Genomic DNA, 72,089 nt, shown 5'->3' with positions numbered 1-72,089 from the left:
CTTTTTAGTTTCCCAACATTTTTTTCAATTTTATAACTTCCTAACTGATCTCTCTATCTATTATCCCCTAAACACATTTTAATCACACTAAACACGATTTACGACATTAAATCACCAAACTTCCTGTTTTAATTCCATTCAGACCTTTTATTCATTTCTTACCGCTCATGCACCAACTTCTAAGATTGTAACTTTTTTGGCCCTTAAATGTACCCAACTCATTGTATAGTGAAGAGTACCTCATTCTTCTGATCTGACAAATGCCGACGCGGGGGCCATATTTACTCACAATCCTCGGTTTCAGACCCAGACTCAGTACAACGCAAGACCGCTTCGGAAGACAGGTTTCTGGTGTGATAATCCATTGTTATATTGATGTAAATAAACGCCAAACAGAAAGGCCTAGTGAAGATGAATGTGAGCAAAAAGAGATTGATGTAAATTGTAAATTTAACTGAAAATAGAAATATTGACTCGAGTGAACAACAAGATCCTTAATTTCATTTTGTTGAAGTTTTGACCGATAAGCAAAGTACAATAGGTTAGGATTAAATGGGTCCGTCTAATGCTTATCTATTAATATTGTATTGATATATTACAATTTATTGATCATGAACGTTTTCGGCACATATATGTGCCATCTTCAGATGTTAAAAGATAGTCTTAATACATACTTGATAATGCCATAATGGTAAAACATAAGTAACAGCGACATAACCGTTATATACTATTCAAGTGACCTTATGATTACAATTTTCACACCGTTATTAATTACACACTATCCCTTCATAATGAATTACGCACATATACTGAATAAAACAATTAAAACAGAGATTTAAAAACATTAGCTTTGGCAATAGCAGATAATGCTTGATAGATTCAAAATGAATGTCATTAATGTCAATCACTTAATTGCATTATAAATACCACGTTAAGATAATTAACTGATCATAATAACTAAAACAGAATATAACCATGAGCTTTGACATACTGGCAGGTGATGCTCGATAAAATTGACAAATAAATGTCATAATATCAATCACTTTTTTACATTTTAATAAAACACGTTGAAACAATTAATCCCAGCATATGTGGTGCTTGTACAAAATTGTAAAAATTGTAGAAAATTACTAAATTGTAAAACTATAAAAATTTGTAAAAATTGTAATTGTAATATTGTAAAATGTTGACATGTTCCACATCTTAAAGCTTCATTGCTCATGTAAGATCTATGGAATAAAATAAATGAATGAATAAATGAATGAATGAATGAATGAATGAATGAATACGTAGTGTGGTTTCAGTCGTTAGCAGCTAACACACGTTCATGATTAATAAATTGTAATATATCAATACAATATTAATAGATAAGCATTAGACGGACCCATTTAATCCTAACCTATAACAAGATTCTTAGCTACTATTTTTTGGGACTAGTTTTGTTCAAAATGAAACAAAATAAGTCATAGTAGCCTATTTGTGAAAACTCTTTTTCATCTCTAATAACTGATAACAGGAATGAATCTACTAATTTTATTGGCACATTAGCGACTATCATGTCGCACAAGGAAATGTCACTTGTATAGGCCCGTGGCTAACGAGAAAGACAGGCTATGGCTCGACGTCATATTCTTAGTCATAACATGGCCAACATTGAACAAGCTTATATATATAAATGCAAGATTAACATGAGTGTAATATAGCAATTCCTTTGTTTTTTTTTTTTTTTTACTTTGAACATGTATTTATATTAGGCGATTGTCAATATGGCTATGGCTAGACCATGATAATCACGTGACTCCAATTCGTGCCGAAGCCTGTCTTTCTCGTTAGCCACGTATAGGCCTACCTTTGTAAATCTGTGTTTGGTTTAGCTATTCCCAAATGCAGAAAAGTTTTTCAGAAACAAAAGTGAAACGTTAGTATAAAATGAGTTGACACTGAAGACTTCGATGTACTATATTCATTCATTAACACTTCAACTCATACGTTCCCAACTTGTCATAATATTTCTGAAAAAGTCTTATCACTGTATTTTAAGACTAAATATATTTATTCCTAAAAAATTGTGTTACAGCAAATACATTACAATAATCTGCTAAATGTGGCAGTCGAAGTGTTGGTATGAGAATTGCAGTAGAAAATTGCTGATTTTATCCCTATTGAAATGGACATTACATAAATAATAAAGTGTTATCTCTATTGGGTCATTTCACTACGACTCCTCTTTATTAATCCATGTCTCCTGTATTCAGTAAACCACAAAAGCATGCATGATATCACCTTTAATGACCTTCGTTCTAGCATTACTGCATATGCTTCTGTTCTGAGCAAGGAGTAAATATGGCCGCCGCTGCCGCCGAGAATGCGGTACTCTCCAATAGGCTATAATTACACTGACTCTGTTAAAATCTGGATAATACTGCCATCTAGCGGTATTAGCCTCAGGCACCTCATTAAAAATGTAGATCGCTACTTCAATTTGTAAGTTACGGACTCTTCTGTACACTTCCCTATTGCCGAGAAATATTTAAGTCGTTCATTACGTATAAGTCAATAATACATGGTGTTTCCGAGGTGGTGTTATAAACTTTCAGGGATGATGGCGAAAGGCATATGTATCAATTTGAGATAAGGAACCATGGTCCGGAAATGACTGAGTCGAAAGTTATAAGCAAAAATAGTTGTGTGGAAATGGAATTGTAATTTGGTACCACGTGCCCTCCTTCCCTTAACCTTTGGAACAGTCGTGGAAAAATGGTATGGGCCGAATGTCTCCTACGTGGGTACTTGTCCCGATGCAATCTGTGAGCTTGTCTGCTGTTCCCATTGGCTCATCCGTATTCGAAAATCAGGTTTGCTTATTCCGCTCTCATGTACTCCTCCATTTCACTAGGACTGATCGACTGGACACTGCAACTTGTACACATACACTGCTGTCTATAGACGTGCATATCAGGACCGACCATGTCCGTTACACATTACGCTATCTGCATTGTTTTAGTGTAGTTTCCTGTCCCCATCCCTCAGACAGCACACTGAATTGAATACTGTAAGTAGAAACGTAAACAATGTCAGATGAATACAGTATGTGTAAGATGTACAGATAAATACACATAAATAAGGTGTACAGAGGAATAAAATTATTTCATTTCCCTCATGGAGGAATCGTCACTGATAAAAAGTATACCCCTTTAGGAGCATAGGAGACCAATGACTCAATTTTAGCACCAAATTTAGCAGAATGTTCTGGAGTTTCGATTCCTTGTCACTAGATGCGCAGATGTTTATGTTTTATTCCTATTGTTGGCAGCTGTTTTCGACATTTTGTGTCAACGTGAAAATGCAGTACACTTTAAATCAACGACTCTTCCTTGTGAAGCAATACTGGATTACGAATTCAATTGCAGCTACTCAAAGGGCATACCAGAGAGAATTTGGTATTCGCATTCCTCCCAAAAGAAACACAATACTGGGACTGGTAAACAAATTGGAAATAACTGGATCTCTGGTGAGTGAAAAGGGCAAGCATCGTTCATCTAAGCTTCCCACGGTTGTTGACGTAAGAGCACGACTGGAGCAGTCACCAAAAAAATCATTAAGACGTTTGTCGCAGGAGACAGGGTACACCTACTCAATGTGTCAGAGAGTCTAAAGCCATATAGGGTTACGGTTGTTCATCAGCTACAGGAACCAGATAAGGATAAAAGATTGAATTATTGTCGTTGGTTTCAGATGTTCATTGTGCAAAATCCTGCCATATTGTCCATCACATGGTTCACAGATGAAGCATGGTTCCATTTATCCGGTTATGTGACGACCGAATAATTTCCAGGAACCTGTGGCCACCGAGATCTCCGGATTTGACAACGCCGGACAACATTTGCTATAGAGCTAAATAATCTCCCAAAATTCCTCTACATTTTAGGTATAATAAGTTGTCGCTAGCACAATTCGTTTTGAAACAATTGATGAAAGAAATGTGTCAGTTCTATATAAATCACTCTGTGTTATTCGCATATAGTTATGATAAGATTCTGTATCCGTTAAGCTTATATTCGGAATCAGACTATGATAATCTCAAAAATATTGAAGCTCCTTGAAGAGAGGACGAACCCACCAACGGCGAATCTATTTTGCAATTTTCTATGTTGATTTCTTCTACTCCGAAAATAGAGAAGTCAGGCATCGTTTCATTTTCAGTTTCCTAATCAACACGAACCAGCGATTCAAGTCTCGGAATTGTGAACACCAGTCCGCTACGCGATAGTACGATATCGCGTTGCGTGTCGCATCATTGTAAATTCAGCATTAGTTAGCATAGTCATGTCATCCTACCATACGAGGCGAATAGAATCCGACCTAATAAATGCTCCAACCCAAAAACGGAATTTTTCATCGTAATTGCCTAAAAAGGAGAAAGAGGCTTGGGCCTTAAATTCGCAAAGTATCCTATAGGATACAACAGGTTAATAGGCTATGTGCTATAATTTTAATTTATATAAATAATAATTTGAACTGGTAATGGAAATTACGGGAAACGGCTGAACGGATTTTAATAAATAGGCCCTCATTTTGAAGCTTGGAACCCAAAGTTTTTCGGAAAAATAGTAGTTTTCAATGAAATGTCAATTTTCCTACATAATTTTCCTATTTTCCAAAATCCATCTGTCGTCAGTTTTGACAACTAGCTAATTGCATTCAGGAGAAGCGAAGCGAGCATCAAGTCGGCCGTGTTGCATTTCAGAATAAAACAAAACACACACTACAGTAAACAATATTACACGAAGACTATGATCTGCAAGAATGCTGACATATTTAGAGCTCAAATTAAATTGGTTATTAAAAACTTACCTTACTAAAAATAATTTACAGGTTCGATTCTGTGGTGTATAATTTTCTGGGTACAGCTGTGTATTGGATATTAAACACTAGAAAACTTGAGGTGGTTTGATGACCCATTATTACTATTAGAAATGAAATATTATTGTAGTTAATGCCGTGATGTGACTATTTTTAATTAATTATACATATTAATGCTATATTGATATGAAAGTGAAAAGTTTTGGGGTTATATGTAGAGAATAACTTAAATTAGATTTTGATTTCTATATTTTACTGAGTGGCGGCTATATAGTATATATAGTATAGGCCTATGTTACTGAAAGCCGTAAAACTTACGTAAGATAATAATAATATTATTAAAAATAAAATATTTTTATAGTTATTAATCAAGTGGGGTTGGGTCTTTTTCATATATTTAATGGCAGTGTGGTGTAGATATTTATATGCGTGGTTCTCTTCAGTATTGGCTCGAGAGAGAGTATCTTTCATTATTATGGAAACAAATAACTTTCAGAATGTCTGGTATTCTTCATTGAAAATAAATCTGAAAAATGTTTATTTGAAAGTCTAATAAACTTAGTTTGCAGCATTTGCTGCACAAGCCACTAGTTTTAATAGAACGATAGAAAAAATTAGTAGGAAAATTAAAATTTCACAATACTATAATATTGTACAACATATAAAATATGGGCATTGCGATAGTTGTTTTCTTTACAGTCCGACACGGATTAATAAACTTGTGTGAGAAATGAAGTTTTGCCAATTTAAGAGTTAATTACCGCATAAGAGTATACTGCTTAAGCCGGTAACATATAAGCCATGGAAAGAAGTGCCAAATACCTTACAATAATAATACCGGACAGCTATATACTAGCAGCATTGACGTGAGTGCGAAATATCGCGGACTTGACAGCTGGCGGAGCGGCGTGGAATTACGTCCACAAATACAAATATTAATTGAATAGTACCGTATTTAATATAACATTATTTTATATCAAAGCTGCATATTATGAGAAATATTGCATGTTTCATATTTTTTCCGTAATTAATTGTTGCGTATTTTTTCTTTGCTTCAGTGAGACAAAATTAATTCTGACATTAAGAATGAATTTACAATAACGCTTTATATACCCATTGCTGACAACTGCAAAGATAAAAATGGTAAGTTAGAAATCTGATGCTTGTTATAATTAGTAAAGGCATGTGGACAACAATAGAACTTAATTTGGTAAAACCTTAAAATTTCCAATATATTTTAACATAGGCTATATTCATTTATTAGGCTTAAATAAAAAGCCTAATTTTTAATGTTCTGTCAACACAGAGACAAAGTCATTAGGCCTAATAAAGAATTTTGTTCACTCACGTTGTATGAACTCTCGGAAATCGAAAGTACGATTTGGAGCAATTTGTAATGCTGTAATTGTAGCAATTATAAACAGAACACATACACCTTGACATTTTAACACAGCACTAATTACTAAAACTAGTAACTAACCCAGCAATAATATACATTGCAGTTGATTACAGCTTGTTTCGCGAGTATCTCCACACCGGCCGCCTAGGTAGCAGCACCAGCGTCGTTCGCGCGCAAAACTGCTAGCTGTCCGGTATTATTATAGTAAGATATTTGGAAGTGTATCGTTTGATATTCATAGTGAGTTAATTTTCATGTATTTTATAGTTTCTTGAATAGTGATTTCAAAACTTATATTTCTGATTTTGACTATATTGTGCCTGGAACCTCTGTCAATATTAGTAGTGTTTTTTAGTAAGTGTTGAAAAGCATATATATTACTTTTTTGTGTGTGATTTAAAACTGCATTACTATTGTGTCAACGAATATAACGGTTGCTATGAACAGTTTATCAACAGAAATGTTATTACATATGGAAAATTACGTACCTACGTTTATGATTTTGATAGTAATTTTTAGTACCAGTTTTGAAGTCTATGCTTGTATGAATCTGATTATGTATCATGCCTGATGTGAATGTGCAAAATAATCATGCACTGTAATGTCCAGTTTGCAAAAAACTTTGTAAATCAAGTTTGGGTGTTAATATCCAAATTGGCAAAGCCCACCCGGAAAACAGACGAGAGAGAATTTCTGAAAAATACCTTAATAATTCTTGGACTACTAATGATTCTGAAATCTGTATGTATGTATGTATGTATGTATGTATGTATGTATGTATGTATGTATGTATGTATGTATGTATGTATGTATATATATGTATTTATGTATTATGTATGTATGTATGTATGTATGTATTAACACTACAATTGGGTATACACCCGGTGGCAGTGATATATAATATACAATAATTACTATTACATGAAATAAAATAAAATAAATGTAAATGAAATAAAATAAAATAAACGTAAATCAAACATCATCCAGAACTAGATGTAGGCCTACACGAAATTAAAAATTGTGATGATTCTTATAATTTGCAAAATAATTCTAGTCCATTGAAATTATGGGAAGATAAACTTTCGCAAATCATATTAAATGGTACTAAAGATGAATTTGAAACACTTGCTACAGAAGTTTTAGAATTCTTTATTAATTTTATACCAGAACTGCCGCAACATCCCGCTACTAAGTATTCTAAAGCCCGAAAATTAAACAATAATTGCAGAAATAATTATAGATCTTCAAAAAATCCAGTCTGGAAATAAAAAAAAAGCAGAGAGAAAAAATTATAACGAAAGACGTAAAATTGCTCACAAAATTTTAGAAAAAAGAAATAATAAACGCCAGCCTTGCAAAATTCCAATAACAACAATATGTGAGCACTTTGAAAATATTTTTTCCACAGAAAACAATAATTCTCCGCTTTCTCTTACGGTTACAAATGCTGAGTCACCTCCCGATATTTTAGTTTCTGAAGAAGAAGTCCATAAGGCTGTATATAACACCAAGGTAGACACGTCACCTGGACCAGACAGAATCACTGTTCGAGTCTTAAGACACTTAAAGCCACAAAATTTCTCACGTTGCTTATTAGAGCAATGCAGCATTTTTCATATGTACCTACTCGGTTAAGAAAAGAAAAAATGATATTAATACATAAAGGTGGAGACACAAATAACATCGCACAATGGAGACATATTACAATTTTTTCCGCAATAAGAAGGATAATAGAATAAGTTCTAGAATAAAAATTACGTAATTTCATTACCGGTACTCTAAGTGCACATCAGCGAGGATTCATATCTGTGCCTGGAACACATGTAAAAGCTTCTCTTGTAAATGGTTGTCTCCATCACGCAAAGGCTAATAAAAGAGATTGTGGCATTATTTTTATGGACGTATCTAAAGCATTCGACTCCATTGGACATGAGAATATTATAAAAAGATCGCTTTTGCATTCTGGATTTCCGAAAAATTTATATGGGCTTATTGAATCATTATTGACAGACAATGCAATACAAGTACAGGCTAATTTGAAGACCACCAAACCCATACCTATTAAATTTTTAGTAGGTTATTTTACGACGCTTTATCAACATCTTCGGTTATTTAGCGTCTGAATGAGATGAAGGTGATAATGCTGGTGAAATGAATCCGGGGTCCAGCACCGAAAGTTACCCAGCATTTGCTCAATTGGGTTGAGGGAAAACCCCGGAAAAATCCTCAACCAGGTAACTTGCCCCGACCGGGAATCGAACCCGGGCCACCTGGTTTCGCGGCCAGACGCGCTGACCGTTACTCCACAGGTGTGGACCCTATTAAATGTGGAGTAGCACAAGGCTCACCGTTATCACTATTGTTATTCAATCTGGCTATAAATTACGTGTTGCAAAACATCAATGATCATGAAATCACTGAACAATATGGATACCAGAGTGCTGCATTGGAGTTAAATCGCTCGCTTGAACTCGGTCGAATGTCGCCCCTCCAGTGAGATAAGATCGGTCGCGATACGCTCGTAATAAATAGAAGCACAGTACAAGGTCATTTCACCGACATATCTTATCTTGTATGGAAGGCGACAGATAAGATACACATATTATGTGTACACGGTAAAAATAAGGCTTTATTTTCTGCGTTTATGACAAACGTTTAATGGAACAGTCTAAGTCTAATGGAACGTACCAAAACAGTAACATGAAGTTATAAATAAAATAGTATGAAAAACTTCGATATACAGTTATTATTTCTAATTAATAATTATTCAATATTTGATTGATATATACCACATATATAATATGATAGGTCCATACATAGTGTTCCGCTTATATACTACGACAATGTAGAAACGTTTTACAAAATATTATTGATATAGCAGTAGATTAATAACAATATTAGTACAGAGATAACGTCACAGAAAATATAATAAAACGGATAATCATGCTGCACAACTGTTACAGACGCAAAGACTGATACACTAACTATTAGAGATTATTATTATTATTATTATTATTATTATTATTATTATTATTATTATTATTATTATTATTATTATTATCATCATTATTATTATTATTATTATTATTATTATTATTATTATTATTACTAGAAACCTTGATACGGTTCTTGCATTATCATGATTGTGTTCTCCGTTTATAATAATTACATTTACATCCAATAACATCTATCAGATGTGGCAAAAACAAAATTACTCCTGTATGGAAAAAGAAAAATATTTACCTACAACATTTAAATTACATTTTAAAGCAAGTTTTGTAGTTGTACTATGGAGAGGTTAGTTAAACACTCCAAAGTTTTGAAATGATAAACATCTATTATGTTACTACACAGTTCATCACTGTGACAAGAACGAATGTCTAGCGCTCGGCTTATACCGTTCGAGGATTTATCGCTCGCGACAATTTTACCCATCATGCATGTGCGTTACCTATCGGATTGTGCTATGAACTACTTGGCGCTCGATCGAAAACGTCCGATGCAGACCTCTGATGGATACAAATTATCAGAAAATCTGCCGTCTTTAACTGCATTAGCTTTGCTGATGGCATAACTTTAATCAGGAAAAAAAAAATTATGCAACAATAATGCTTAATTTGGCAGAGAGCAGTCTCGCAGAGTTGGGTTTAACAATTAATTCTTCAAAAAATAAAGCTATAGTACTAAGGAAAGGAAAGTTAGCACAGGGAAAAATTACAACTTTGCAAGGTTCAAAAATTGATTCAATAACAGATAAAAAACAGGTATTAGATATCTTGGGATTGATTTTATGATGAAATTTCAATTGACAACAATAGAATCGTTAAGAATCTAACATCTGATGTTAATGGCCTTGTACAAACAAAATTACTTAAATCTGAGCATAAATTAAAAATTATTAATGAATATGTGTGGCCTAGTCTTGTATATTCCTTACAATGTGCGCCTTTAAATCAGTTATCCACCGGTTTCTTAAGAGATCTTGACAAAACAATTAGAAGTGCTGTCAAAGAAATCATGATGCTACCAGACGACATTCAAAATTCTTTGTTATATTCATCTAAAAAAGTTCGTGGACTAGGTATACTGTGTGGGGAATGGGAAGCCAGTATACAGCATTTTAATATCTGCAATCGTCTTCAGCCGCTTCAGGATCCACATTTACATCATAAACGGAATCTTGAAAAAGAGAAAAATGCGGCCCTTGGAAAACTTAATTTTACTAAATCGTCTCTTTCTCCAACAGTGGGAGGAAACTTAGATAAATTCTAAGCTTGGTGTCAACTGCCTCATAAAGGGAAAGGAGTGATTATGTATGCTGAGTGCCCTAAAGCTAATTCACGGATGTTCAGCAAAAAACCTCTTTCAACATCTGAATAAGTAAATGCGGTGAAGCTTTCTTGCAATCTTATTCCTGTAAGATCCGTTTATGGCAGATCCTTTAATACAACCCGTTGTAGGCACACTGACTGCAACCAGACAGAAACTATTGGTCACGTATTCGGATTATGCAGGAAAAGCGAGCTGCTAAGGAAAAACAGACATCATGGAGTGAGGAAAAGTATTGCAGAAGTCCTAAGACACCTTGGTTGGGAGGTTCATGAAGAGGTTCACTGCCAAGGTAACTGCATTTCGGCCGCAGATTCCAACAGGCGCGCGGACATCATAGCCACCGACAGAGTTAGTCCCTATTTACTCGTACACTTGGTATTTGTCGTTCGACTTACAGCGCGGGCGCATGCGCAGTACGGATTTCGTTCCTTTCCTTTCGACATCTGCTGAGTAGAAGCTGTTTCCATTTCTGTGCGACATTTCCTAGGTGGGCCAGCCGAATTGACGCGACAGGACCCGAACATGGTTCGGAAAAGCAGTAGCAGACAACTTTTAATCAGCTGTTTCTCTCTTTCCGCGCGCTTTGTAGCATCATGTCAGAGTGGAACAAAAACCAAGTAATGAAATTAATCAGGCTTTACGAGGAATTTCCATACTTTTATGACATTACAAATAAGGACTATCACAATAGGATTCGGAGGGAAAATGCAGTGGAGTTTATTTGTAAAAATTTGGAGTCAGTTCGTCCCAATACTATTCCCTCCGACATCAAAACAAAAATAAAGAACATCAGAAGTCAATATGCAAGAAAAAAATTAAACTTTCAATTCATTTTAATATAATAAACATCTATTGGACAATTTTGTTCCAGTTTGAAATCTTTACTGAGAACTTGGAATAACCCTTTCTCCTGCCTTCTGGACCTCCATCTCCTTTCCCAGTCTCTCTCTCTCTCTCTCTCTCTCTTTTTTGCTTCTCATTAGTGCAAGCTAACAAAACACTTGAAGCAGCAGAAGCTAAAACAGCTACTTTTTATTGTTAAAATCCATTCTGTTCATTTAAAAGGCTCACCACATCATTCACACGTTGCTCGAGCTCAACAACTAGCCTCGAGTAGCAGAAGAGAAATCTGCCAAGAGTGAACGGTGATACTACATTTAGCCGACAGAAAGCGCAACAACTTGCGTCGACTTGTGAACGAAAAATCTGCCAAGTGTAAACGGTGATGCTACATATAGCCGATAGAAAGCGCTTGATGTTGCGCGACAAATAGCAAGTCCCTGGGACTTAAGGATAAGGCCATGGTATTAGATCCAACCATCCGCTTTGAGAGAAATCTCTCACAAGCGGACGAAGTCAACAAGGAAAAACAAGAAATATATGAGCCATGTCTGCCTTTCCTCTCTTCTAAATATAACATACCTGTTAATCAGTGGGTCGTCAAAGGTATGTTATTTGGAGTGAGAGGTTCCCTTCCACAGTCTACCTACCAACTATTAGTGAAATTAAAATTCCAAGTCTTTCAAATAGGCTACAAAGCATCTTATTACAAATTCTTAGGGACTCTTTACATGTCATTCAATATCATCTATATTTTCAAGAGAGGTAATTTTGTCAATATAACATTTTGGTATCAAGCGCATCCCAAATCAAAAATTTAGTATTTTTTTAATTAATCGACTTAAAAAACATAACTGTCCTGTATTCTGGATCCTTGGGGTCACCCTCACTGGAAGCCTGATGATTTGATCAAATCCTTCTCTCTTATCCAGCACTGTGGTCTAAGATTTTAGTTAAATCCGACTTCTAACAAAGAAGTGGAAATTTATTAGATAGGAACTGGATTTATGTGCTCCTTTGTTTTTGTTTAGCCAACTGTCCGAAGACAGGTCTGAACCTCACAAGTGATACGAAGAAGGCACCACTAGGCCAGGAGATATTGGGTAGAGTGGCCACTTCCTCTCCCCCTCTATTGCATACATCGCCGACTAGCTACATATTACACTAATCAAACTTCAGATGCATGTAGAATTGAAGTTTTTTTTAAAGAACCATAGTGCAAAAAATGCAAATTTGAGGTATTAAGCATGTGATGAGCGAATTGTAGCGGCCATGTATTGAATTAGTTGTTAATGGGGGGGGGGAGAAAGAAACACTACAGTAATATGTTATAGGAGTGGAAATTTCCAGTGGTTTTCTGTGAAAACAGCCATTGTCCAGGACGATGGTAGCATTTACAAATATCTTATTCATATCTTCGTGAAACACTTATCCATACAATTTTAAACTGTAGTAAATTGGTAATACTGCTTCTTATGTACGCGGAAAAGTCACCTCAGAGAAAAATTCTTTAGCACGTGAATTGTTGTATTAGTATGGAGTCATCTTTTTACGCACAATATACTTAACTTTATTTCAATCGGTAATTATATATGGAATTATAGGATTGGGTAACTTATTTAAATCGAATTTTAATCCACTTAATTTATTACGGAAGAAAATAATTAAAATTTGTCTTTATGAACATATTGATTTTCGATCACAATAATTGTTTTTAGACTTTAATGTTCTTAAAATGTGACAAATTAATTTTATTGTATTAATAAAGTTCATAATACCTGGGAGCAACAGTAACAAATATAAATGATACTCGGGAGGAAATTAAACACAGAGTAAATATGGGAAATGCGTGTTATTATCGGTTGAGAAGCTTTTATCATCCAGTCTGCTGTCAAACAATCTGAAAGTTAGAATTTATAAAACAGTTATATTACCGGTTGTTCTGTATGGTTGTGAAACTTCTCTTACGGAACGCCTTATATCAAGTGAGATGTACTGCCTAATAATAGATGTACATATCATCCAGAACCTCAATCAGAGGATATGTGCTTCTTATTTTGTGTTAATTCTGTGTTTTGTTAATAGCTAGTAAGTCACACCACCAGGAAATCGAACTACTTTTGAATATCTCTAACATATTGCCATAATCCTCGCATTGGCGGGACGCAACAGGCCGAAGCGTTCAGTACTAGAGCGTAATGGAAAGTACCTAATTATGATTGCTATCATTATTGTATAAGTTGAATTCTTATTATTGCGACATAAATGCGGGATTCAGTGATCTAAATCCGTTCAGTGAATGTGGGATGAAAATTGTCACCACTCCGTGACGTAACATGCCCAGTGCAGCCAACTGTCACACTCTACAACTCTACAAACCCGTTGAATTATTTAGACAAATTGATCAATCATTAAATTGTTCATTTTTTAAACAAGGTTCTATCGATTTAATTGATATCCCGCTAATTAGAAATGCTGTTCGCGCTAAAAGTTAAAGCAAAAGTCCAATAGTGGAGTCGAAATATATTGACTAGTTGCTCTGAATAATAAATTAAATTTATTCGGTTGTCAAATTAATTGTTATATGGTTCTTTTCGCCAAAACAAACCAACAAAAATACCTGTAAATTTTTATTTGAAACCATGCATGCAAAAAATTTGCAGTTCCATCAATTTTACAAATAAATCGGTTAAGGTGAGTGATTTTTACGTGGAGATTTAATGATATTCGTATGTGCATAGTGTTACCTATCTCATCAGAAGATAATGTTCATGATTTGATCTAATATTAAGTTTTTTGGTAAATATACTAATTTCGTGATAATTTTCTATAATTTGATAGGGACCAACACTAGTACTATTAACCTACATTTTATACACATGTATTTATTTAATCTGGTAGTCGGCCTGGGTAGCGAAGTCGGTATAGTGCTGGCCTTCTGTGCCTGAGGTTGCAGGTTCGATGATATTTAAGCGTACTTAAATGAGACAGGCTGACGTCATGCTGGTATGTAAAAACTCCTGCGGGACAAAATTCCGGCACACCAACGACGTTGATACAACCACGGAAGTTGCGAGCGTCGTTAAATGAAACATAATTTATTATTATTAATTTTAGTCTGGTACAGTTAAGGCCGTCAGGGCTATCTAGAACACAACCAGAAATAAAAATACAAAATGGAAAAGTAAATGCAGAGGAAAGAAAAAAATAAAATAAGATATAAAAATACAAATAGGCATAAATACAAAAAAGAAAAATAAATACAAGTACAGAGATAAGTTGCAACAGGCAAAAATCAGAAATATACAAGTATGTTACTGTAATTAAGTAATGTATAATTATAGTGATTAAGTAAGTAACTTAATAATAATAATGATAATAATAATAATAATAATAATAATAATAAAATAAAAGGTTTAGTTACATGTAATTCTAAAAATCAAATTATAGTAATGTGAATCGAATTGTTACAATAATAAAGAACATTTATATATTAAAAATAGAAATCATATATTAGAAAAAAATTATATTTTACGAAAGCTCACATTCTAAGTAGTCTATTTGACAACCGGGTCTTGAAATTAGTAAATGTCTGGCAACTCCTTAAGGTATGAGGTAGGGAGTTCCAATGACGACAAATTGAAACGGTGAATGATGAAGAGTATCGGGAAGTGTTATGATGAGGTATACGCAATATACCGATGATCTGAGATCGAGTATTTAGGTTCTGGTTGGAGCATAAATACACAAGACGAGACGACAGATAACTTGGGGTTGAGGCGCGTAGAATTTTGAAATACAAGAGAAAGACAGTGTAAATTTCTGCGATCGTTGAGCCGGAGCAAAGAAAAGTGGTGAAATATGATCGTATCGTCGGACATTGCACACATATCTTATACACATATTATGAACACGTTGTAATTTATGCGAGAGTTCGGTGCTTAAGTCAGTGAACAACACGTCAGAATAGTAGAAGTGCTGCATAATGAGTGTTGGAACTAGTGTTTGTTTCAGTGGCGCGGGAAAGAAATGCTTAAACGGGCTTAACGAGTGAATAGACCAGCAGATTTTTTTACAAGTGTGTTTTACTTGGCAATTCCAACTTAATTTGTTATCAAAATATTTTCCTAGATTTTTAATGATACAGGCTACTACCTTAGCAATAACACTTACTTCAATTTTATGCAGATCACCCATTGTAGGTTGCTACCCTATCTGCAATGTGTTACTCTGTAGGAGTATGCTTCCTTTTGGTCGAAGATTTCGGTTTTTAGTAATCGAAAACTCTCTTTTCATCCTCTTCCGTCTGCTACAACAATTATTAAAAATTGAATTGCCTAGGGAAAACGACGAGGACGTGATATTTCTAGTCAAGTTAATTATTGTATTTCTACTATGTTACTTTTAGAAGGTACACATCGTCTACCAAATGTATGTATTTATTTACACTGTAAGTGGGCAAGCACTCGGTGGCAGTAGTATATGCAATATAAACAATACACAATAAAATTGCAATACACAGTACAATTATACAATACACAGTACAATTATACAGTACACAATACAATAAGAATACACAATACAATTTAACACAATAATTACAATTAACAATAAATAAATAAAATAACCTAATTAATAAGTGAACCTAATTTTACAATACAACTTACATATGTATAGGTCCTACAAAAGTTTCACATTGGTACTGACAATAATCTTTCACTTTACTCTCATCTCAGTCACTGTAGTAGCACTATGACGCATTTTACTGACACTTTAGGACACATTTCACTGACACTATAGAACACGTTTCGTTGTCACTATAAATTATCATGATCGGAACTATTCAGTGCACTGTAAAACCATAACTTCACTGACTCTCAACGCTTCACTGATGCAACAGCTCAAATAAGACACATAATTACACCCTTATGTATACTTATAAACAGAACTACATTTAAGCTAAACATTTCTAGTCAAAGACCTTCTTACACGCTATTTTTAAATAATTTACAATTCAAACTCAAGGGAGTAACCCGTCAGGCTGTATAACCTACGTGTAACCTTAAAAAATTAAGTGTTAAATGTGACCTTAATTTTAGTTTACACTTTATACACAACTTTTTAAATTATTCTTGAATCTCCTTAAGGAAGGACAGACCTTAAAGACCACTGCAAGTAGGTCATTCCAATCATTTATAGTTCTATTTAAAAATGAGCATTTACCTACATCCGTTTTCTGTTTCCTACATTTGATTTTAAATTCATGATCGTTCCTACCATAGTACGTTGGCTTCTCTAACCGAGCCGTTATGTCTACCCATGCTTTCTGACCTAGATGTGCTCTATACAATGATGTAGGCCTAATCCTTGGGACGGCTTAAGACAGCCGTTTACCAATATTTACGAGCACGGAACACATGCTATACGATTGCTTACATCAGTCATGTCAATTGATGCCCACAGGAGCAAGCGCACGCTTTAGAGCTCAGGAGAGCCTGAGCGCTTTACAGCGGAAAGGAAAGAGACAGACGAAAGTGGTAATGTATGCCGCTTGGTCGAGCTATATACAGGGATGGTCAGCACTGATTCAATGGACAAAGGGAAGATAACTTATTAAAACTGTATCCATGTTATTTTTTAGATTTGTCTGAGAAGTATAAGTGCATTATAAGAATGTATGTTTTAATTTTAATGCTCATTTTTCACAAGTTTGATTTTTTAATTCAAAAGAAATATTTTCTCAACTTTTATTTATAGAAAAGTGAAATTTTCAGATATAAGCCTATTTATTTAGTAGCCTTACAGAATGTTTTCGTAAATCTAATATACCGTAAATACGTATTACTGAAGATAGCGTATTGAAAATTTTGAAAATATTCGCATAGAAATTGTTTGTAAGGAAATGAATTAACAAAGCAACTACTGTTACATCATAAGCAAAAGATACGTCCCCATGTATTGTAAAAATGTCAGCTCTATAGCTTCAGCATATTTCGAGAAAGTAATTTAATATTCTGATGATAGGAAGTTGCTCACCAATATCACCTTAAAAGCATAATGCGATAAGAGTTTTGTTATGGATTATTAGTGACACTTAAAACATATACAGCACCTAGGTAACTTTGCTTTGTACTGTAATATTGTTTTGATTAGTTTGTTGATTACTTTTATAAGGCTAAAGGTACCATCAATATCAATGCCAAATGATCATGTCATACTCAATATATTTTTTTGGGATATCACTTACTTTACGAATGATGTGTTTCATCCATTTAGCACAGTATAGTTGCACTACTATGGAATTTATGTGAATATTCCTTCTTAACTTTTTATTATGTTTTTAATATTTAAAACACAACTGCAGTATTAAGAAATTGGTGTTAGTACTTTTGTTTTACAGACAATATAGATAATATCAAACAGAAAGAAGCCATATAAAAATAACGACATAAAATTTCATGTTCCGTTTGAAGATTGTGCATCACTGTTTTCTTAATCCAACAGGCTGCTTATTCACATACACAATCCTTCCTCTTTCCATACTTAGCACTTGATGCCCGCGCACGACGTCAAGGTCAGAAAAATGCGCTTGCTTTGACATCCCTGGCGTACATGTTTATTGCGCTATATATAAGCTCAAACTACTAAAATGAATTTTTTATTAAATATGAATAAGTTCATAAAAGAATGAAATCAGTAGAAGGTAAGATATCATAAACTAAAAACGAATAGTGACTTCATTATGGAAAGTTTGCGACTGGTAGCACAGTCTAGTATATACAGTCGCGAAGCTCAATACGTAGTAAACTGCAAACATTAGATAGTTGCTCACCACTAGGATCGCTAATATCGCCTCATTACAGGCAATGCAAAATAGTACCGTCACAGTCTATTGTTTCTAGCACCCTCATAACTCAAGCTTTGTGACTGTATATAGTAGACTGTGCTGATAGCGAGTCCTTCAGTATCTTTTACTGTAGCATGCAACAAATAGAGTACAAGTTACTGGCTGCAACTGCAGTGGGAGGCGAGCCGTCATCGCAAGACGCTGGAGCCCTTCGCTTGCTGTGGAGCTGCGCTGTACCCTTATTCGTATTATTATGAGTGGCACAGGGCGATGCCAGTGCCGGCCGGGGTTGGGGAATGCAATCGTGTCCGTTGCAATGTGCATGGCTGAATTTGACACAAGGTTTGCCTACCCGCCAGGCGAACCATCACATTTCACTGCGGGGTGCCTTGTAACTATACCGACTGTCGTACGTAACATTTAATCCAGCAACGTTACAGAGGAAATATATAACTCCAACAGCTAAGGATTCATCGAGGATTTATTTAATTGTATCCGATAACAAGTCCTTAGAGACTAGGTGATTACATATACGGGGTGTCCACAATTGTTTACCGTGATTCCATCTGGCTATAATATTTTAACATTGAAACTAACTAAATAAATTTTGTTGCATGTAAACTTGGGAACTCGTTAAGGAACTAGTCTCCGAGAGGAAACTAGTCTTAATTACGAATTCAGTGGTATTGTAATTCCGCAAGAACAATGTTATAAATGCCTAGGAGTGTATTTAAGCTTCAAACTTTCTTGGGGAGAGCATGTTGATAATGTTACTGGTAAAGCATGGAGAGCACTTCACTTTATTATGAGAATCTTGAAAAAGGCTAGCCCCAAATCAAGGGAAATAGCATATCTAACGTTACTGCGACCGTTAATGGAATACGGAACTACATGTTGGGTCCCTATAGAATATATCAGATAAATTCCTTAGAAAGAATCCAGTATAGGGCAGCTAAATTTGTTAAAGGTAAAAGAGAAGATGGAAACGATACGATAAAAGAACTTAAATGGGAAACTTTGGAAAACAGACGTAGGACAACTAGAATAACACCATTGTATACAGCACATCTAGGTCAGAAAGCATGGGTAGATATAACGGCTCGGTTAGAAAAGCCAACGTACTATGGTAGGAACGATCATGATTTTAAAATCAAATGTAGGAAACAGAAAACGGATGTAGGTAAATTCTCATTTTAAATAGAACTATAAATGATTGGAATGACCTACCTGCAGCGGTCTTTGAGGGCTGTCTTTCCTTAAGGAGATTCAAGAATAACTTAATAAGTTGTGTATAAAGTGCAAATTAAAATTAAGGTGACATTTAACATTTAATTTTTTAAGGTGACATATATTTATTTAGCCTGACGAGTTACTTCCTTGGTTTTAATTGTAAATTATTTAAAAAAAGCGTGTAAGAGGGCTTTAGACTAGAAATGTTTAGCTTAAATGTAATTCTGTTTATAAGTTTGCATAAGGGTGTAATTATTTGACTTATTTGAACTGTTGTATAAGTGAAGCGAGGTGAGTCAGTGAAGTTACGGTTTTACAGTGCACTGAATAGTTCCGATCATTGATAATTTACGGCGTCAATGAAATGTGTTCTATAGTGTCAGTGAAATGTGTTATAGTGTGTCAGTGAAATGTGTGCTAAAGTGTCAGTGAAATGCGTCATAGTGCCACTATAATGAGTGAGATGAGAGTAAAGTGAAAGACTATTGAAACTTATGTATGGCCTATACATATTTAAGTTGTATTGCAAAATTAGGTATTTTATGTTTTATTATTAATAATTGTAATTACTGTGTTAAATTGTATTGTGTATTCTTATTGTATTGTGTATATAATTGTATTGTGTATTGTATAATTGTATTGTATATTGTAAATTTTATTGTGTATTGTTTATGATTTTATTGTGTATTGTTTATCATTTTATTGTGTATTGTTTATATTGTGTATACCACTGCAACTGGGTTCTTGCCCACTTGCGGTGTAAATAAATACATACATAGCTTCAGTACAAGGAAAAGCTCAATGTGTTCTCTGACCAGCAGAAACAAAATCTCCAGTTATAGTGCAGCGAATGGCTTAGAGCACAATAAGGAAAGAACCTACCTCATGTCAATCCATTAGGTCATGAAAGACAACGTTTTTAGAAACGGTTCTGTTCATAATGAAGTTAGCAAATTCTTCACGAATTGGACGACCATCTGACTTTATCTCCTGCATAATTTGGACTTTGTACGCAAACGTTTGAAATTGTTTGCGTGAATTGTAGTACTTAGGTGACCAGATTCACATTGATAAAAAAAGAAGACACACAGCTTCAAAAATAAGGTCATTATTCGAAAAAAGAGGACAGAAAATGTGTGCTTAGATTCAGGCTTAGGCCTATATTATACTTTAAATTACGTCAATATATATTTTATTACAAAATATTTACGGTACAGATTTAAGCCCGTAACACACTATAGCGAGAAATATGTAACGCGTTTGTCGAGCTATGGAAAATGCTTTCCTTTAGTACGGAGTAACGCTCGAAATAAGGCACAGCTGACATTGGTTGGTTAGCGATATTTTTAAAACACAGCTACCTCACCATCTACGTTTCCCGCTCTCACAGGTAACCTAACCTAATTGTAGTCTATAAAATTTACGCTATATTACATGAATGAAATTGAACATTTAATAAAAAGTCAGATGTTCAAATTTATGTAACTTTATTTCTATCAGTGCATATCAAACTCGAAGACCTTGAATAGTACTGTATTATATACAACGTCTTTGATCAAACTTGATTTCTCGAGTTACTAGCTACCTCTGAGCAACGACCATAACAAGGAGGAGCAAAGAGAGTTATGATCGTTGGCAAAGAATATATATTCCGTCGATGCTGCTGCCACCTACAGGCAAATTACTTGAAAAAATGCATCAATTCAGATCATTTCAAAATATCAGGCATACGGGTTACGAAAAGGAGGACATTTCTCGATTTTTAAAAAATCCTCCCGGACCCCGGACAAAAGCCTAAAAAGGAGGACATGTCCGGACGAAAGAGGGCGTCTGGTCACCCAAGTACTACTACTTTTCATTTGAAGTTCTAGTGAAGTTCTTCCGATTGACTTCTGCGGTGACCGGTTGAAAGCAGTTCAAACTGTCTCAACTCTGTCCCCGGAAACCGATGTGACTGATTTTACTTCTATGAACAGAGTTTCTATTCTTTACTGTGCCTTAAATATTCATTGCATTGTAACTAGAGATTTTGTTTCTGCTGGTCACAGAGCATATTGTTTTTTTTTTTTCTGCACTGAAGCCATTTTTTTAAGAAAACCGACAGCTGCGCTCCTGACGGCAAAATCTTTGCACTGAAGATATTAGTATGAAAATTTTGGGAGTTCCCAAGTTTATCTCCAACAATATTTCTTTAGTTAGTTTCATTGTTGAAATATTATAGCCAGATGAAATTAGTATATTATACGCCCATGAAAATACTTTTTTAATTCGAACATTTCAGAAAAACTACTATATCAGAGATTTAACACCATATTAAGTTATCAGTTTTACAATTAAAATTGCTCAAGTGTGTGTGTAAACGAAAGAAATACTACGAGTGTAAGGGCAAAAATAGTTAACAGTATTACTAGGGCTCGGATGTTTAGGTGCTAAAATTTGGAAAATATTTCGTCGTTGTTCTTGCAATAACTCCTATGTGACATATTTATCGATTTTCAGATTTTTGCTTTATTAAATAACTTAAATAGTGATACAGCAAAAATGATTATATATATATATATATATATATATATATATATATGTAATTATATTTCTTTCTTTCGAAAATGTAAGAATTCACAATCTCCTATGTACGGCTGCTATAGGATGAATAAATGTGTTTTTTTTATTCCTATTCGAAAATTGTAGGTATATTTTGCGCATAGCTGTTACTGCAGGAACAACGACGATTTATTTTTTGTGTGCTAAAAATCGGGTGAATATGCGACAAAAAGGAAAAAAAAAATCAATTATGTTATGTGAATATAAACAATATGCAGTACACACCAGTATGAATTATGCTGTCTCGCCAACTGCTGAAGAATTACAGTGCACAATGAGATTCATTCCCAATTTGCCCATTAATGACTGACGATTATCGAGAAACGCTGCCTTGTAAAGGAAAACAGAGCGCCCTGGCCTTTGAGAAACACCATGTACTCTCTAGAGACATGTTTATGATTGGAAACGAATACAGGAGCATAGATATCACTAACATACTTTCCTCTGCCGCCTCACTTCCCGCGCTTCATCTCGTGAGTAACAAACAATATGTTCCTGCATCGGAAGGATGGGTTAAATATATATAATTCATACAAATATTTATACCTATTGCCTTCTCGAAACACATATTCGAAAACAAAAGTGCGTTCTTCTCGGGAAACAACCATGGTGGCTACTGGATATAGCCGACTGTAATTCAGCAGCGGAGAAAATTGTTATTGAAATTCACAGTTACCAACTGTTGTCAACAGATAAAGTTGAACATAATCTGGATATAATTTTATTCAGGAATCAACTTAGCCGTAACTTTGGACTTGTACAATTGTACAAAAAAAAACATCTTTCGGTCGGCCATACAAGTGCAAGTGACTTTCCTAAAGCACTGTATTAGGAATTTAATAAATTGTCCGATTTTCACTGAAATAGGCAATAAAATTAGAGGAGATAGTATTCCTCTCAAGTCAAACTATGATCGTCGGAGCTGACGCGAAAATTTGGCGTGTATATATTTTAGAGATCTTACATTTCGAAATCGGTAATATGTAGATATTTTGGAATGTCCTCAATCTTCTATTGCAGCGGTGACCATACTAGGTATCGTGATTACATCGTGTAATCAAAGACATTCATACTAGTAAGGGGAGTTTCCTGTACATTGCTCTCTGTCTCGCTCACGTACAGATGGTAATCAGTGTCTGTATCATGTCGCCCTACAAACCCTCTGTCTCTAGCAGGAACAGGAGATTTCGTACAGAATGGGAAAAGGAATTTATTCGCTGTTCTATCGGAGAAAATTAATATGTTGCTTTGCTCAACAGTTTAATTAGTAGTAATATACAGAAGCGACATTACAAGGCATTACGCTGAATACACAGGCATAATAGGTTTTTTTTTTATTCAATGCAGTGGCACTTGACTGGAGTCATTGATTCTTCTGCTTAGGTGATATAGTGATATAGTGCCGTTTGTTATAAACGAACAGGTATTATTATTATTATTATTATTATTATTATTATTATTGTTATTATTGTTATTGTTATTATTATTATTATTATTATTGTTATTATTGTTATTGTTATTATTGTTGTTATTATTGTTATTATTATTATTATTGTTATTATTATTGTTATTATTATTATTGTTATTGCTATTATTGTTGTTATTATTATTATTGTTATTATTGTTATTATTGTTATTGTTATTATTATTATTGTTATTGTTATTATTATTATTATTGTTATTATTATTATTGTTATTATTATTATTATTATTATTATTATTATTATTATTATTATTATTATTATTATTATTTATCGGCAAGTGTTACCATAATCCTTATATACGTGCCTCAATATATAGGGCTACAACTTCCTTTGAATGATAAAATAATTACTACGCAATATCTCCATTTTAATTTCCTTTTTAATCTTTTGATGACTATTATCAATTATTTACTAGTTATTGATTGAATAATAATAATAATAATAATAATAATAATAATAATAATAATATAGAGAAACTGACTGATTATTACAAGCTAGTGTAGTAATGAAACGAGCTATTAAAATCCAAGAACTGAAATCAGCCTCAAATCATCGTCATGAAGAGAAAGATGACATAAATAGACTACATATAAGGAAGCTAGCTATCTAGTGGCGAAACGAAATAGCTCGTTCTCTTAAGCCTTCCTACGAAGGGGAGTTTTATAAAAGGTAATGATCAAGGTGATTGAAATAATTTGTCCAATGAAAGTTGTTAATTAATTCTGAAAAACTGCTCATTTCTCGACTAAATATCCAGAAGAGAATTCAGGAAATTTCTGATTGTGTTCATGAGAAATATTTTTTAAAAGCAAGAAAATTTGTATATATTTTTAAATGGTTCTTGATGGCAGTAGTGACATTACTGATACAGCAAAGCTTGCGAATTTTATTCGCGGGGTTGAGGAAGAACTCAGTGTTAGTGCACTGGTTGTAGTTTTCATGCCATGTACCTTTCCCCCGTCTCCTAACTTTTTAGACTGTCTCTCGCGTGTAATCACTGCCGTTCGAGTTTTGGTCACCGCTGTTCTATTGACAAGTGTATGTTTCAATTACTCTTGAAATATCATCTTATTACACTATAATTTGGACACATATATTTACATATTCTGGTCAAATGCTCAATGCTAAGGGTGCATAACGCTATAGCGTATTCAGTGCGTGCTGTTAGTTTCATTGCAATTGTTAGGCTTCGATCCAGTCAGTGGTTTGGCGGTCACAGACGTGCCCGTTATCTGAATTGCATTCCATGACTAGAAATGAGAAAAAACAACTTCTATTAAAAACAGATTGGGCATCTATAATGAACCACCCTTTTATTTTCACCCCATGATGGGAAACAGATTTTAATTTGTGTCGTCATATCTTCGTTCGTGGTATTCCCCTTTAAGTCGAGTAATTTATGCCACTGTTCTTATTTTCAAATTATTTTTGTCACGCGACTTAGAACAATGAAACCGGTATGAAGCTTGAATGTTCTCCTTTATTAAATTAGTTCAAGTGTGCATGATTATCCTCTTCATGAACCACTAGCTTATAATTAACATTGGCGAAGATTTTACTCGTATTCTCCTTTCACTTTTTAAAATTCAAGCATCCGGTTTGACACTTTGTTGCCATATTTTTATACACAGTGTCTATTTTACTTCCTTACCGTTAGGTGGCACTTTCTCGTCCGCAGCTGCATTATCGGCTTCGTCATGTGGTCCGCAGAATAGTCACAAAAATGTCTTGGAAATTTTCATTTCATTAATACTATAAAAATAAGTTACGAAATTAATTTAAAATGTACTATACGAAGTGTTATATAGTTCGGAATTTGCTGGCTCTAAGGGCCGATTTCACCAACATGTTACTAATCCACAATTAACTAATTATAATTTAACTTAAATACGGAATTTATATCGTATTTAATTCGTTTGCATTTCATCAAACTAATACGCATTTAAAATAAAGTCAATTAATTTAATTCCCAATTAAGTCATCACAGCCTTCGGAATCACAGTAAAATCACAGTCACGAAATTCAATATGTAGGGAATATGTATCCATAGATAGTTGCTAACCACTAGGATCGCTATTATCGCCTCATCACGTCAATGCGAAATAGTACCGGCACAGTCTATTGCTCTTAGCACCCTCACTCAAGCTTCGTGACTGTATATAGTACTAGACTGTGGTAAAATCGTATTTTCGAAGGTCTTGTGCCATGTTAATGCACCCAATGGCTCCAGCAGGCAGTGGTAACCAGCGACCTAATTTATATAGTGATTTCATTTGTTATATTACGACAATTAAATATCGTGATAAACAAAGGTAACCTCAAAAAATATTAAAATCACCGAAAACGAAAAGAAGGATGGGCAGACTTTAGAAGAAAAGAAGAAAGGTTTGAAATAAATAGAAAGAGATTTCAATGCAAGAAAGCCTCATCCTGATGTCTTCAGCAATATTGAAGACAAAACGGGATAATATGAAAGTAGATGCAAGGAAATATCACGAAACAAGCAAAATGGAAAGACTTCATGGATTTGCGCTATTCCAATGCCTTCAAATGTAATAGTAGGTCTGTGTACATGATAAGATGTTATTCGTATTACTTTAGTTTCCGTATTTTAGGCAACGGAATATTGATTAAACTTTTCTTCAATAAACGTATCATTTAAATAATATTATGAAATACTTAATATCAGTTGGAAATTCTAAATCATCTTCTGTTCTATTGAAAATATACAGTGCTTATGTCTTGCATAGCCTAAACCGCATTTGAAAATGTTTATTTTTATGTTAAAATAATCTTCTCTTTCGGAAATTATTCTCTCCCATCTTGATAAGAAATTATTATTTTCAAATATCAAGTCCATCTTTGTTCTCGCCATGAAGGAAATAATTGTCGTTAATGTAGGATTAATTATTTAAATGACCAAATATTTACCAATTGACTTAAAGGTAGTTTAATGAGAGCTGTAAGCCCAATTTGTGTTGGTGAAATGCATTTCACCTTTATGTGTCAATTAAAAAGACTTAAATAACAATTAAAGTTAAATAAGTTTGGTGAAATCGTCCACAAGCACAACATCTCTTCCTACAATTTTTGTCTTGAGCATTTCCAATTTCGGAAATAACGGTTAGTATGTCTGACCGTAAAACTAGCGAGCCCGGATTCAAATCCTGATTGGGACAAGTCACCTGGTTGAGTTTTTTTCAGGAGTTTTTTCTCAACCCATTAAGAGCAAATGCTAAGTAATTTTCAGCGCTGGACCCTGGACTCATCTCGCTAGCATTATCACCTTGATCTCACCCAGATGCTAGATAACCATAGCAGTTGACAAAGCATAGTTAAATAGCCCACTAAAAATTTCTAACAAGATTACCTACAATAGGACGAGTAAGAACTTTGTCAGATAACTGCAAAATTTCTTTGCTCTTGTCGAGCAGAATTAGTGAGTAGGCCTACCTGAAAAATATAAAAACTGGATGTATTTTTGTAAACCGAGAAACATCCATTACTACTACAGTCACACGATCGCCAAAAAATACATTATTATCGCTCGGTACTGCTTACTAGATCTATCAAGATCATTAACTACTTCCCAAAAAGACTGAGTTCAGATTATCTTGTATTGATCCTGTTTTATTTTATCATTATCTCAGTCCTTCATTTGAGCTTGCGTTCACAGCAATTCTACTTTTGCTAAATCCGAATATTCATATCATTAATATATATATTAGGCCTAATTGATAACCAGTAATTTTTGTCTTATGATCAACAAAAATTAATTGATGTATTATAAATTAATCTATAAATAAAATAAAGAGTTATTTAGTAGAGGCACGTAAGAGAAACTCATAAGTAAAACCTGCGACAGTACTGGGCACAAATATCAAAATTCTAAATTTTTTATTCTTCCTTAACTAGAAATCGATTTTATTTGTGTATATGTTTTCGTCATTGTGGTATTTCTATTTTATTCCTTGTACTTTCTTGTTATTGGAGTAATTTCCTATTATTTTGAACCTCCTATTCAGTGACACTATTCTTTATGTCCAAGAGTTCTGGATCATCAGTGTGGTTTTAGGCGTAATAGATCGACAATTGATAGATTTTTTTTTTGCATTCAACAGATATTGGAGAAAAAATGGGAACATAAGGATACAGTGCATCAGTGATTCATAGATTTAAAAAAGGCATATGATTTGGTTAAAAGAGAAGTTTTACATAACATTCTTATTGAATTTGGTATTCCCAAGAAACTAGTTTGATTAATTATTAAAATGTGTCTCAATGAAATTTACAGCAGAATCCGTATAGGCCAGCTTCTGTCTGGTGCTTTTCCAATTAACTAGGGACTAAAGCAAGGAGATGCACTATCACCTTTACTTTTTAACTTCGCTCTAAAATATGCCATTAGGATCATCCGCAAACAGAAGAGCATTTAAAATCCGCTGATTTGATTCCTGGATCTACTAAAATTTTACATATATTTAAAATGTCGTCTATATTTATATTAAAAAGAGTGGGACATAAGCTGCAACCTTGTCTAAGACTTACATTTGTTAAAATTTGTTTACATCTTTTATTTCCAGTTTCTATTACTGTATTTATGATTGTACATAAACTCCTTATAACCGAAATTAAATGTGCTGAGTAGCATTCTTTTTAAAATATTTGTCACAGTTTCGAGCTATCCACTCTGTCAACTGCTTTATCGTAATCTACGAAAGCCATATATGTTTCTAATTTTTTCTCTCCTTTGTTCTTTTATCTGTTTAATAATAAATACATACACTGTGTCCCGCTTAGAGGGATCGAGAAATAAGTGCTAATTTAAAGTATAAATAATGGTTTTATAACATAAATTTTTGTTTAACTTGATGTAAAAGCTCTCCGAGTTTCGGAGAATGGTCAGTGCAACTCGATGTATGCGCCTCGAGCTACCCTGAAGACATCCAAAATGTACTCAACCTTCTGCCAAGTCCATATCATTTGTAGAGTGATTAGCGCAGCTGCATTTATAATGCGTTGTCTCAATTTTTCCAAAGTGACAACTGTATCACGTTGGTGCACAACACTTGTCACAAAGCCCCAGAAGAAGTTCAATAGGTGTCAAGTCGGTTGACCTAGGTGGCCAGGTAAGGGTTCTCCTCTTACGATCAACCTATTGGGAAAGTTTGCATTGAAGAAGCCGAGCACTGCTCCATAGTAATGGGGTGGAACCACAGGTTGCTGAAAAACCGATTCTGGGAGGAGTTGATCAACAACAAAAGTTCTGCAACATATCCAGATATACATTTCCTGTTACTGTTGCCTCGATGAAGAAGAGTGGTCCAATGATGAAATGTTCCACTGAATGGCGCCAGGCTTGTTTCCACGATAAACGTTATTACGCATGCTCATGAATATGGAACTCTTTTTGATCCATTGGTGCATGAACTTGGACAGTTTCTGCATCTTGTCAGATGTAAATCACAACGATATCTTCATCTGATTTTAAATGGTGAGCATTTATTTCTCGATCCCTCTAAGCGGGACACGGTGTATATTGTCTGTGCACGATCGTTCCTTCCTAAAGCCGCTCTGCTGTTCTCCAAGTAGACATACTGCAATATTTTTTGTTCTGTTTATTATTTTTGCATATATTTTGTGTCCTGTATTCATGGGACGTATTCTTCTACAGTTTTGCAATTTTTGCGATCTTCTTTTTAATATATTTTTAACTAAAGCTGTTGACCAATAGTCGGGAATTTGAAAATTGTTTCCAATATTTGTTAATTAAGTGTAGTAATTAATTAAATAATGCAGATGATCGTGTTTTGAACAGCAAATTCCTGATATGCCGGTAGTGAAATGTTTTCTAAATTACTCGATATTTCCCATTAAAATGTTCACCATCATTATCTGCATTCTTATTTTTTCGTATGACAATATCAACATCATTAACAATATCATTATCATTGTGTTTGAGTGTAGCATACCTTCTTTTCAATGAAAATTATGAAGCTAATGTTGAGATGCATGACGTTTGAATTATGAAGGCCTACCTTTAGGCTTTATTTGTATACAATGAAAACGTACGAGTTACAGGTGGAGTAAGGAATTATAACGAACTGTAACATATGAAGTCCTGATACTCATTTAATGCCCTGAACAGAGTTTATTTATTACGGATATAAAGAATGACAATCTGCGTCGCATAAAGCAATGCATGCCGGGATGAAAGCAGTGAATTTCAGTGATTAATTTAAGCTTTCATTGCGCGCTGTCTTGTTATCTTGAGCAGTTAATTATATTTATAGCAGTGTGCTCATGTGAAATGTATATTATATAGTTCGTTCGTCGTTCCGTAAATAAAACACATTTCAAAAAGGTTAAAGTATGTGAATAATTTTATATGCGTCCGCGCAGTTAGCACGCTTCCGAAAAGTAGATTATGTTGTAGCAAGCCCGTCCATCTGTTCCCAAGGAAGAACTCTGCTAGCACAGAGCTGAGTTCAACTAAAATAGACATTTGACAGTTTTATGAATGTTAACAATTCTAATAGAAAAAGCACTCAAAACTCACTGACAACAATTTAAAAAAAATTTTTAATTATTTTATGTTTTGAATTTGTAATAAATAGAGTCCGGATTTTATGTAATTATTAATTACTAGGTGCGGATGTTGATGAAAAGTCATCTTATTTTTCGCATTATATTAATATATAAATCCTTTCTATGTTCATATCAACGTAAAAAAATAATTTATTGTGTTGCATGTTTTTACGTTTTTGAACTAATAGGTCATTATTACACTTTTCGGCATTTTTCGATCATTTTTAATATTCTGAAGAACTTTAAGATCATTCTGAATGCATTTTACTTCCTTCTTTACATATAGGCCTGCTAAATCTTTTTCTAAGCAAACAGATGAGTAGTAGGCCCTGCTAGTAATTTCCTACTCAATAACAGTGAATTTGAATTTTATAGTTCGGAACAAACTCTAAAATCCATCCCTCATTTCACTCAAGACTACACTTCACACAACAGAAGTAACATAAAATGATTGACAACAAGCTTAGTTTAAGTGAGGGCTACTGTTCGTTTTGTCGGCACGAGGATCTCTTTAGAATTTATGTTTGGAATGGGGGAAACTGACCATTTCCTGGACAATAGGACGTTGTGTCCCCAATATGGTTCGGAAGGGATGTACTACAGTAGACAGTATTTTTAACACAAAGACTTCAAGAATGCATTCTGCGTCCGGAATTTGTTTTGTCATTTATACTCATCATCTGGAAGGTTTGGTAACAAAAGTGAAGAATGGAGGAGAACGAAGGCACTGACATGGACCACCCGTGATTGAAACACATTGCAAACTCTCATTAAAATTTATAGATTGCCCTTAAAACTTTCATTTTATTGCATGTTCTTTTCCTTTATCTTAGTCAAATTCCAGGAAATTTGCAGGGCAGTCATTGAAACAAGGTGACTAATTTTTAAGACGTTGTGGTGGGAGTAGGGTGAATAATATTTGAATGTAATTTTCTTTTAATTTCATGTCATTTTTTTAATTATTTTAAGAGAATTTTATTGATCATTTTTAGTAGATTCTTAGGTCATTAACATCCGCCCCCTACTAATTACATACTCTGTTCCTATATTATACACAGTGTCTGTAAAGCCATGGTGCAGTTTTGAACGATCACACAAAAGCAATGAAACAAGATAGAAATGTGAAACCTTCACCGAATGAAATAACATCTCTCCAAGTTTGCATACCTGTTCAGTGCAATTGATATGGCTTCCATTTGTTGCTTTACACACATCTAAACGATTTTCTAATTCATTCCACACACGACTAAGGACATCAGATATAACAGAGTGAATAGCATCTCTGATTCTCTCTTTTAAATGGTCAGTGTCGTTGATACGAATACTGTATACACATTGTTTGACATAGCCCCACAAGTAAAAGTCTAAAGGCATTAGGTCCGGCGATCGTGGTAGCCATGCCCTCCATCCACCCCTTCCTATTCACCGCTGGGAAAATGTTGTATGTAGAAACCTGCGAACAATATTGAATATATTATATATAGAGTATTTACAGTTAATGAGTATCATGTTTACTATTACGTTCTATAATATATATTGTATACTATTATACTATACTATTATATACAATATGTAGTCCACACCTGTGCAGTAACGGTTAGCGCGTCTAGCCGCAAAACCAGGTGGGCCGGGTTCGATTCCCGGTCGGGGAAAGTTACCTGGTTGAGGTTTTTTTCCGGGGTTTTCCCTCAATCCAATATGAGCAAATGCAGGGTAACTTTCGGTGTTGGACCCCGGACTCATTTCACCAGCATTATCACCTTCATCTCATTCAGACGCTAAATAACCTAAGCTGTTGATAAAGCGTCGTAAAATAACCTACTAAAATAAAAAAATGTATACAATATATATTATAGAATATAATAGTAAACATGATGCACATTAACTGTAAATACTCTGTATATAATATGTAAAATTAATTCATTTAACAAAATCAACTCCGTTACGGTGAACAAAAACATATACCTATATTTTGAGAATTATGAAATTCATATCTTTTACTATAACTGCCAGTAAAAATTAAATTTGTTTAAGCTAAGAAAATGTTGTTCTTTCTATGTCACATGACGTTACAGGGACAAAATAATAACAACAAAAATCAATATACAAATTATCAATATTTATATTTTACACAATATATACAAATAATTCGTTATCAAAACCTATCCCGTTGCAGTCAACGAAAACATACAGTATATTCTGAGGTTATGAAATGAAAATCTTTTACGAACATAACATAAGCTTTGTTTGAACTAAGAGAATGTTCTTTCCACGTCATATGACGTTACAGGGGCATATTTATAATACATTACATCATTATTATTTAATGACCCCATGCGTACCCGCTTACAATTCGAACTTGCTTACGCATCCACGTGACGTATTAGATGTAGCTACCAGAAGAAACAACTCGATCCGCTGTACGTTTGGGAACAAAAATGCGCTGCCTGATGATAACGCAGTTTGTGATAGTCTATGCGAGTTAAAGCTGTATTAATTTCATTTAGATATTAGATCGATTTATGAAGTCAAGCAAATGAATAAATAGTAAAAAATTGCTTTCGAATATTCTCTAGTGAATACCTTACACATGCCTAGAATCGTATGATATTTGCTAGTTAACACGCTCTGTGTGTGTGGATGGACCATGGAAGGAGAACGAGTCTTCCTTGTCGGTGGAAATCCCTGCCGATTTGTTGCGTGTACTGAGTAATGCTCTGATGTAGTGTGCAGTGAATATTCGTGTTTGCTCCTCTGCGGAACGTCCCCTGTTAAAAACCGTGGCTTCAACATGGTTTCCACTAGACGCATAGCAATTTAGTTCACTTTAGTATCGCACTCGTTCATTCTGACCTTGTACTCACGTGTAGTGAGCTCGTTAAATAACGAGACAAAATAAATTAGAATGAAATAGATAATCAACAGAAAGGTGCACTATTCGATTGTTTAATTAACCAGATTTCTTGAAATGTGGCCTATCTCCGAAATTAGATAGCCTACTACTTAAGTACTGTCAGTCCAAATGGTTATGTCGTATGGATTTGAAAAAAGAAATCCGTTGGAAGAAACAAACGTCTACAGCAGCCGTGGCGAAAATGTGACTCGCGAGCACATTGCACATTGTGGCACGTCTCTTGCTTCCTACCTCCCCCAACTCCCACCCTATCACTCACTGGAGTCAAATTCCGTTCCATTTGTAATTGTCTCTGACCTGCTAGTGGCGTATCGTCGCAATGTCTCTCTCGAAACCATGTAGCTCTACAAAACGAAAGTTTCAAGTAGCATGGGAGGACGCATTTTTTTGCTGCCAATATGTTGAGAATATTAAATGTATGATTTGTTCACAAGTATTACGAGGAAAATGATTATATAACATAAAACGGAATTATATTAAATGTCACTCATGAAACATTAAAAGGTTAAATGATATTATTATTATTATTATTATTATTATTATTATTATTATTATTATCTCTGTAAGTCGATCCTTTTTCATCAGATGTTCGGATAATGGGATTAGCTCACAGATTTACACGTGATGTTAAATGAAAGCTACATGTAAGGACTTGACAGATGTTGAACTTTTCAAATCTTTGCCAAAAAATAAGTATCCGAAGCTTCGTTCTTTCGCTTGCTCTGTTGAAGCCATGTTCGCTACAACTTATGTTTGTGAAAAATTATTTTCAACGATTAAAATAGTAAAAACCAAATTTAGATCACGACTGACAGACAAATACCTTCGTGATCAACTACGACTGGCAGTAAGTGACATAATTCCTGATTTTGAAACTCTGTCGCAGAGAGATTCTGAGGACAGTTAATTTTAGATAGTGTTAATGTGTCCTATGTTTTGTTATTCATTTCTTTCTTCGTTACACGTACTGAACATTAGTTTGTAACCTTATACTGTATAAAATTATATTTAAGTGCTTGACATAAGGAAAATGAAAATCCGTTAATAAGTCAGACAGTTGCTTCACTTCCCCTTCGGGTGGCTTGGCGCACGATCACATTTTCGCCACGGCTGGTCTACAGAATCTGACAAGAAAGCAAACTACCGATAACATAGTTCTTACAAGTTGTCGTTGCATTTTGTCTTATGAGATCGCTCAGGCTCTCGTAAGGCAAGCATGGTCATGTCTAAAACAATTCATTGATGAGAAATTCATTGAAAGTAGCTTGGAAAATTGTTTTGAATATCCTACATGATTTTAAAAGAATTAAACAGTCCAGGTGTAGTATTGCCAGACGTTTCAGTCTATTTCAAAACTTGGAAAGTGATTTGGTTCTCAATTTTCAGCTCGAATTAATATCAGTGCAAAATAATACGTTTTTGAAAAGGCCTTTGACAAAATTAATAGAAACAAATTATGGAGTATAACTTAATGGCCCAGAAAGGTATACCACATCATATTATAATAGTGATAAAAGGCATGTATGTATAAAATAAAATTGTAACAGAAACAGGATCAAATAACAGGAAGAATATTATTGCAAAAATAAACAAAGAAGTAAGACAAGGGTGCCTCCTCTCCCCGCTATTGTTTAACATATTTATTGACGAAGTCGTGAGAACATTAAAATTAATAATACATTCTTAGACATATTATTGTTCGCTGACGATCAAGTTTTAATCTGTAGCTCAGAAGAAGCTCTGCAAAGAGCCTTATTCAAATTAAATATATACTCTTTAAAAATGTCTCCTAATAAAACAAAAGTGTTTGCATTTAGAGGATCGGAAACAATTAGAGTTAAAATTATATTAGAAGGAAAACCTATTGAACAGGTCAACTGCTTTAATTACCTCGGTTGCAACATATCACATTTGAAAAACGAAGGTTTTACAAATAAAATTAATAAATTCAATTACATATGTGGAACAATAAGAAGATATTTAAAGACAACGCGGAAAGGCACCAAACTTAAATTTTACAAAGTGGTAGCAGTTCCTATGTTGATGTATGGTGCAGAATTTTGGGTTATAAATAAGAAAGAAGAACGCAGAATAAAAGCTACAAAAATGAAAATTTTTAGAGATGTGGCTGGATATACTTTATGGGATAGGAAAAGAAATGATGACATTCGAAAAGAACTCAAAACATTCAAATTAACAGAAAAAATATCTCAATATAGGAACGATTAGATGGAGCACCTAGAACGGATGGAAGATAACCACATTCCAAAATTAATTTTAAATTATAAACCGAAAGGTGTAAGGAATGTTGACAGACCGAGAAGGAGATGGATACTGAAACATGATGATGATGATGATGACGATGAATACTATTTTTTTAATTAAAATTAAAATTTCTCGGAATTTACGAAAGCTTAAACATTTTCAGTCACATTTTCTGAAAAGTAACTAAAGTTCACTTATACCCGTTTGCATCTGATCCCCTCAATTGTTTTGAGCTGTACGGTACAAAATGAATGATACGAACAGACAGTCACTGTAAATCACAGTCACATCTCTCGGTATTGGAGGGAAGTTTCGAAACACTTCCGGCTCACGAACCAGTAAATGCTCATCCATGGTGTAGATTCTTGAAATCTTTCTCACTATTTCAACCTGCACAACACATTACATTAAAATAACATAGTGTGTTATCGCGTACAGCAACTATTTTATTAATATAAACTATTTTTAACAGTCCTATTTTAAACTCTTACCTATAAGTTCATGTTTATCAAAATCCTTCTTATGTTCAGGATAGAAGTGTCGTCTGATATTACAACGTTTTGTATAAATCTCAACTGAACAGTTGAAGCATTAAGCTTTACCTTTATTCGTAGTAACAAAATAGTCTTGTTTCCATATTTATTGTAAATTAAAACGAAACCTTTATTTTATTCGCCATATTCCACTTTACACACCCTGATTAGAACTCTATTGTACCGAGTTCAACCTCTGCTGTACTACACGTAGACAGGTAGAATATCTGTGGAGGGAGAAATGAAGGGGTGATGTATACAGTGCCCGCGCGGGAACATAGTGCCCATGCCTGCAATCAATCTGAAAGCTATGTTTTGGTACGAACTTCTTAGACCTAGTTATAACTTACTTAGACTAGGCCTGCATCTTGTATAGATTTTCGTACAAGCGAAAGGAAATTTATACAAGAGTTACTACCTAAAGACCACTACTATGGTCACTCCACTATTATTTAATTCTGAAATAATAATAATAATAATAATAATAATAATAATAATAATAATAATAATAATAATAATAATGATTTATTTAACCTGGCAGAGTTAAGGCCATACGGCCTTCTCTAACACTCAACCAGGAGTAAAAACTGCGTTATAGAAACACTACAAATTTACAAAGTACACACAAAACTGAATAAGATAATAATAATAAAATGTAAACAACAAGTAAGAAGAAATCAGACATAATATATAACATACAGAAAGAAAGAAAAAAGCATAATAAAATGTGAACAGCAGGTCAAAAATAAATGAGGCCTACAAAGTATAAAAAAATAAGAAAATTATTGATGATAATAATAATAATAATAATAATAATAAATAAGAATAGTAATGATAATAATGATGATGATAATAATAATAATAATAATAATAATAATAATAATAATAAATAAAATAATAATAACAGGCCTAATAGTAATAATAATACTAATAGTAGTAATACAATAGTGCAGTACAAAGCATACAATGAATATAATATTTTTAAGTATACACAGTAAGGAAAATTATGTTTATATATAGCTCAACTTATCACATTAGAGATATACCATTATCGGAAAATATGAAAACAAAAATATAAAATAAGTTAAATATCACTAGAACATAAAAAAAATGTGAATACGTGGAAACATGCAATACAACACTTGTCATAATAGTAAGTTAGTTTGGCAACTCGTCATAAGATAATTTTCTAACTTGGATTTGAAAGATTTCAATGTTCGGCAGCCCTTGACTTCAGGCGGCAGAGAGTTCCAGTGACGAGAGGTAGCAACAGTGAAAGATGAGGAATACAGAGATGATGTGTGAAGTGGAATTTCTAGCGTGTTATCGCGTTGTGATCGAGTATTAATATTATGATAGCGAGAGAGAATATGAAAACGAGCGAATAAATAAGAGGGGGATGAAGTGTGCATAATTCGATATAGGAGAGAAAGTGAGTGCAGATTTCTCCTCTCATGTAACCTAAGCCATGATAACTTCTCGAAAGAAGGTGAGATATGATCATAGTATCGAACATTACAAATGAAGCGGACGCACGCGTTATGAACACGCTGTAGTTTCTGGGCGGAATCAATCCTGAGATCACTGAACAAAACGTCGCAATAATCGAAGTGAGGTAGAATGAGTGTCTGTACCAGCGTCTGTTTTAATTTAGATGGATAATGATACAATCTTTTTAGTGAATGGAGAGTAGAGAATGCCTTCTTACATGTATATTTAATATGCGTATCCCAACTAAGATTAGATTCGAAATGCACTCCGAGATTTTTTACGGTAAAGCTAAACGGGATGATTGTTTTATCCAGTTTCACAGGTGGAATATTCAGGTCGTTGACTTCAGGAATTAATCTACGGTTCGCGAACAGAATAGCCTGTGATTTACATGCGTTTAGGTTAAGTCCAAATTGTTGAGACCAGGAAGAGATGGAATCAAGATCTTCATTAAGACTATTAATGCTATCATTTAGTGCATCAGGACGCGCTGAAATATACAATTGAACGTCGTCTGCATATATTTGATATCTGCAGTGCTTAAATGATTTAGAAATTCCATTTATATAAATAGAGAAGAGCAAGGGGCCTAATACTGATCCCTGAGGAACTCCTGTATCTACAGTACGCCAGGATGAGAAACGATTATTAGATATGACATAGATATGATAGTTTTTTGTAAATACATTTTGATTTATTCTGTAACACAATTTATTATATAATTTTAATTAATTGATTAGCACAGTGTACTGTGCATGTATTGCATCTCCAAAATGGAGCAGCTTCACTTATTGTTAACAAGTAGGTTCCTTCTTGTTACCTAGACTGTATTTCCTCCTTACGTGAAATTGAACAATTGTATATTATTTGCAAAGTATCAAGAACGATACTATGGCAATTAAAAAAAGAGGTACACCACTCACTACATTTAATAGAAGTCATACAAAGCTTGTATAACAATACGAAATTAAAAATTAACAAAAGAAATCCGATAACAATTTAATGTTGGTGTGAGACATGTTTTCCCTTTATCAACCGCTTTTTAAATTTATTTATAGATGAAGTAGAGTGGACGGAGGAATCAATGTAGCAGGAACAAAGATAAAAACGTTGTTGTTCGCAGACGTTCAAATATTTTATTGGCCATAAATGAAGATGTCTTGCAAAAAATGTTACATTGTTTAAATAATACTGCCAAAGAATTTAAAATGGAAATATATGAAAAAGAACAAATGAAAATGATGGCCTTTAAAGATGCATATCCAGTAAGATCTAAAATAACCCTGGATAATGTGGCCATGGAACAAGTATCGTAGTTCAGATATTTAGGTGTAATGTCTCGTATAGAGAAGAAGTTCACGTAAATGATAAAATAAGCAAATTTAATTATCTTACAAGAACGTTAAAACGCACACTCAGATAGAAAGCAAGGACAGATTCTATTGTACAACTTTACAAATCCTTGGCAATACCGAGCCTTACATATGGATCAGAAACTTGGACGGTGATCGAAAGACATTCCTCCAGAATACAAACTGCAGAAATGAGATTCATTATATCTATAGATGGGTATACAAATTCGGATAAGAAAAGTAATACCGTAATCCGACAAGAATTAAAAAACAGAAGAATTAAATGAAATAATAAATAAATACAGAGGAAACCGACGACAACACAAAAACAGAATGGAAAAAAATAGAATCCTTTAAATGGCCTTTAAATATCAACCTACAGCCAGAAGAAATCCTGGAAAGTCGAGGAAGAGATGGGACGGATTAAATAGTCTAAACCAGTCTTGCGATGGTGACTACAAATTTCGAGCTAAAGCTCTTTTATGCCCGCTGCGCGCGCGCGGAGCTCTTTTACCTGTAAACAATGCTAAAGGATGTACAGATCTTAGAACACAGCGCATCATGTCGGAACGGAAGCGCTTAAAGCTTTCAAGGAATAGTGGAAGATACAATATTTATGCTTCGAACATGGTGATGACGTCCAGTGTTTGTTGTGTAAAAAAAAATATACCATTTGCAAAAAAGCAACATAAAACGGCATTATGAGACGCAACATGGAAAAAAAATAGGCATTGTTCAGGAGAAGAGAGAAATAAATTGATTTCCGAATTGACATCGAAGGTAAATTAATTTACATTTGGATCAGTAGATTGTATCTAGATTTCTTTTATTTCTTTATTTTAAATGTATTGTTGATGTTTTATTTGTTGCTTCTTTCTGGATATTTACTTCTATTAGACTACGTGTTTCATTAATTTATAAATAATATTTTATCTTTGATTGCACTTTAACTTATACTATTAATAATGATGCAAGGAGCTTTTTTAGTAACTTCAATATAAAATATACTTAAAAATGTAATTTCAAAACTATTAGACCTAATTGCACCAATTTTTGTACGGATGATATTATTATAGATCTGTTTACATAATTTAAATTTCACAATTTATGGCCGAAAATTGTGGATGTTTTAAAAATCATACATATCCCCTTAAATGACCGACCCCAAAAATTACGATGGCTCTCAAAATCTTAATTTAATCAATTTGTTTTTTTTCGTATTACGTGCATCTCACAAATCGCTCTAAGAAAACTCATTACATAATCACGACTGGAGAGTAAGGACTACATTTTACAATCACACAATCAATATACTCTATTTCAATGAATATTGTTATTTTTATTTTTCAACAAATACTCAAAAGCACTTAGAGATCACACACGTCAAGCAGGTAGACACTATTAGTTTCTCCTAACCAATGAAGTGAAGCTCTTCTACCATGATTGGAAGCTAATATCGTCTCATCCCTGGTCTAAACAGTTAAGTAGAAGAGGAATTAGCATTATTTATTATTTAGTTCAGGAAGTATGCCGAATATACGTTACAGAGCGCCTGGCCTCCATACTACGCTTTTTATTAATTATGCAAAAAAATTCAAGCATGCTAAATATCGTTTCAGGTTTAAGGTAGGGCCAATGACTTGAAAACTATAAGCACTTAATTACAACGACAAAAGTGCGAGGCAATTGGAAAGGGTATGTTATAAATTGAAAATTAATGCTGCAAATGAAACACAGTACAAAGGATAAAATATGAACTCTATATATTTCATTGCCTAAAATGTAATAATTTTAATAAAGAAGTATTTTTACGTCAAAGTCTTCGGAATCAACGTTTCACTAAATATTTTATTACAGGTGAATGTTTTCATATGATATCTGTAGGTAATACGAAGGTTGTAAATGAAGTAGTGGCAACATAGACAGTACGAACATATTGAACATAATACATTTAAATCCCTTCAATATAAATCATCAGCGTGTTCCTGTATCTTTTGCCAAGTCCGTGGTAACCGTTAGTTACCGTTAGCCAGGTTGTTTCTGTTGTTCTTTGTGATGGACTGCCCTACTGCATGAAGCACTGATGCAATATCTGGAAACCTCTTGCCTCTAAGTGGTTCTTTCCTTTCAACAGTAGAAACAAGTAGTCACAAGGGCTCATATCAGGGGAATACAGAGGATGTTCCAATACTTTCCAATCCCATCTCTGTAACAATTCAGCCACTGCTCCTGGCGACATGACAATGAGCATTATCATGCAAGATGAAAGGTGGATTGTCTCTCAGGACGTAGACTGAGTTCGAGAAAATGTTGGTAGTACATTGCATTGACGTTTTGGTCTTGAGGTACGGGATGACTAATGATAACAACTTCACTGTCGTATGTCACTGTCAGCACGATTTTCACCCTAGAGGGTTCATATCGCACTTTTTTTGGACATGGTGATCCTTTGTGGTGCCATTCATTAGACTGACGCTTTAGTTCACGCTCGTATGCCCGTGCCCACGTCTCGTCAATGGCAACAATACGCTGCAGGAATACGTCCCGTTCGTTGAGGTATATCTGTATATTTTTTCTCATGTGGAGGTTTTCCTTCAAGATGTGCAACACAGTTTGATGACTGAGTTCAACCCCAATGGACTCCTACAATCCAGCGATGGTCAACAGAAAGGTCGTCACAAGTGGACGGACGACCTGTGCGAGCCACATGTGCCGTCTCATTCCGACCCTTACGAAATGCAGAGACCCATATTGCAACCATCCGGTACGGTAGTGCATCGTTTCCACAAGCTTCAAGTAATCCTTGATGACATTGGCATGCATTTCTACCACGGGCTACCTCGATTTTTATCCATGATGTTAAAAAAATGTTATGTTTTATTTAACGACGCTCGCAACTGCAGAGGTTATATCAGCGTCGCCGGATGTGCCGGAATTTTGTCCCGCAGGAGTTCTTTTACATGCCAGTAAATCTACTGACATGAGCCTGTCACATTTAAGCACACTTAAATGCCATCGACCTGGCCCGGGATCGAACCCGCAACCTTGGGCATAGAAGGCCAGCGCTATACCAACTTGCCAACCAGGGCGACTTTTATCCATGATTGCTGCTCAAGTCTAGTAAACATGCTTGAGAGCAATTAAAAATAGTGCTCTACATTTAACCACGCACAGTAACATCTGTTGTCATAGCAACCGGTTTTATCATTCAATTCATCGACAATAATTGCAATTTAGTTAGTTTTCTTCAATTTAAAAGTTTCAAATTATTTCATGTTTTCATTGTATTACTTAAATTTTACTGTTTCTGTTATTAGTGTTTTTTCAATGCATTTATATGTTTTTTCAATGTATTCTGACGAAGCATAAAACTGTATGTCTAATGGCCAAATAAATTGAAATGAATTGAATATCTCTAACTAGATCATCAGTTGTTTCGTATCGCTTGCGAATGCGCATGACCTATTCCCGGCAGTGTTGCCACTACTTTATTTATTTATTTATTTATTTATTTATTTATTTATTTATTTATTTATTTAGTTCTACTGGCAGAGTTAAGGCCATAAAGCCTTCTCTTCCACTCAACTAGTATAAGAACAATAGCAATTAATATAAAATGGCAGAAATATAGGAACAATATAAATTAGTAATAATAATAATATAATAATAATAATAATAATAATAATAATAATAATAATAATAAAATGAAAACAAATTTAGTTGCATGTAATTCTAAGAATCAAACAATTGCATTAATGTTAATCGAAGTTAAAATAATAAAGAAAATGTATATATTAAAAATAAAAATTATGTATCAGAAAAATTATATTTTAGAGAAAGCTCACAGTCTAAGCAGTTTATTTGACAACCGGATTTTGAAATTAGTAAATGTCTGACAGCCACTTAATGTATGAGTTAGGGAGTTCCAATGACGAGAAATTTAAACGGTGAATGATGAAGAATATCAGGAAGTGTTATGATGAGGTATATTCAATGTACCGGTGATCTGAGATCGAGTATTTAGGTTATGGTTGGAGCATAAATACACAAGACGAGACGACAGATAACTTGGGGTTGAGGTGCACAGACTTCGAAATAGAAGAGAAAGACAGTGTAAAGTTCTGCGATCGTTGAGCCGGAGCCAAGATAAAGATTCGAAAAATGTTGAAATATGATGGTATCGTCGGCCATTGCACACAAATCTTATACACATATTACGAACACGTTGTAATTTGTTCCAGAGTCCGGTGCTTGAGTCAGTTAACAACACATCACAATAGTCCAAGTGCGGCATAATGAGTGTACGAACTAATGTTTCTTTCAGTGGCTCGGGTGAAATGCTTGAACCGGCTTAACGAGTGAATAGACCAGCAGTTTTTTTACAAGTGTGCTTTACTTGGTAATTCCAACTTAATTCGTTATCAAAATATATTCCTAGATTTTTAACGATAGGTGAATAAGGAATTTCAATGTTATTAATCGTAATGGCCGGAATTTGACTATCGTTCAAAGTGTTCAGCAGTCTTTTGGCTCCGATGATTATGGCCTCGTTCTTAACCGCATTAAATTCTAAGTCCGAGTCAGCTGGCCCATGTCGAAACTGAAAGGAGATCGCTGTTTAATTTGTGGATATATATATATATTCATTTAATATAATATCATGTCAGAAATGTACATAGAATTTGAGATCATCGGCATATAGATGTACAGCCCATGCATACATCGCGTTCCGCATAGAGAGATCGAGAAATAAATGCTAATTTAAAGTAAAAATAAAGGTTTTATAACATAATTTTTTGTATAACTTGATGTAAAAACTCTCCGACTTTCGGAGAATGGTCTGTACAACTCGACGTGTGCGCCTCGAGCTACCCTGAAGACATCCAAAAGGTACTCAACCTTCTGCCAAGTGTTTCATAACATTTGTGGGGTGCTTAGCGCAGCTGCATTTATAATGCGTTTTCTCAGGTTTTCCGAAGTGTTAACTGTATCACGTTGGTACACAACACTTGTCACAGAGCCCCAGAGGTCAATGGGCGTCAAGTCGGTTGACCTAGATAGCCAGGCAATGGTTCTCTTCTTCCGATCAACCTACGGGGAAAGTTTGCATTCAAGAAGCCACGCACTGGTCCATAGTAATGGGGTGGAGCCCCATGTTGCTGAAAAACCGATTCTGGGAGATGTTGATCAACAAAAAAAGTTCTGCAACATGTCCAGATACACATTCCCTGTGACTTTCGCCTCGATGAAGAAGAATGGTCCAATGACGAAATGTTCTACTGAATGGCGTCAGGCTTGTTTCCACGATAAATGTTAGTGCGCAGCGCATGAACATGCAACTGTTTTTAAACCATTGGTGCATGAACTTGGACAGTTTCTTCATCTTGTCAGATGTAAATCAAAACAATATCTTTATCTGATTTTAAATGATGAGCATTTATTTCTCGATCCCTCTAAGCGGAACATGGTGTATTTATATAAAAAATTCATTCATTCATTGATAGTGTTCTGCACAAAGGCAGGTCTTTCACTGCAAACCCAGAATTCTACAGTATTTCCTATTTTCTGCCTTCCTCTTAGTCTGCGCATAACCTAGTTATTTGTACACTATCTACCAAAAAGTAATTTTGGGTACTGTTTTTGCCCCATTAGAACCTCCTGGTACCATCTCTTGTTGCTGTAACAGCAGCCACCCTGTCAGACATGCTCTCCACTAGTTTGTGTAGGATATCCACTGGAATGTGTCGTCATTCTTCTTGCAACATGGCACTCAGTTGGACAATGGAAGTTGGTCCCATGTTTCGGCGGCTACTATGCAGTGGTATGCAGACAATAATGCTTACCTGTTGGACTGGCCTGCACAGAGTCCTGGTCTCAATCCCATTGAGCACCTTTGGGTTGATTTGGAATGGCAATTGAGATCTTGGGAGATGCGATGCGGCCAACTTCCATTGTCCAACTGAGTGCCATGTTGCAAGAGAAATGGCGACGCATTCCAGTGGATATCCTACACAAACTAGTGGAGAGCATGCCTGACAGGGTGGCTGCTGTTATAGCAACAAAAGGTGGTACCACGAGGTTCTAAAGGGTCAAAAACGGTGCCCTATTACTTTTTGGTAGATAGTGTATTTTCTCTGAATAGCCTCGGTAGCTGGAATTATATCGTCAGGAAATGGACCACAAATTTGTAAACTTATAAATATGTACTGATTTATTAATCACTTACCTAGTGTACGAATAGTGGTGGAAGCACACGTTATCAATTATGCCGACATGGACTTACTGTTGTAACTGATGCGCATGCAGTGCTCCCGGTTCCGAGTCCCTGTCACCTGTCATACACATCACCCTGATTCCTATCATCAATCGACCAGTCCGGCCGGGACAGAGGACATGTTTATTAATTTAAAACCGTGGCTACAACATCGGGGATTTCTTTCCGTCCAGGGAATTTATTGTTATCATGTTGCTAACATGGGACGGGTTTAAAATATCGGGGGTTCTGCACACTTGGGGGACGCAATGTCAGCAACTTTTCATATGCAGCGACGAAATTTTCGCACGTGCATTTTCAGTACTATTTATTTGCCATAAATTTTGAGAAGACTGTTTAAATTATCAGGATTATATAGAAAATTATTGTGGTCTTTTGTGTCTGGTTCCAGACGGATGGTTATTGTGGAGTTTACTTAATTTACGAGAGCATGTCTTGCCATATAAACTCTTTAGTCTGTTGAGTTATTTTGGTTTGCTTTTATGCCTAAGAATTATTTAGGATATGAGAAAATTCAATTTATAGCATCTGGTTTTATTCTGAGTAATTTTATTGCCGGTTAGTTATTATTTCGATAAAGAATTTGAAACCCAACATCAAAACTGAATAACAGCAGCAATTTAGTGTTCCTTAAAAAATCACTGTTAAAAATTAGTACCTAGACAGTTTCGTTTTCAAGATCGTTAAATAGTTTTCTCCAGTACATATTAATATTTATAAATAATTCACAAGCTGGATTTCGAAGCAATTGATCCACTACTACTTTAACTGCAAGAGGTATGTATTTATTTACACTGCAAGTGAGCAGTGGTACACACAATAAAATTACAATACAATTAATACACAATAATTACAATTAATAATACATAAGATAACCTAATTAATTAGTGAAGCTAGTTTTACATTACAACATAGATATATATAGGCCCTACATATGTTTCACGTTGATACTGATAATAATGTTTCACTTTACTATCATCTCACTCACTGGCACTATGACACATTTCACTGACACATTACAATACATTTCACTGACACTATGAATTGTCACTGATCACAACTATTCACTGCACTGTAAAACCATAACTTCACTGACTCACCATGCTTCATTAATACAACAGTTCATATAAGACAAACATTTACACCCTTATTCATACTTATAAACAGAACTAAATTTAAACTAAACATATTGGGTGCTATTCATAGACATTTCGCTAGCCCACGCTACGAGCGTGCTAAACTAGCCCCGGCTTTCGACTGATTACTTGTATAGCATTCATATCATATCATATCGCTCACACTGGTTTACGAATACGAAAAACGTTAGTTCGCTGTTCATCCACCGGAAGCCCGCGCTAAGAATGTCTATGAATACGGCCCTTCTAGTCTAAGACCCTCTTAAAGCTATTTTAAATAATTTACAATTAAAACCAAGGGTCAGGCTAAGTAAATACATGTCACCTTGAAAAATACGTGTCATCTTAATTTTAATTTACACTTTGTACACAACTTTTTAAGTTATTCTTGAATCTCCTTAAGGAAGGACAGTCCTTAAAGGCCGCTGGAGGTAGGTCATTCCAATCATTTATAGTTCGATTTAAAAATGAGAATTTATCTACTTCCGTTTTCTGTTTCCTACATTTGATTTTAAAATCATGATCGTTCCTACCATAGTACGTTGGCTTCTCTAACCGAGCCGTTATGTCTATCCATGCTTTTTGACCTAGATGTGCTCTATACAGTGATGTTATTCTAGTTTTTCTACGTCTGTTTTTCCAATGTAGGCCCTATACTGGATTCTTTCTAAGGAATTTATCTGATATATTCTAGCCTATAGGGATCCCAACTTGTAGTTTCGAATTCCATTAACGGTCGCACTAGCGTTAGATATGCTATTTCCCAAGATTCTCATAATAAAGTGAAGTGCCCTCCATGCTTTACCCGTAACATTATCAACAAGCTCTCCCCAAGAAAGTTTGGAGTTTAATAAATATACTTCTAGGCATTCACTACATTATTATTACGGAATTACAACACCACTGAATTCGTAATTTAGACTAGTTTCCTCTCGGGTTTTACAAAATGTTATAGATTTACTTTTAGAACCATTCATTTTCATCCTATATATTAACGCCCAGTTATAAATTTTATTCAATTCCGTTTGAATAGCATCCACATCTGAGTTAATGAGGATATGAATATCCTCAAGAAGTATGCCTACTTGCATTATTTATTGATTTTTAGATAGCGTTTTTATAAAATTAATAGAGATTATATTTAAGGAAAATATGAGAGAATTCAGAATTCCACAACAAACTTAACAATTTAACTAAAATTTATAGAGTTAATCCAATGTCTGTATTTTAACCCTCATTACCCATTTTTGACTTACACCACTTTTGCTCTGAACGGCTAATTAATGAAAATGAAAGGAAATATTTTATTCTTATTCGTGACAATAATTTCAATACAGATATGCAACTTGAAACGGAAACTTGAACGAGTAAACAATTCAAATATCTCAGAATGTTCGAATCAATAACGTGAGAGAAGAAATCAATATTAGAATCCAAAACGCATATAAAACTATAATTTCCATGCGAATATTAAGAAAAACAGGGTATTTCCATAATGTTAAGATACTCACAAACACCCTAAAAGGCCTATATCATGTTTTAACGTATACATATGAAGCATTGGATACTAACTGAAATAGGTATACAAAACTAGGAATATTTTAAACGAAAATAGTACGAATAATTTTTCTAGCGATGAAGAAACTCATCACTGATAAAAAGGGAATTCCAAAAAAATATACAGGGTTTCTAATTGAGTTACTAAAAGAGCCAGAAATGGTAGCAAAATTGAAGACAAGGATAGCCTACATTAAATGACTGGTCATGTCTTTTTACGTCTAACAGACTGATTAAAAACGACAGGTGTAGAAATTCTATGGAATAAAATCTCAGAAAGATTTTTTATTACATGTTACGGAGTGAGAACGAGAAATAGCTATGTTGAAGTGATATATCTTTATCATATACAATTTTACATTAAAAATTGTATGCTACGCAAGAATCCTCAAACAGATCGCATAATCATGGAGACCTTTTCTCCGCTTTGAAAAAGTGCCTTTATCTTTGGGCAATATAATAACTTACTTACAAATGACTTTTAAGGAACACGCAGGTTCACTGCCGCTCTCACATAATCCCGCCATCGGTCCCAATTCTGTGCAAGATTAATCCAGTCTCTATCATCATATCTCACCTCCCTCAAATCCATTTTAATATTATCCCCCATCTACGTCTCGGCCTCCACAATGGTCTTTTTCCCTCCAGTCTCCCAACTAATAATCTATATGCATTTCTGGATTCGCCTATAGGCCTATGTGCTACATGCCCTGCCCATCTCAAACGTCTGGATTTAATGTTCCTAATTATGTCAAGTGAAGAATACAATGCGTGCAGTTCTGTATTGTTTAACTCTCTCCATTCACCTGTAACTTCATCCCTATTAGCCCCAAATATTTTCCTAAGAATCTTATTCTTAAATACTCTTAATCTCTGTTCCTCTCTCAAAGTGAGAGTCCAAGTTTGACAACCATATAGAACAACCGGTAATATAACTGTTTTATAAATTAACTTTCAGATTTTTGGACAGCAGACTATACGACAAAAGCTTCTCAACCAAATAATAACAGGTTTTCCCATATGTATTCTGAATTTAGTTTCCTCCCGAGTGCCATTTATATTTGTTATTGTTGCTCCAAGATATTTGAATTTTTCCACCTCTTCGAAGGATAAATCTCCAATTTTTATATTCGTACAATATTCTGGTCACGAGACATAATCATATACTTTGTCTTTTCGGGATTTACTTCCAAACATCTCAATTTTTTTATGAACAAAGAATCCTGTTCCTAATTGGTGATTATTGTTTCCTTTCCCATAATCCATGAAGTAATCTTCTATTTGTGATATGCCATTTCCATCTAACCTAACCTCGTGTAATCCCACGAAGTCTATTCTATATCTGGCCAGTTCTTTTGCTACTAATGTTACCCCTCCTGTTCTGTAAAGACTAGTTACGTTCCACCCTAGATCATATACTGTATACCCCAGATAGGTCTGCCTTATAGGATTTGAAGTTAACAACTTTTGTCAGATTTACTACGCTGCCATCTAGTTGTTACATAAGGAGTCACGTCATAATTCCCATTTGAATTGCATTAGCGACTGTAGTGCCATCTCGTGTTTCTTTTACGGCGGACGGGTGGTGATCCTGGCTGTTGTTCTCTTCAAAGTGCAAACGATTTTAACATAGCGATGACTTATCTGTTACAAAATATATGATCTGGGGTTCCACGTACCAAATCTCGTAACCTTATTCCTTTGCTGTGGTCGTACTAGAGAATCAGTCCCATTCGGAGGCTTATTTTATGGTTTCGTAACAAGCTGTTTTTTACGATGATGGGTTGTTAGCCCTTCGCCCAACCCCTAACTGGAGGACTACCCCTTATCGGCTGTCCACGACTGCTTATTGAATATATTCGCAGCTACCCTCCAAATCTGGTGGCCGTCTTCTCTATCCGCAACCTGAGGACGCACCATGCCGTGGTGATAGGGACCCACAATACATGGTATATAATAACACACATCAAAATATTTTAGTCCGACTTATTATTTCATCATACTCCACTTCATACTCTGTTAATTGTTGATATAAGAATTCAAAATATTATTGTTATGGCATCTTACCTCCTTCGTAGTCTGCGTTAGAATAATTTATACGATGGCTGTTATATTAATTTTGGTTTATGTTTCTTTTGTATTTGTGAACTCTGATCTAAGTATTAAGCGTTCAATACGCCTACGTAAGTGTACTTTTAAGGTGACAAACAATTGTTTATTTTCGACATAACTACGGGTGACTGAGTAGGATATAGAAGCTCATGTGCCATTTGTCCGATCTGTAAAAAGGAATCTCAGGATATTTCTTCTTTAAATATTTATGACTTTAGCCATCAATAGGCCTACAGAATTATACAGTAATGCCACAACGTGAATCCAAAATACTAGCGTCAAGTGTTGCTATTAAGTTCCAAATTAGTCTATATTATTTCTCGTGGCACCAAGTAGGGCCTATTCTGTTTCTGAAGTATTCTTACGAACATGAAGCTTGTTATATATTGTAGCCCAAAATAAAATTTTAATTTCACACTTCTAATCTATTTTAATAAAACATTGTGTATTCTTATGATGATGGATGAGTGGAACAGAGACAAATTCTCTCCGACACCGGGATTTAAACCCGGATTTTCAGCTGTACGTGCTGACGCTCTATCCACTAAACCACACCGGATTGCCATCCCGATGTCGAATCGAATCCTCTCAGTTTAACTTCCACCTCTTGGGTTCCCTCTAGTGGCCTACCCTCATGCACTGCGTCATAGATGTATGACACTGGCACAATGTCCACACATGTGCAGAGTTGCACTCGTTATGAGTGACTAAGTGGCCGAGATCCGACGGAATAAGCTCCGTCTTAAATCACAAAGTGATTATTTTTCGCATATCATATAGAGGGAACTCAAGAGGCGGAACTTAAACTGAGAGGATTCGATCCGACATCGGGATGGGAATCCGGTGTGGCTTAGTGGATAGAGCGTCAACACGTAGAGCTGAAAACCCGGGTTCAAATCCCGGTGCCGGAGAGAATTGTTCTCTGTTCCACTCATCCATCATCATATGATGACGCAGAATTTCTGCACTGAAATATCATATGTACTTCGGTTCATCGTAATAACATTGTGTATTCTTGCCTGCACATTTAATTATTTTTGTTTCTAAATAGGCCTACATATCCGAGCGCCAGTTGTCCGCTGAAAGCTCTGGTTTTACTCTTTGACTCGTCCACTGCAGATGCATAGCAATGTGAGTATCGTCTGGACCAAGCGACAGAAGTGTGCCTTCCTGTTGCTGACGCATCGCATGATAAAACAAATCATAATAAATATGTTTGGGGCGCCATTGTGCACGTCCAGAACTAAACCTGTTGGCATATTTTGAAACGCTGCACACTAAAAATTAGGCTCTGGGCGGAAATGAATATTAGTGAGTGGGTTAGCCGTCGTGCGGGGGTCCACAAATTACAAATAGCGCATCAACAGCAGGAAAACTGTAATTCTCACTTCCACATCATGCAACGCGCATGCGTCAGTTGGGCACCAAGACGTGTTTCCGGAACTGGGGGTTTATATTGTACTCATTCCCCCCTTCGCCCTCCCGTGTGCACTCGAAATTCTGAATAAACTATCTCATGCATGACGTAACAGATGCAAAGTATCATTTTATACAAAAATGGGTTCCCCCTCCCATCTTTATCACCGAGCTCCGAGATGTAACAGCGGACTATGGCGCGGCATTGCTAGGTACTATAACTGCTAGGGGCTCATTTGCATAGTTCTAGCATACAGCGATTTTAGGACATATTAAAAGCATGAATAGGCGATATATTTCACGATGAAATTAAGGAAAATATGTAAAAAATTTACGAATAACCGAAATATTGTGCACGAGCTTGAAGAGAATATTAAAGATTCTGAACATTCACACAGTATTTGCTCTTGATTTTTGACATTCACTTGATCCTGTATTATTATTATTATTATTATTATTATTATTATCATCATCATCAGCAATAATAATAATAATAATAATATTGTTGTTGAAGTGAAACTTCATTAGACAGTACTAGTCGAACGCTATGAAACAAAACGTCTTTCATGGACTTTTTGTATTCTTGCTACAGAATTTTATCGCTGACTTACTAAAGGCTTTACCAATAACCAACAATGTTTTTAAAAATAGGCTTAAGGACTTTACTAATAGACAGTAGTATATTATGCACACTCACAAGCATAGTGAGTAGGATGACCATGCAGGCTATGTTACAAATGTTCCTTTATTTTGTTAATATTGTTTCCCTGAACGACAGAACTGTTTTATGTGATAGGCTATTACAAAATTGTTAAAGATTGGAAATAAATGATACGTCACCTTCTGTCCTGAATTTAATTTCTTGTTACGTCGCGCGTTGAAGCGATAACAAAGATGGCAAGCGTTTCGGTATTACGTCATAGCAAATACGCCATTGCTTTTATCGGCACGCGTGCTATAATAAGCCAGTTACGCACGATTTTCGATGTAGTAACAACCTGTTTATAATGCTAGGATGGGATAAAAGCAATTTATAAGTAATGAGTTTGAGTTTTTGTGCTTCATTTTTCATATCTTATATCAGCTTGTGTTTCATTTTTCATATCTTATTTTAATTATCACAAATAAATTATTTTTAAATTGTGAAAAGTGTTGACTTTATACAAGTAATGATTATAATTTTGGATTAACAAATGTTAAATTAACAGCCCATTTATTTTTAACATATTCTTATTGTGTTTTGTTCAACATAACTTTGTTTAAAACAACCTACACTTAAGTATGACATGTGTTAGCACTATCTTAACTACCCAACAGCAGTTTGTAATTATTTTGCAATTGTAAGGCAATTCTTGAAGGGCTAAAGTTATTCTTTAAATTCTGTATAGTAGAGTAAGTTATGAAACAATTATAATATCATAACATATTATAGTTGACTATTATTCATAAACAAAAAGCAGCGCACCCGAGGTCTGCTTATACAGCTTTCTCATAGGACCATTCTAACAATGCTCTCGCTGAAATGATAGGTGGGAGCACCAAATATACTATTTTTATTCGCATGTCTGCTCCAAGCTATGAAAAACTATGTTCTATCTAATTATTTTGTGCCAGTTGAATGTGTTAGGAATAATAACCATCAGAAACTTGTGTCAGAAACTCTTGTGGATAAATTAGTGAAACCTGTACTTAGTAATTTAAGGAAATTCCACAAAGAAAAAGTTTTCCGGTTTTCTTGTTCTTTCAAGAGTAAAGAATATTGTGGATTAACAAAGAGGAAGAAGAAGCCATTAGAGTCGCGAAACAAAGAAATGTTTTAATCACATATTGCAAACATAAAGCATAGGACCTATTCATAATTTTGTCAATATGACATTTTGGCATCAAGCACATCCCAAATCCAGAATTTAGTAGGTTTTTAAACGACTTAAACACGTAACTGCTCTATGTTCAGGATCCTTGTGGTTACGCTCACTGGAGGGCTGATGATTTAATCAAATCCTTCTCTCACAAGCGATTTCATTAGCCGTTAGAAACTGTCATTTAGCGACAATTCTTTCCTAGTCATATTACATGTTTGACCTTGAATGAGCAGGCAGTATAAGGAGCCATTGGATTCATGGATGCGTTCGAGCAGGCAGTGATAAATATTCAACAAATAAAAGCTGTAGGTGACTAGCATTGAATAATGACAATTAAAGTAAGGTTATATTGACATTATGGATACAAAGTATAAGAAAAAGAGTAGATGAAGCAAATTTTCAGAAACTAAAGTAAAATAATTTATTAGTCCAGAAGAAAGAAATAATATAGGCTACGAGTAGAATAAAAAAATTGATGTTGTAAATATGAGAGAGAAAGAACAGGCATGGGAACGTTTATGTAATTAATTTAATAATAATGTAAATATTATCAAATTCACAGTAAAAAATTCAAGCAGTTTTATGAAAATTATAAAGGAAACGTAGAAAGAAATAAGGCATTAACATTGATGTTAATATCTTTTAAATGTTATATCTCTAATCATATACTAAACATTCCCTTAAGAGAGACACAAAATATTATTTTCATAACGTCTGTTTGAACAATTGTGGTGTCATCTGCTATATTTAACTATTTGTTAAATGAGTTAACTGCCTGAAATCCTACATTTAAATTTAACAAATAGTTAACAACATTTTAAGCCAAAGTAGTGTTGAAGACATGAAATTACACTTAAACTATTTAGAGTTTAACAGTCATTACTTGGAGAAACCGGCCATAAATGTGTTAAATTTAACCCAAATTTATCGTTTCTCATTGCACGAACATTTAGAAAGATTAATATACATTCGAGTAAATAATCCTTGTGTGGCAGTGTCTAAACGAGTGCCTGTGCTAATAGAATAGGTGAAAGTGCCGAAACAAGTGTCTGCTTTGTCAGGAAAGGTTGTAGCGATAGTTAAAAGATCGTAGGTATAAGAAAAGAAACTACTACAGGTATGAACTAAACTTATAACTCTTGTGGGCTAGCTCATCACATGATTTCTAACCCGATCTCTCCATTTCTAGGTCTTGTCCCATCACCGGAGAAAATAGGCTCATTCATTCATTCATTCATACAAATTCTCAGTTTAAAAATTTTCACTTCTGTCGCGCGTAGAAACTGCACACCCGTTTTATCATTATCTTTTTCTTCTTATTGTTATTATTATTGTAACTTCTATACAGAAATGTGACTTTTATTTATAACTTTAACCATACACCCGTCAACAATGGGTATTCCACTCAACACAGCAACACAGTAGACGTTATTGCACTACACACATTGACAATGGCAATCCACGTGTATTATTGAGAAGAACAACACTGTACTCCTAATTTTAACTAATGTTCACAAAGCACTATGTGCAGAACAAAACTGTCAGTTCTCAGTTTGTTCGCATGGGCTAATTCTTCTGGCTCACTCACTCAAGTTCACTGTACGTCGAACCCCAAGCCTTCCAGATACAGTTCACTGCCCTTCGAACCTAAGCCTTCCGGATACAGTGCACTGCACTTCGAACCCAAGCCTTCCAGATACAGGCACTTCGAACGCAAGCCTTCCAGATACAGTTCCCTGCACTTCGAACCAAAGACTTCCGTATACGCGTCGCCTTCGCCTGGACGCTGCCACAACTCACTCAAATTCACTGCACCTCGAACTCAGATCCTCTGAATACGTCTCCACTGTCAAGACAAGACTAACTACCTCTCTCGCAGCAGACTGACTAACTGCTCCGAAGACTGCTCGCGCTTTTACCCATATTACTAGATCATAAGATCTTGAAACTTCTATCCGCGTGGCTTACAGAATCTTCGCGAGAGAACTGCTTCCAGATGTTTTCCCCTGCTCTCTCCGCTCCGCGTCGGGATCCCAGTTTTCCTTCCCCTCGCCCCGCGCCGCGCCACAGCGTCTACCGAAGCTCGAGTTCCGCTTCCCCGCGCCTCCCTCTCGATCCGTGCCGCGCTGGATTGCGCGCACACTCCCGAGGCCACCAGGTTTTTCCAGAACGCTCCAGACGGGTGCCACATTATTATTATTATTATTATTATTATTATTATTATTATTATTATTATTATTATTATTATTATTATTATTATTATTATTGCCTGGGAAAATAAGAGTAGCAAAATACGCGCAGTTTACAAGAGTTTATGGATAGCTGGATCCAACCTGCTGCCGCGAAAATATTTCTCCCTGATCATGTAGATAGCATGGTGCAAATTAAATGACGTAAATATCGACAAAAATGGATCTCATAATGTCTGGGAAATATTTGAATGTTTTTCTACCTGCGTATAGAATACTGCCGACAGCTGTGTAGGCAATATCAAAGGCGCGCAACTTAAACGACATATAGGTCTACAAACCACGCATGTGGACTCGAATCCCACACACGAAATGAGTGTTTGCCCGCTGTCAACATACTGTCGTGTATTGTCTTAGGTGGATTCTCAATGTCGTGCTGGTACCAAGTCACGTAATGCATTATAAATAATTTGTCTTGTGCAAAGTGAAAATGCTCGAATTGTGGATTTAAGTACTTGCTGGGAGATACAAAGAAATCAATCAGCAGACTGTTATAGAGAGGATCTTCCAAATGCACTTACAAGCTGGCGCTATATAACTAAGTGCCAAAAGGGAAGAGATCAAATGGAAACCCTGAAGAAAAGCGGAGGTAAAAGTTTAAGTTTAATAGGGGACGGAACAGAACGAAACTCGTATCTCTTGAAGTTAATGATGATGATGATGATGATGATGATGATGATGATGATGATGATGATGATGATGATGAGGAGGAGGAGGAGGAGGATGAGAATGAGGACGACGACGAGGATGATGATGAAACGCAGCAAATACTGTCCGTAGTATGCTCTATAATTTTGTCTCAACTGACTATTCGTAGCGGTTATACTTAGGCCTATAGGTTTGAGTCACGTCTGAGAAGAAAAGTATCCAACTTCGGTGGTCACATTAAAATATTTTTTGCACGGTAGTGTGTTTTCTTATCGTTACAGCAAACGGCCGCCATGATTGAAAGTTGATTTTATTGAATTTAGAGTTGCCAACCTAGATAAGTATGTTGAAATATTACAAATAACTGCTCTCGGGTTGTAACGAAATCCACTGTCTTCTATGTACGCTACAATCCTACAATGCGTGTAAAATTCATATATTCAAAAGGCAGTGTTAGTTAGTATACATTATACGAAACAAATCCATGCATTTGAAATGTACTAAACTTTATTTCAACAATTCAAACTTCACTTAACAAAAATAAATAAAAATTATTCCAATTGAACAGGAAATATTACGAGTATCTGAATCATTTTTACTCCTTCACATTGACGCTGGTGGTGAAGAGTGTAAGTTGGCTAGTCTGCTAACTTCCAGTCAGCTGTTCATGTATATTAAGATGTTTAAAAATATTATTTTCAGAATATATTGTCGTGCAAAAAATACTGTAAAATACACGTTTGTGACGTGCATTAGAAAATCTCGGAAATTGAAAATCTCGCTCTGCTGGTTTTTCAAACTTTTCCTCGATTTTGTAAAAATCACTTCCCAACCTTGTATCGTAATATACAACAATATTATTGATGCAATCAGAGCCCTTATTAGACCACTATTTCACATGCATTGTAAGGGTAGTTTCCTGCTGGTGTGATTTTCCAATTTTAAGAGCAGGAATTTTTAGCACTGATTTGCATGGGTGTTGTTGTTTTTGAATAAAAATAGATATATTTGATGGCAGCTTTAGGATGTTACATCTGATTGTTAGTCGTTTGCCGTATAAATGTGACAATGATGATAATAATAATAATAATAATAATAATAATAATAATAATAATAACAAAAATCCATGGTGCTATAGCCATTTACGAGCCCAGAGCGACCAGGCGGCTGCTGCCCTTACGTCCACATGCCATAGCAGAAGTGGACGATCATCCAACCTGAATAAAGGTATCGTGTAGTTAGCACGGTGAACCCCCGGGTCGTTATAGCTGGCTTTCGTAAACGGATTTCGCTATCGTAGCTACCCAAGTGCACCACGATGCTGGATGGACACGTGTTCCATACACTGGCCAAAACATCATGAGCAAATTTCTTCCCCGTGAGGATTCGAATCAGCGCGCATTCCGTAACTCGAGTTCTAGGCAGGATGCCTTAGACCACGACGCCATGGCTCGGACATGAATGTGCTTATCTCTTTTAATTATGCACCTGGCTGTAATAATAATAATAATAATAATAATAATAATAATAATAATAATAATAATAATAATAATAAATAATAATGATGATTTATTTAACCTGGCAGAGTTAAGACCATACGGCCTTCTCTAACACTCAACCAGGAATAAAACTGCGTTACAAAAAACACTACAAATTTACAAAGTACATTACTACTTTACACACAAAACTGAATAAGATAATAATAATAATAATAATAATAATAATAATAATAATAATAATAATATAATGTAAACAACAAGTAAGTAGAAATCAGACATAATGTATAACATACAGAAAGAAAGGAAAAAGCATAATAAAATATGAGCAGGAGGTCAAAATAAATGAGACATATAAAGTATAAAAAATAAGACAATTATTGATAATAATAATAATAATAATAATAATAATAATAATGATGAAGATAATAATGATAAATACAGTAATAATAGTATATTATTATTATTATTATTATTATTATTATTATTATTATTATTATTATTATTATTGCTACGATTTTATGCCTTAAAAAGTCCGGAATATGTAGTATCAAATATGCACTTATGACCTAAAAATTCCAGAAATATGCTCTGTAATATAAAAAATATGCCATAATAAACTGAAATATTTTTTTATAATCTAGCTTGGAGGTATAAACTATACCTAGAATGACATCCAGAAAAGAAAAAAGCGAAATTTATGGAATTTCAAGGTATATAAATTTTATTCAAAACAGAAACTTCTAACATATTTTCATAAACTTTCATTGTATCTATGTTTTGAGATCTGGGTTGCAATGTATATGAGTACCTTCTGTAAATTTTCAGACGAAAATGATTATCTATTGTCAGCTAACAAAGTTTTGTATATAATAATAACTTTTCTACTTATGCTGATAAAATGGGAGAAAATTTAAAATGAATAATATCACTTGACTCTAATTCTCTCGCCATCTCTCACACCCACACTCCTTTTTCTAAAATTAGGCAACGAAGTTTCTTTATCTATTTCCACATTCAATTGCTTTAAGTGAGATGTCTAGCCACATCGTTCTATCTGCGTGAAAACAATAAACACGTATTTGTCGTGTCTCGTGAATATTTTGTGTCGTCTATTTTGGACATTCCACAGAATAGAGGAGGAAGAAAATATTAAACTTTTACCAGAGGAAAATGAAAGAATATAATTATAAGACGTTCAACGATCAACGCAAACCAACATTTGATATAGACATGTGCATAAAAAGCATCAAAATGTAAAAATATGCTCAATATGACCAATAAATCATTAAAATACTTGTATGCTCAATCAGATAAAATTGTGAAATATGCCCATATGTGTTGCAGCAAAGTACCTTCATTTAATTAGTTTTGCATGAAATTGATTTTTGTAGGCCTATACTTTAGCAACTCACTGAGCTTATAAAAAATGCTAAATCATGAAAATCATAGGCCTAATTTTTACCACCACTACTATTACTATTACTTAGCCCTACGGACTAATGTATTATTGTTTTCCACCACTGATTATTGAAAATTGGTGAAATTTTATTCGGGATCATCAGTGTTGTTTTAGGTGTAATAGATCGACTATTGATCAAATATTTTATATTTGAGAGATATTGGAGAAAGAATGGGAGTATAAGAGTACAGCAGGCTACGTCAGTTATTCATCAATTTCAAACAGGCATATGACTCGGTTAAGAGAGAAGTTTTATATAATATTCTTATTGAATTTGATATTCCCAAGAAAGTAGTTCGATTAATTAACATGTTTCTCAGTGAAACATACAGCAGAGTTCATATAGGGCAGTTTCTGTCTGACGCCTTTCCAATTCATTGCGGGGTAAAGCAAGGAGATGCAATTTCACCTTTACTTTTTAACTTTGCTCTAGAATATGCCATTAGGAAAGTCCAGGATAACAGACAGGGTTTGGAATTGATCGGGGCTATATCTGCAGTTTGTTTAGGGCTAGGCGGATGACGTGAATATGTTAGGAGAAAATCCACAAACTACATATTATGGAAAACACGGGAATATTACTAGAAGCAAGTAAAGAGATTGGTTTGAAAGTAAAAAAGACAAAGTATATGATTAGGTCTCGTGACCAGAACATAGTACGAAATGGAAATATAAAAATTGGACACTTATCCTTTGAAGAGGTGGAAAAATTCAAATATCTTGGAGCAACAGTAACAAATATAAACTACACTCTGGAGGAAATTAAACGCAGAATAAATATGGGAAATGTATGTTGTTATTCGGTTCAGAAGCTTTTGTCATTCAGTCTGATCTCAAAAAACCTGAAAATTAGAATTTACAAAACAGTTATATTACCGGTTCTTCTGTACACTTGACTCTCACTTTGAGAGACTAACAGAGATTAAAGGTGTTTAAGAATAAGGTGCTTAGGAAAATATTTGGGGCTAAGAGGGATGAAGTTGCAAGAGAATGGAGGAAGTTACACAAGGCAGAACTGCGCGCATTTTATTCTTCAACTGACACGATTAGGAACATTAAATCCAGATGTTTGAGATGGGCGGGGCATGTAGCACGTATGGGCGAATCCAGAAATTTATGTAGAGTGTTAGTTGGGAGGCCGGAGGGAGAAGACCTTTGGGGAGGCCAAGACGTAGTTTGGAGGATAATATAAAAATGGATTTGAGGAAGGTGAGATATGACGGTAGGGACTGGATTAATTTTGCTACCGATCGCGGACTTATGTGAGGGCGGTAATGAGCCTCCTGGTTCTTAAATACCTTAAGTAAATAAGTAAGCATTATTGATAATTGATCTTCTCTGTATACATTTTTCTTTCACTTATGCCTTATAGTTCTAGATCATTTTCAAACTATTTTCCTCATGTTCCTCTCAGTTTCTTTTACTTGAGGCCTTTTTTATTTATAACTTGACTGATTTTTCTTTCTTATAGTGCTCTCATCATCTGTCCATCCCATTTAATTCTTTTAAAATATTGTTGGATTGTAATATTTTGTGGTAGAGATTAAAATAATTGTGAAGCAACTGAGCACATAAGAGGTCTACAGAAAACATTACTCAGCTACCAAGTCATCGGCGTATATTATTTTCTGGCTGACCACGTGCATGCGCTACATGAGCTGTGGAGTGTGTAATGGTAACACCTTGGCGTGGATTGTACTCGAGTGTTGGTATCAAAGCAGAGCGGAGCGTTTCCAGTGTCCTCCACACTCACCGCGCTTCTTCGTTTCAGGTTATAATTAGTGAATTTCTTTCATTCTATCTCGGTTATTCGGGTATGAATTCGGTGGTTACATTTCCTCTAAGGGACGCGGACAGTTTTTAAAAATGCATGAATTTTCTTCCGCTTCAAATGTCTGTTGGGATAAAAATTAAATTTTATTTTTGAGTTATTTTTCCTTTCTCATACTTCTTGCTTGAATGATATTCACTATGTTCGTCTGATTATATCGTGCATAAAATAAATTATTGCAGAATGTATTATATCGCCGTGTAATTACAGTATGATTATATTATGGATTTATTAATTTGTCCTGCAGAATAATCTCTGTAATGTTGACAATTAATATTTGAGGAGAAAAATTCAACATTACAGAAATTATTCTGTAGGACAAATTAATAAATCCATAATATTCTCATAGCTAGCAGTGCATCATAACTGCTGACTCCCGGCCAAATAACTCACTCAAAGAGTGCGCTCCTAGTATAATGGCAATTGACACTAGGCATATACGTCAATATATATGCCTAACTTGGAGTCAGGCCACAAAGGGAACACTGAAGGAGGAGGGTTCGATCCGGTGCTGTGGATTGAATTCGGCGTAGCTCAGTGGTCAGAGGGCTTGGTACGTAGAACCAAGAACCCGGATCCGATCCCCGGCGCCGCACAGTGGTTCCAAATACAAAATCTAGCAGGACAAAATTAATAACTCTCCTCGTTTCTAACAGATTTTCATAAAATTTTGTATACAGGTTACAAATGGCATTTTGCATTTTCGTGTGAACTCTGATTACGATTGGATAAAATAAACCACCCTTTTACAGGGGTTGAATTAAAAAAAAATTATAATAATTTTACAAAACTGTTTTTCGCAGGGATTGGAACGAAATCACAAATGCATTATATACTTTCTATTAGATTTTAATGTGTGAAAGATGCTAAAAATACACAACAGTTGCACATACTGAGTCAAATATCATTTAATTTTGTTAATAAAATAGCCTACATATTAATACATTTTTAACATAACCGCTAACTCTGGTTAAATAAACCTACATTTGAAATATTTACAGATATTTGAGAGAGTTGTAACTCTATTAATTTTCAAACATCATCATCTTGATCATCGTCATCATCATCATCATCATCATCATCATCATCATCATCATCATCATCATCATCATCACCATCGTGATCCTGGAGCAGTCTCAATAGGTGTACATCAGAAGATACACTTTTTCTAATCTTTTGGCGTTAGATACGAAGACTGCTTACCATCGGGCCAGAGGAAATTCCATCAAATCCATCGTCGTATCGGCTCTACAAAATTTGCGCGCGTGATAAGCTTGTTCCCTGAAATTCTTGTAATCTTTTTTCGGACTTCTTGGGGTTCCTCGAACATCATCCCAACTGAAGTAAAGCTTCCTTTATCAAATGCGCACCATGGGTAAGTATTGGTATAATTTATTAATAGTTCAAAAGTACATAAACTTAATCTTAAAACTGATAAATTCACAAATAATGATAATACACAATTTAATAACAAATTTTCTATCATATAATTATTCAACTTACGTTGGTTTAACTTACACTTACTTCTAACATGGGTAAGTATTTTATGAACACTTTGCCGCATGTAATGCCACTTATATTTCTGGATGTATAATTCTACAGTGCCCAAGCAGTATTTTTTCAAACTCTCCAATATTAATACTGTACCCACTGGCGATTGTTTTAAACAGTGGTCGGCAAAGATTACGTCATATAAAATGCAGCCCGCAATACACAGCGAAGGGGAATGTAGGAGAGAAGGATATCCAGATTGCTTAACGTTGAATGAACAAGTGTTGGCTAAGGGGATGTAAATCATGCCTTACCCCTCCCCCCTGCTTGTATATTCGCGAATTACGAAATGACGACCACTGGTTTTAAAGATGGTTCCAAATCACCGAATCAAGCCTTCATCTACGCCAATCGTTTCTGATGCCAAACCTGGATCTTCAAAGAACCTCCGCGCGCTAATCCTGACATTAGTCGTACCAAATTCTGGTTTGGGAATGTCGACATAAAGTCCCATTTCTTTACGTAAGAGATCTTGTTTTCTTTTCTTTCATTCATTTTCGTGACCCTTTCCGAGTAAAAACTTAACACTTGCTTTACCATTTGTGCTGCATCAAGCCTGTATGTTGATCTCAAATCCATTTCTGCGACAAGAGCAATCTCTTCAACCGTTTGTGTTTCCAGCAAAGGCTTCAGCTTCCTCTTCTGACTTTTCTCAGCACATTCATGAAACGGCTTTTGTGGACGATTTTTGTTTTTTCCTTTGCTAGACACAGTCTATTTAAAAAAAAGTCATTTTAACACTTAATCAATCCTAGTATTTCCTTAAGAAATTTTTTAATACGTAGAGGCAATTAGTCCATTGCTCTTTGTTTCATTCAGAATTCAGCAATTTTTTCTGCACTAATTTACGATCATGTCCTTCAGAATCTCCTAAACCATTTTCATTAATACATACTCACACACACAGGCTAATCTTCTTAAAATATTATTTTCTTTTCACGAAATGTCAACTAGTTCTCTTCTTGGAATTCCGTCTACCATCATTAAAATATAAATAAAAGGAGAAGGTGGTTGAAGTTGGTTACAAAACCTTTATAATTACATACCTACTGTAAATGACTAATGTAAATGCTGAACCTGCTTTGACAGTGGCCTTTGCTTTGGCGGGCCTGCTACAGCAAATACAATTTTAAAAATTTTCATGGAACACTTCTCTGTGTATTAATGAGTATTATAACTAAATAACACAATGTTGAAGTTCGAAAATGCACTAAAATGTAGGGAAATACTTGTAGTTTTATTCATCGAAACTCGAAGGGGATTGGCAATATATTATATCTTCACACATCGATGTTTCGAAGGTAATTTGCCGGCCGATGCTAACGAGAATAGAATGTCTGTGCTGAACACTTGACTTCTACCTGTTCCTGCGCAGAGCACAATAATTTTTATGGAAAACTGAATACGAATCATAGGTACACGACTATTTATGATTATAGAACTGCAGTATTTATATTGTTTTGAAGTTCAAACTTTTATACCTTTTGTCCAGTCAGATTTGAGTTTGGAACCACTGTGCGCCGGAGCGAATTTTGCTCCTCAAATATTAGTTACAATATGATTGGTTTATGATCTAAATAATTTAATAAAAATTGTTTTTTATATGTTGATTTCCTAGTCTCATAATAAATTTAATAACCATGTTGGGTCCGATAAGTTGTATGAGTAATTAATTAAACCATCGTCAGATTTTTCGTAAACCCCTTAAAATTATGAACAAGTTGTTACATTGTGAACAATCAGTGAAAAACAATGGGTTACATGAAATTGTAGATCATGTCAATAGATGTAAAATACATGCAAGTTACTATTGAATATTAAAAATTATATACATAAAAGATAAAATGTTGAAAAGCAGATAATTCTTCTAATATTAGATATGAGATTTGAGCAGTATAAATATCAGAACAATCCTCTATCGAATTATGTAATTGGAATTGTGTAATGTCTGCATTTACAAACGTCAGGTTGTACTGTTGCAAAATGGCTGAGAAGAGTAGAAAGACGAATATACCATGTATGGTAAACTATATACGCAACGCTCACAACTTGTGTGGTCTTGTTATGTGAAATTACGTGGAAAATTCTTGTTATATTGGAGAATTGATAATGTAAACTATTTTGATTAAGTGAAGCTAATACACAAAACCTCATAAAGGGGTACACGAGTTAGATGTATTATTTACGGAAACGGACTGGAAGAAATGTGTCCGATACTGCAGGAAGCTGAACCACAAATGCGAACGTTTATCGATGTGCCAATCGTAATATATAAAAAAAAAAAAATTGTGATTTTGTGAAAAACGTTTATCGATATGCTAATATAAAAATATTATGATTTTGTAATACAATTAGATAAGGTTTCGTACGTACTAGCACTGAAGCTGGAAGAGTTAGGAGAACGTGAAGTCCTTGAGATCTCGAAAACGAAATTCAATAGGAGCATATTTTTAAATGTACGATATTAACTTTATTCCATATTTTACTATTGTACTTAATTAACTTATTATTCCCAGAACATGAATTTTACCAGAAATCGAAAAGTATTGGGAATAAATTTGAATAAGGAACAAAAAAAAGTTTCCTTCCCAGGCAGGATTCGAACCACGAAAGTCTTAGTTATCGTGCTCTGAAGTGAACAAGGTTCTGAAATCAGCTACAAGGGTCGATCCGGTTTTTTTTTGCCACTACTGTATATAAAATGGAGGCTGAACATATAATAAAACCTAATATCTAACATTGGATATGTAGGATGAAAAAATAGAGACTGAAAAAGAAGAAATTAAAATGGTCAATACATTTAAATATTTGGAGCCAGGCTTAGAAGCTGATGGGAAGAATGTAGCTGAAATTAAGTCGTTCAAAAACTTCTGTATCGGAATTGTATATTGACTTTCAAGTCATCGGGAACATGTCACACTACACATCGGGAAGGCCAGGCTTCCTTCAGTTTGTCCAATAGAAGGGAGTTTTTCCACTTATTTTTCGCATTCTTTCTGTCCCCATATAAGGGATTAATAGAGTTCTGCGTTTGATCACTTTGAGCACAGCGATCATAACTAGCTTCACTTGGTACGGAGAGCACTGCGGGTAAAAGCAGTTCAATCTACAGAGTGGACACAAAGTTCCTTTACCCCTATAAATATCTCAAATATACACACTATTTATATAATTCCGGTCATAATGCAGGCATACATTCAGTTTACACTAACTGTGTGTTCCAAGTGTCCAAAGGGACAGTATGTCTCTCATCATTCTTCTCACATAAAATAATGCGTCGTCAGGTTCGGTGTGAAACATTTCTTCTCTAATAATGTAGCGGCAGAAGTACTCATGTATCTGTATCTGTAACTGTGTTTTAAAAAAGTACAAAACTTACTCTTTAAAGCAATATAAATATTATGTGAGGGTATTTCTGCAGATAAGTCCTTTAAATGACATCTTTAAATTTGGCGGTGCATGTAATTCATACATCCTTCCTTTTTTAATGCAGTTGACATTTTTTAAACTTAAGTGCATTTTTCTCTGAAACTACTGAATCAATTTACGTGAAATGTTTACAGTGTTTTCTGCAGCCTGTGTTCTACATAGTAGACCTACGAATTGAAGAATATTACACGAGAAAAAAATATACAGGATGTTTCCGAGGTAGTGTTACAAACTTTCAGGGATGATGGCGAAGGGCACATACATCAATTTGAGATCAGGAACCATGGTCCGGAAATGACTGAGCCGATGTCATAAGCAAAAATAGTTGGCTTATCCGTATTCGAAAATCAGATCTGCTTATTCCGCTCTCGTGTACTCCTCCATTTCACTAGGACTGATCGACTGGACACTGCAACTTGTACACATACACTGCTGTCTACAGACGTGCATATCAGGAACGACCATGTCCGTTACACATTACGCTATCTGCATTGCTTTAGTGTAGTTCTCTGTCCCCACTCCTCAGACAGCGCACTGAACGGAATACTGTAAGTAGACAACGTAAACAACGTCAGATGACTACAGTATGTAAAAGATGTACAGATAAATACATATGAATAAGGTGTACAGAGGAACTATTTTCACACAACTATTTTTGCTTGTAACTTTCGACTCGGTCATTTCCGGACCAGGGTTCCTTATCTCAAATTGATGCATGTGCCCTTCACCATCATCCCTGAAAGTTTGTAACATCACCTCGGAAACACCCTGTATAGGCATTGAAAAAATTGCAAACAAATTTAAACAAAGTTTGTTTCTGTTTCACTAGGGGTGAAATATTTAACTAAATTTTGCTTTAGAATTTAGAATATACATTACTAGATAACTTAAAAAAATAGAAGGTATATGAGTGAAGATTGTAGCAAGTAATGTGCACCAGAAGAATGAGGTACACTTAGCAAAGTGGGAAGAAAAAAAGTTATCAGTTAGTGTCTTTATTTTGCACTTGGATACGAAACTAATTAGTTGTCTTTTATACCACAGAATTCAGAATGATTCATTGTAGGTACAGACATGGAAATTTTTATGCACTCTGAGCACTAAAAGTCTAGAAATATTGAACTAAAGTTTTGTACTGAAATTTTTTAATCGCACAGGCATCACTACCCACTCTTCTTAAGGATAGTAGATATAACTAGAACAAACACGTATGCACATTAGGCAGTTTCCTGACGTAGTAGACCATTAGAGTATGAATAATTGTGAGTAGTAAGTGGGGAACCTTCGCGCTTCGTAGCCGTGCAGACAGTTGCAAGCCTAATCATAAGCTGCAATTAATGTCCAATGTTTTGACATATCCGTCTGGTGCTGCGGCTCTTGAACTGCGCCTAATTGCTGGTTGGGGCACCACCTGACCGGGAGCACTGACAGGCGAATTGAAGGCACGCATGTTAAGGACAACACGCCCGCAACTAACAGTACTGGGGGAGAAGCCATGCGAGGTTGTTCAAACGAAGTGGTTGGCGAGTTGGGACTTACAGGATGATGCGATAGTACCCGATATTCTGATACTTTTCCAGAATTTGAGTCGAGAGATGAAAAGGTAAGGTGACCAGATGTCTTCTTTTGTCTGGACATGTCCTCCTTTCTAAGCTTTTGTCTGGTATCCGGACGGATTTTTTAAAAATCAACAAATGTCCTCCTTTTCGTAACTTGTATGACTGATATCTTGAAATTATCTGATTTAACGTCTTTTTCAAGTAATTTGCCTGTAGGTGACAGCACCATCGATGGAATATACTCTTTGCCAACGATCATAACACTCTTTGCCCTTCCTTGTTATGGCCGTTGCTCAGAGTCCTGATCACATATAATAACAGATTGCTCAGCCTTATAGGCTCTGACGGCAACAACTTTGATTAATTTCACTATGCTGCCATCTAGCTACTGCATAAGAAATCACGTTATAATTCTAATTTGAATTGCATGGAACAACTGTACTTCCATCCCTGATCACATATATAACAGATTGATTACTCTTATGGGCTCTGAAGTCAACCACTTTTATCAATTTCTCTATGCTGCCATCTAGCGACAGTAGAAGAAGTCAGGTTATAACTCTCATTTGAATTACATGGAGCAACTGTGCTTTCATGTAGCGGTCGTTACTAATCGACAGTGGCGATCCTGGTGGTTGTTCTCTTCTACAAGTTACCGTTTTTAACATTCGAATGGTCAGTCTGTTATATATTATGTGATCTGGGCTCAGAGGTAGCTAGTAAATAGAGAAATCGAGGTATGAATGTAAATCTAAATAAATATTTTCTGTCCACTTTAATAAATGTAGTTCCCTTGACTTTCATATGTAGTCAACTGTAAAATTATTATTATTAAGTTTTTCCATAATTATTTTGTAATAAAATGGATATTAGCATACTTTTGAGTATGACATAAGCCTAAATTTGTACTTTAAATATTTTGTAATAAAATAAATATTGGCGTACCGTCATTTGAGGTATGATATAGGCCTAAATCTAAATCTAAGTACATATTTTCTGTCCTCTTTTTTCGAACAATGTCCTCCTTTTTGAAGCTTTGTGTTCTCTTTTTTTATCGATGTGAATCTGGTCACCCTGAGAAAAGAGAAATAGGAAACCCAGAAGAGAGTCGACTGCGAAACCGATATTTTCCCTTCAAAATGTTAACCCACTATAATGCCTCAAATTTTAACATACCCGCCATCCATCCATCCATCCATTCATCCATCCATCCATCCATCCATCCATCCATCCATCCATCCACCCATCCATCCACCCATCAATCCATCCATCCATCCATCCATCCACCCACCCACCCACCCACCCATCCATCCATCAATCCATCCACCCATCAATCCATCCACCCATCCATCCATCAATCCATCCATCCATTCATCTACTACGTACCTTCCTTTCTGTCTATCTGTCTGTTTGTATGTGTCTGTTCGTTTGTCTTTTGGTTTGTCCGTCTACGTGTCGATCCGTGCGTCTGTATGTCTGCCTGCTTAATGAGATAGTTATCTAGCAATATACAGTACGTACTAGTCTGAATGTTTAGCTGCGTATCTATCTGTATGTGCCTTCTTTCCGTCTTCGTCCATCCGTTTTCCGTTTAATTTTTCTTCCATCCATCCATTTATACTCTCGTGCATCCACCCACCCCTCCACCCATCCTATTCTATCTGGCTGTCTGCATGTCTACATCTACTCAGTTACCCATCTGTTTCGCTACCCAGCCACCTATTTACTATGTTACCTATACTTCTGTTTTAATTACTTATTTATTAATGTTTTCTCTTTTCTTTTCTTCTTTTCCTCACGTTTTCTCTCTCTTTTATTTTCACTTTTCGTTAGTTTCCATCTATACTTATATAAAAGGTGATTCCCGTGGAGTTGCCACCACTTACGGAACATATTATCGAAGACATTTTGAGCAAAAAAAGTCGTATCAACATGGATCCTGTTTTAAATATTTTCAGAGTTACACTAATTTGAAGTTGTTAAAAAAACACCTTTTTTTCTTTAGTTTTAAGGTTAAAAGAATATTACATTAGAGAATAAAGTATTCAGAAGTATAATTTATTTAATAGGCTACAATTATGAAGCTAGAAATGTGCTGTTAATTCCCTAGTTGCTTCATACAGATATTTTTTAAACTACAAAATTCTATTTTTCTTACACATTTATCACAACAATTGTTACAAATTCCGTCATTTTTGTAAACTCTTTAAGACTGTACATTAGGATGAAAATTTTAACTATAAAGAATCAAGTTGCTAGAAGTCGTGTGATCTGTAACATTTGTTGTGACAGGTATGTCGCTTGGGTAGACCAATTGTGCTACTCGGGATGAAATGATGTGCATGCCCTCCCACTCTACAGATTCCCCTACGGTCCGGCCCCGAATTCTCCTACAGCTTGCAAAATACCTTTACCTTTCCACGTAGGCATCACCACAATCCCTCAACGTACCATGAGCCATAGGAGAGCTCATGGTACATAACACTACCACCAGCAACTAATGACCACTTTACCATTCACGGGATCCAAGTTCGGTGGAGGATCGTAGCCGATTCTACTTCGATCGTAAACCCGAAATGGGGGAAAGAACGGAGATGTTGATGAAAGAAGGGAAGTATAGATGAAGTGGACAGTGTTGGTGGGATGATAATAAAGAACGGGAAAACTCCGAGAAAAAACCTCTGCGACGCCAGTTTTGTCCACTACAAATTCCATCGTGATCGGCTGGCCTTGGATCGAATCCTGGCCACCTTGATGGAAGATCAGAGCACTAGTATTTGAATCACAGAAACTCCATTTCAATCTGGATGAAGAATGTGACAAATTTACGGAATGAAATATAAAGTGTTCCATTTAAGAAAGCATAACTTTATGTCACTACGAAATTCTGTAACACTGTATAATTAGCTCCAAACGGCAGATGTGGTCAACCCAGGGTTGTCAGATTCTCTCATCAGGAATACAGGACAGATGATGATACTGCGTTCCTACCTTAACGTGACTATATATTTGAATTAATTCAATTTGCAATACAACTGACTTTACTCATTTTATGTATTTTAAATAATTATACAGAACCAGAGCCTTCTTCAGTTACAAGCCGGAGCCATACGTCGGCAACGCTGTAAATTAACTGTCAAGCGGAGGCCTACGATACAGAACATGTGTTTGTGCTAATGCCGATTTTCAATGTAAATAAAATTAATGTTACAGTATAAGTGTGTATCGATGGAATTATGTTCGCGGTCGTACCAAACGTTAATTGTTGATGTATTATAAACTAAGTGCGTGTTGGCGATAAAAACAAGACAATAAATGAAAATATGGCTGCAGTCTTTGACAATTTTTTACGATAAACTGATTGACAATTCTTCTAAACATTAAATATTGTATAAACTACATTTTTATAGTCTTACTTGTGGTTTGTTGTGTATCAGAATTCTAGCCAAAATTGTTGGGTCTCGCCTGCTATATCAATAAAGTTACACTGTTGATTTTCAAGTTCATTGTAAACAGCTGTTTTGTGATCCCATAAATGTTGCAGTTTTGTTGAAGATTCGGAATGCCTGCTATACGTCAGAACTACCTATAATTTATAGATGCATACACTCACTTTGTTGGTTTTCAAGGTTTGTTTATTAATATTATTTCTTTTGTAATAGATTAGTTACAAACATATTTCTTTTCACTTCGTATTTACAGGATTTAAAGTTCACTGAGTTAACGCTAATTGGCACATACTTAATAGATAATGATGTGTTTTTTACGTAATATGTTGAAGGTATGTTTCCTCATTTTTTCATAGATCTTTATACTTGGCCTAACTGTATTTACATCCTCATACTTTATTATAATATGTCAATAGTTTCCTCTATTTACATGTTTATTTTATTTGCATAATTTACATTCTTAGCTTATTTTCTATAGTTATATTTATTTAAAATTATATTAAAAAAAATTTATAACGAATAATTTATGATAACAGTATTGCTATGATGACTAGCCAGGTTCAAACTAAAACTGGCTTTCTGGGCATCTGAAATATTTATAGAAAAACACAATAGATAATCGCATAAGATAATATTAAAATGTATCCTATATCTTTGACGTTACAGGTGAAACATCATAAAGTCGCAAAACATTGTCAATTTGCTAGCCACAAATTTAATTAAATGGAACTTAAGAATACGGCATGGGAACTTACGTCTTTATTGCATTATTGATTTTATTATTTTCGGTGCGAGGAATATCTTTTTTATTTATTTATTATCTTTGTACTATCAATATAAACATGTTTTTGTAATTATTTTAAGTGGCAGTCTTTGTATGTAAGTAGCTTACATACTCCGTATTCTGAAGTAGAGCTAATTGATTGCAATGAAACACTATTTTCGAATCCGTAATAATTTACATCACTATTCTGAATCTTGATCTTATCTTTGTGCATAAAGTAATATTGAAAAAATACACGCTACAGGCAACGAAAGCAATGAGCAAGCGCATACATCAACATTACTTTAGAATCTCCCACCTCCATCCAGCGTTGCCAAATCTACCCATGCTCCGGCTTGTAACTGAGGAAGGCTCTGACAGGGCCTAAACTTTCAATTTTGTTTTACATTTTTCCTAGATTATGAAATTTCTTTTAAATTATTGATAAAATATATGAAAAAAATAATGCCATATTATGCCCCGTTCTCTTCGGGAGAAATGCATGATACAATTTTTAAATCCTGCCTATAATAAACCAACTTCTAAAGAGACAAAA

This window comes from Periplaneta americana, chromosome 16 (assembly GCF_040183065.1).
Source record: "Periplaneta americana isolate PAMFEO1 chromosome 16, P.americana_PAMFEO1_priV1, whole genome shotgun sequence".
NCBI lineage: Eukaryota > Metazoa > Arthropoda > Insecta > Blattodea > Blattidae > Periplaneta > Periplaneta americana.
Note: the sequence above shows the minus strand (reverse complement) of the source record.